This window comes from Centroberyx gerrardi, chromosome 20, assembly GCF_048128805.1.
Source record: "Centroberyx gerrardi isolate f3 chromosome 20, fCenGer3.hap1.cur.20231027, whole genome shotgun sequence".
Taxonomy (NCBI): Eukaryota; Metazoa; Chordata; class Actinopteri; order Beryciformes; family Berycidae; genus Centroberyx; species Centroberyx gerrardi.
The window spans coordinates 17,051,861-17,112,808 of NC_136016.1; the positions used below are offsets into that span (position 1 = coordinate 17,051,861).

The 60,948-nt window shown below is 38.7% G+C and overlaps 2 protein-coding genes across 2 annotated transcripts; one reads left to right on the top strand and one right to left on the bottom strand.

Moving 5' to 3' along the window:
• Positions 1–14,979: 14,979 nt before the first annotated feature.
• Positions 14,980–48,407, bottom strand: LOC139918031 (uncharacterized). Its single transcript, XM_078290612.1, has 41 exons — positions 48,351–48,407; positions 47,683–47,880; positions 47,362–47,546; positions 45,713–45,728; positions 44,924–45,397; positions 44,073–44,270; positions 43,752–43,936; positions 42,775–42,790; positions 42,325–42,510; positions 39,125–39,322; positions 38,803–38,987; positions 37,985–38,000; positions 37,538–37,711; positions 37,302–37,370; positions 36,643–36,795; positions 36,170–36,288; positions 31,835–31,883; positions 30,981–31,049; positions 30,710–30,862; positions 30,474–30,542; positions 29,529–29,726; positions 29,208–29,392; positions 28,268–28,283; positions 27,746–27,898; positions 27,511–27,579; positions 27,240–27,392; positions 27,009–27,077; positions 26,717–26,890; positions 25,848–25,916; positions 25,460–25,729; positions 25,214–25,282; positions 24,922–25,095; positions 24,687–24,755; positions 24,299–24,568; positions 24,068–24,136; positions 19,116–19,313; positions 18,795–18,979; positions 17,809–17,824; positions 17,394–17,579; positions 17,157–17,225; positions 14,980–15,787 (listed from the first exon to the last, which is right to left on the bottom strand). The coding sequence occupies exons 2-41, from the start codon at positions 47,867–47,869 to the stop codon at positions 15,726–15,728; spliced, it is 5,424 nt and encodes a 1,807-aa protein (XP_078146738.1). The 5' UTR covers positions 47,870–47,880; positions 48,351–48,407; the 3' UTR covers positions 14,980–15,725.
• Positions 48,408–52,681: 4,274 nt separating this feature from the next.
• LOC139918030 (heparan sulfate glucosamine 3-O-sulfotransferase 2-like) lies at positions 52,682–58,104 on the top strand. Its single transcript, XM_071907285.2, has 2 exons — positions 52,682–53,184; positions 57,486–58,104. The coding sequence occupies exons 1-2, from the start codon at positions 52,682–52,684 to the stop codon at positions 58,102–58,104; spliced, it is 1,122 nt and encodes a 373-aa protein (XP_071763386.1).
• The last annotated feature ends 2,844 nt before the right edge of the window (positions 58,105–60,948 follow it).

The following is a 60,948-nucleotide window of genomic DNA, read 5'->3' on the forward strand; positions in this document are numbered from 1 at the left end:
ATTTTTCCCAAAGCAGTTCTCAGCGGTGGATTTAAACCTGTTCATAATGCAACCACTGACACCACTGACTTGCCTTCTACACCACCCAGACTTCGAGAGCAAGCCTTCTGCAGCCTTGCAAGGTTGTAGCCTACTAAAAACCCAACCCTCAAATATTCGCGAAACCTGCAAATGTACTTAAGAAATATTTAGTGAGCATTATAATAACAGCTCCATGCGAATCTTAGGTCAGTTCCTTGGGGCCTACTGTTTCAAGTCATTCTGGATGCTGTTCCATTTGTTTTCCTCCAAGTTCATCTATGTTCTAATATTTAGTATTTCCTTTAGCTGGTCAATAGCATCTGACAGGGTTCCAACAGGGGGATGTCTTGATCGTCTTTTTCCAGTAAATGACCAAGTTGATGATTACCCAATGTGGCCTAGAGAGGGGGGGGGGGGGGGGGGGGGGGGGTTGTAGGCCAGGCTGCATCCTGTTTACATGTAGCTAGCCCTATAAATATTACTGCAGAGAGAGAGAGAGTCAGGATGACCTGGCTGCATCTCCCTGTTGGAACCCTGTCAGAGGCAAATGACCAGCCAAAGAAAATACTAAATATCAGAACATAGATGAACTTGGAGGAAAACAAATTATAACTTAAAACAGAAACCAGATGATGACTTGAAACGGTACGCCCCAAGGAACTGACCTAAGATGTGCATGGAACAAACAAACTCGATGAATAACATTGCTTCACCACTTCAACAGTCTGCTGTCTGTGAAAAAAAAAGATACTCAATGCTTCTTCACTCTATCTCAGCTCATACTAAAGGTCAAAGGACAGAGCAGACCATGCTTCAGAAAGACCCCCGAGATATATACTCTCTCTCCTCTCTCGTCTCTCTCCTTCATTCCTTCACCCTCTCCCTTGCTCCTCGGCTCCTCCCCTCCCTCTCCGTGAATGCCGTAGTGAGCATTGTTCACAACCACTAGCTTTTGCTGAAAGCCGCACAGCAATGAGGTCTCTGTGCCTTTTGCCTCTCTCTCTTCCTCTCCCCTCCCCCTCCTCCGCCTCTCTCTCTCTCCCCCACCCCTCTACCTCTCTCTCCTTCCCTCTCTTTCTCCCTCTCTCTCTCTCTCCCTCTCCCTCTATTAAATTTCCAGTCACACAGTGGTGCAGAGGATATTCCTCCTTTCCCTCTTTCTCCCTCTTCCCTGGCTCCCTCTCATTCCCTCTCACTCATGCTGAAATCTTAGCCCACATCCACTCTTGCTCCCATCCTGGCTCCCTTTCAATGCTTTCCCTCGCTCTCTTCTTCCCTCTGTACATCTTTTTGCCTTCCAACCCCCGTGCCATTTAAAATGATTCCACGCCGCCCATGCCAAACCCACCCAGTGCCTCTGCTTCCCCCCCTCTTTCAACACTATGTCCTCACTGTGTCATTGCACATTGAATCTGATATTCCCCTTATGCATGTTTTCTACGCATGTGTGTATGCACGCAGCCTTGAGTGTGTGTGTGTGTGTGTGCATGGGGGCGATGGAGTGAGGGTGGGAGTGAGGGAGGGAGGGGGACATGTATTTGTGCACAGTAAATGAACAAACACTCATCGCTGTATTGCTTGTGTCATCAGTACGGGAAGGCTCTTGGAGTAGAAATACAGCGGAGGGCACTAATCCCACTATCGAGAGAAGGAGTGCGCGGTGTTTCCAATACACCCCAAACCCCATAAACTCTTAATGCTGTGTTAGGAGCCACAGGGGAGGAGAAGGGGAGGGAGATGAGGATTTGGCAGTGACATGCTATTGCCAAGACATATGTGGCATGCTGATAGCACCAGAGAGGTGCAGCTCACACTGTGAAGAAGCATAGGAGGGGTGCTGATACACATCCATCACTTCCATCGTTTCGGGATATTGGATAGAGGCCTCACCAGGCTGGTGGTGGGTGGTTGAGTCATCGTAAAAAGTTCAAAGCAATGATTAAGAATATGGGTGATATTTGTAGCAGTAGCGCTGATCTTAGATTTAGGTGAAGGGAATTAGTGATCTGTTTGATGGCCGTAGGCATCCAATAGGGCTTGTGAACAAAATGATATTTTCTCTGGTTATTTTTAGAAATGTAACTGAAAAGTTGGAATGGTGCTCATTGCCATCTGTGCTAGAGAGTAAGAGAGATACTTGGGAGAGTTTAGAGTTATTCATGGTGACAACGCTATGTGTGTATGTGTGCGTGTGTTAGAAAGAGAGAGAGAGACAGAGACAGAGAGAGAGAGAGAGAGAGAGAGAGAGAGAAATCCTAGTGTCACAGTATCTTAGCAACTGCCTCCATCTCCTTGGAGACAAGAACTGACATCATTTCCCGTCTGTGAGAAATCACTTTTGGTTTGTACACAGTGTGTTTGTGCTTATGTGTATGAGGGCATGTGTGTGTCTGTTTGTGTATGTTTGTTTGTTTGTGTGTGTGCATGTGTGTGTGTGTGTGTGTGTGTGTGTGTGTGCACGCGTGTGTGTGTGCGCCTACGTTGGCGTGTGTCCATGTTCATGTGCAGATGTGAGCCTGCAGTATGTGCACCGATGCAGACAGGATGTATTCCAGTGTTCCAGTTGGGGTACATGCAAGAATGTCACTCATTTTGTCTGCAGTCTGCAAAAAAAGTAATGTAGCAAAAATTTGATTGACAATGACTTCTACTTAAAAAAAATACTTCTTGTTCTTACTTGGACTTTTATTTTAGAATAAAACAGAAGTTTAAAATGTCATAGTTAAATCATAATATTAATACTAATACTTCAAACGTTCCAAAGGGTTGTTATTTTTCCAGTGAACCATTTCAAAGCCATTTTCTTGATTAGTATGAAGTTAGGTCCTTCAGCATACAGCTGAATTTGAAGTGGTGGAATGTGTGTCTGTATTACTGCAGGCCATTTTGTTTTATCATAGCCAGCATTCCGCATTTGTGCTATCAAGTTTGTCAATAACAGGGTATCTAGAGAGTCCGCAGTTGATGTACCAAGTAGCCTCCGTGTTGTCATGTAGAGAAATGCTGTCCTCAACTGCCATCTTGTGAGGAGAGTAGTGAACCACAATCAGTAAAAATAAAAAAAAACCTAGACAGTATAACCTGAACTGTCATAAGTGGGAAAAAAGATCCAGCAGGGTTATAAGGAAATCAGCAGTGCTATTGACTCAAAGCCTTTCTTGTCCCCAAATCTATATCAAGTTTGTCACCAGTCACCTGTGGGAGTCACTTCATCTACTAATTACACTCTAATTGCATGTAATGTGTGGTACATTTGACTCTGAATCACCATCAGATAATGTTTTACCTTGTTACACAATTCTGTTTAAACCTTTAAAAGATAAACACCAAACCTAAATTAATTTTCCCAGACTGTTGACGTTGACAAGGAGTGTACTGACCCCTGGGCAACTATTCTGCTTAGGCTTTTTAGCAATGGAATATAGACTCAAAACAGAGTCAGGATTGACTGGCTCATTCTTGGGTTGATTTATGCCAGTCCCTCATGGCTAACTCACCACTTTCCCCCACAACAGAGCAAGTATGGTACTCACTATTTTGCGGGCAACCAATGAACGAGGAGACCTAACAAATTATTTACTTGAAAGCTTTTTGCTGTGGTTCAATAAATCACTGTTTGTATAAAATATGACCTACATCATTAAAATTTTTGCAGTAAGGCCAACAAGTTTTCATTTTCCTCAGACTTTGTTAGAAAAATGACCTCCGTCACTGATTTCACATGGGATAGACGGGGAAGTAAAGTCATCATGTTGGCACCTTTTGATTACTCTCCAAGCTCCGTGAGAAAAAGCTTGACCTCGCCGTAGGGAATAAGATATAAAATTATGCTACACTGCACATGAAATGTAGTGGCGCTTTAATTTCCATATTAGAACAATCTTCTTTAATTGACTATGAATTTTCTCAAGAGTGAAGTGGCTTTTAGAGGCACTAGTTTGTCACTTCCCTTTAAAGTTTAACATGAACCTTCAAACTCCACCCAACATAAGACTTATTATGCCCCCTAGTCCAGGAAGACAAATTCCCAAATGGGAAGGCTGAAAAACAGCGTAACAGTAATGCCGATAACACTCAACCATATGCACTAGTAGAGAAGACACTGCAACAAGAGGCATTATGTCACTGCACTAGTCCTACATATTTGAATTTGAAGCCAAAACTGGCCATAAACCCATGGAAATGATAATGAATAAACCCCTGGCTGAAACCTCACTCAGACTCCAAAAGATGCTACTGAAGCTACAGAAATACATGAATGTGAAATGAAGAAAACGAAAGTAACTATATGTAGCAGATGCCTTGAGCAGGAACTACCTAAAACACACAGAGGCAGAGATTGATGACACTATTAAAGTGTGCACAATCTTGTGTTTACCAATCACAGAAACAGAAAAGGACTGTGCACTGAAAAAAAACTGAAAAGCCTCATTATGAAAGGCTGGCCTAAAGAGCAACAAAGAGCCAGAGGAAGCATGGCTCTTCTGGGATTACAGGAGGGAATTGACAATAGAGAACAAACTGATACTCAAAGGTAACTGAACAGTGGTTCCAGACAGTCAGAGAAGCTTAATGCTATAGAAAATACTGTACATGCCAGTCACCAGGACATAAAATAGACAAGAAGGCTGGCAGAAGACATCATGTTCTGGCTAGGTATTTCAGCACGACGACTCCGTTACAAGATGCCAAACATGCAACAATGACAGACGGCAAAATAGCGAAGAGTACAAGATAGATCATGACATACCACAGAGACCCTGGCAAAAGGTTGGATCAGACATATATGAGTTTGATACAAAGCAGTACCTTCTACTAGTGGATTCCAGCTTCAGAGGAATCAACAAAGTCAACAAAACAAAAGAGTTAGACCATCATACAGATATGCAAGCAATTTGAAAGACATTAGCATCGAGACTTAGTGTCCGGCAGCAATGGTCCAGCTTGTGCTTCATGCATGCTTCAGCAAAGAGTGCTGATTCAAGTACACAACTTCATCATGAAAGTATCCTCATATCATATGGAATCATGTGGAAGAGCAGAAGAGGAAGGCAGCAAAGTCACTGCTCAAAAAGGCAAAGGCAGGCAACCGAGTCCCACATTCATCCCTAGAAGACTACTGTTACACTCCCTTAGATCAGTGGTTCTCAACCTTTTTGGCTTGTGACCCCATAAAATGAAGCAATGCCTACTCGCAACCCCCATCACAGGCTGCATATGCAGAGTGGTGAACAGTTCAACCAAAGAATAACTGAACTTGAGCCAAATGAGCTTGATGCCCCTGATGCTGATAAACTAGAGTTCCCTGGTCCACCTCTGTTCCCCCGGTTTTCGATGGTCCACTGTGTAACAGCAGCATGCTACAGAAAGTGCTGCTGACAACTCCAATAAAGAGGTGCCACAGTTTAACGTGAACATCCAGACTCCACAGAACACATGACCCCAACACAAAAAAGGCCAGGACAATTGAGCATGTAAATATTTATTAGGGATTTTACAAGCATACATTTACCTCCATCCCATATTTTTTCTTACCTGTGAAACAAAATGTGCAATTTCACCAAACCGAGCAAAAAGAATGTCTCATGAGCACACTGTACATTCACATAGACATCAACAGCACAGCACATGGTGAATCAACAGTCTAACAAAATGCAAAAATTACAAATAATGATAAGCAAACACAATCATTTACATCATTTATTGAAAGCCACACAAAACAACCTCTAAAATAAGACAAAAAGTGAAATGATCTTAACTGGTGTAAAACAAATAGAAAGAATCCAGCATGATATTCCAAATAGGTTAAACAGAAATAATTTAAAAAAGCCAAAAGGTAAAAAGTAAATGAAAATAATATCAAGATCTCAAGGAAGGAGAGTTGATGTTATAATAGAATATAAAGGACTCTACTGTAATTATGAGATTGACATTCATGAATACCAACATGTAAACCAGTCACACAGGATTGCATATTTGAAATAGCATCGCAAAACATCACCCAGTAATCTTCCATTAACTCATTTTGATAATAAACAGCATTAAAATGTCTTCATTGCAAATCTGGAAATCAACTGCAACTGTGACATCAGCTGAGTTTCTGGACACCACCGTCACCCGCAAATGGGACAAGAACATGAGGCTGGCCCAATGTACGATGTTCCTCCTGAGGAAACTCAACATCACAAAACCAATACTGGTCCAACTCAACAGATCTGAACAATTAAATGGTGTACAAACAGAACAGCTGCGTAAGCAATAAACTGCGCAGTCACAACTTTAATTTGTGTGCATGTGGTGGAAGGAAATTGTGGGCCTGTTTTGGATATTGGGTGCACATTATGTACGTATATTGTCCACAAGCATTAGCATCTAACACACAAAACAATACTTTGTTACAAAAAAAACATTCTTTTTACCTCAAGTACAGCCATTGTAGTTATTCTTATTTATTCTATTATTGTTATTATTCCATACTAATGAGCCAAAGACCATTGCAAAAATCCTTACAATATACAAAATAAGTTGTTCCGAAAATTGGTACAAATAGAACTCAGAGTTATGGGTGAAATGTGAGGATAGTACAATCTCATCAGCCTATTTGAACTGTTGTATTACTGCTAGAGTAAGTGACATTGCAATAGGTGACATTCGAATACTAGACAAAGTGAAGAAGATCTCTGGGCTATAACCAGAGAATGAAAGTCACAGTTGGCAATGGTATAAAACAGTAGATAACTGTAGATTCTTGATGTTCTCCAGTTTAGTGTGTATTCCAGTTGCCTACCTTAGTGTTGAATGTGTTTGTTTCTCTCCTCCACTCATTTGTTGTTCATGTCAAGGTGTTTATGTTTTTCTTTGTCCTTTTCTGCGAACAGATTGTGGTTTGGTTCTTTGGTTTTTGAAGACCAAGAAAATGATGGGACTCATTGTGTGTTCAGTAGGGGCAGAGCTAAAAAAAAAAAAAAAAAAAGATTTACCTTTTGGAAGAGTCATATGCAAAAAAAAAACGGCATTGGTGTCAATATAAAAATGCCATTTTGCTAAAACCTTTGCAAACAATACAAAAGTCAACAATTTATTATAGTTCATTGATATAGTGCAAACAAATTCTTGTCCTGGCTGGTCTTGTTTAGATAAATTATCAAATCTCTGTTTATTCATGTGATATACAGGTGAGTGTGGGCAAAGAACCATCAAAAACTGGAATGCATCAGCAGATTTAAGCATCTAATGCTGAGTGAATGGGAGTAATAGGAGCAACTGCAACATATCACCATCATTTACTATAAAACAAGATTATTATTACCAGTATCACTTACAATACCTGTAAATACTGTAAGTAATTGTTTTAATTAAATTGTTACCCTTATGATTTAATTGGAACCAAACCATATTATACTCTTCATCTTAGTTTGAAACTACTGGCCCTATGAATATGACATGAAAACAGGATTATGTTTCAATGATTGGATCTTGACTCAAGGTTAGTCAAGATGCTCAGAAAGTGTGATTACCTTCTTAAGAACCTCACTGACTGTAACTTTATTGTGTTGGCAATCAAAAAGTCCCCTGGACAGTCCACAACGAGTACAACAGAACTGGTGTTCACTCTGCCACTGTTTGGCACAGTGCAGTTTGGGTTGAAGGTGTGGTGCATCACCACCAGGATCACTGGATTAAATCCTGAGAGTTATGTAAAGACAAACAACACAGATCATCCAGTTTGCAACAAAACGCTAAAAAATAACTAGAAGGGCACTCGGAGAGCACAGACCTCCACCAAGGCTAATAGTCCAGTCTTCTATGATATGCAAATGTAAAAGCGCAACCAATATACGGATCCGCTCCAAAATTTAATGGGTTCTTCCTTGGCCCATGCTACATCCTTCCACGAAGTTTCACGAAAATCGGGCCAGTAGTTTTTCGTAATCCTGCTGACAAACAAACAAACGGCACCAAATACATAACCTCCTTGGCGGAGGTAATAATACCCATGGGTATTACCCATGTCACTTCATGTGCAATGAATGGCAGTTTTATGTTTATGTTTTAACTAATCCTTGGGATTTCTGCATGTTTACCTGAGATGTTAGATAATGCTGCAGCAATGTCAGTCTGAACAGAACTGACAATGGGACAGAAGGCTATGGTCACATCACTCTTGTCAGGTGAGTCGACCTCAGTTGCACCTCCTTGGATGAGTTAACGAACAAATATCTTATGAGATTCCAAAGTTTTGCCGGTTACAAGCTTATAATTTTTTTCCATTGTTGGTTTTTCTGAAAAAGAATAGCTTCTTAAAGTCAGACTTACTGGTACAATCACCTAAAGCTCAAGAAAAACAGTAAAGGCCCATTCACACTTAGAGCAACAACTATAAAGATAACTATAAACTATAACGATTTGCTGTTGCTCAAGCGTTCACACTACAACGATATCGGCGCTGAATATTCCGAGAAAAAATGGAGCATGATTACTTTAACGACGTGCTTTTATTTTACTCGCTCTCTAAAGTAAATAACGACATAGCCGAAGGTTTTGGGTTCATGGATTGCGGCAAAAGAGAGAAGAGATGGCAGATAATAATGCTCTTTTGCAGCGCTTTCATGACGTTATTGTGCTTTGTTTATATGATAGCTAGTGGTAGTCACCAAGTGAAGCTGTTCATTTCTTTACCAGTAGGTGACTCTGAACACCACATCTACTGTGGATCAAAGGGTCATGTCTCCTGTAGACCATGTTGAGAGAAACACCTGTAACTTCACTGTGGCTAAATGGGTTTAAACCATGGTTTCAACAGGCTACAGGAGGGACACATGTTGTTACCTCCCGGTCATATTGAAAACATAGGATAATAGCGTATTTGCGGTCAGGTTGGCTAAGAGATTATGCTATTTTCTTAGCATCATGCTAGCAAAAGTTAGCAAGTTAACTAGCTTCCAGGTCAGTAAACAGCCTTACCGCTAATCCCAAGAGATCTTCTGATCCTGACCGGTATGTCACGTTTCTTTTCAACATTTTTAGAGGCGAAGGTCTTTGTCAGACAGCGCCAGGTTCCTCTGGACTTGCTCAGCAAGCAATTCCATCACTGGAGTGAACTACTGAATTCTCCCACCCCGTCCTTTGTAGAACTTTAGTTTGATAGGTTGAAAATGTTTTAACGTTGTCTCTACCGTCAATAAAATCGCTCTGAGATGGAAAGAATATAGTTATAGTTGTCGTTTTGGATGTTTTTATAGTTACAGTTGTGGTGTGAACATAGACATTCTATTTACTTAGAACGATTGAAATCTTTTTATAGTTATAGTTATCTTTATAGTTATCATTCTAGATGTGAATGGCCTTAAACTTATGCTTTGGTGCATGAGGATTGCTGCTGTTCAATGTGATGTTTTACCTCCAAATGGCCACCAGGTGGTAGTATTTTTCATACTACTTTATTAAGGTTTTTAAACAGCTATAACTAGAGACTGTAGGTCAAAATTGGCGATGGTCTAGAGCAGTAGATAATAAAATGATATACAATATCAACAATAACTTTCTTGCAGGATGTTCAAGCAAAGTACCAGGATGGCCTAGGAGTTAGAGACCCATAACGTCACAGGTTTGAAAACAACAACAGCCACTCTGCCTTTAGCAAGACACCAAATTCCTATCTGCTCAGTAATTGTAAGACACTCTGGACAAGACCATCAGCTAAATGCCTCCACTGTAAACAGTAGCAGCCTAAATGTTTCCATGTTGTGTAAATGACTGGAGGTTGTGGAAGTAATAGCAGCAGAGCATTTGAGAATTAGACCTTTTCCTGACAAATAAAAATCAAGTGTATGCAATTTACATTCACTTCATTTTAAAAATGATTTAATTCTTATTGACGACTAACTTAGTTTTGAATGGTTAATGGTTTTATTTTCACTACAAAAACTGAGGTCATCATCATCTACTCACCAGGTGTCTGGGCTGAATTTTCACCATTCAGTCTCTCTATTTCAGTCATGAGATCATTTATCTTCTGTCCTGAAATAATATTGGAAATTGTATTATTTTTATATTAACTGTTAATATATTAATTTAAGCACTAAATTAGTTAGGTTAATTTGCTGAATATACAGATTGTAACAAAAAGTTTTGATTCTATTGATGTTCTCCAGTTTACTGTATATTCCAGTTGCCTACCTTGGTGTTCAATTTGCTTGTTCCCCTCCTTCACTAGTTTGTCTTTCATCTCAAGTTGTTCATCTTTCTCTCTCAGTTGTTCCTTCATTTTCTTTAGTTCATTTTGCAGCTGCTTGTTCTTTTCTACCAACAGAGTGTGCTGATGTTTGTTCATTTTCAGTAGCTCATCTTTCGCTCTTAACATATTTTTGGTCCTCTCCAGTTCTTTGTCTTTATCTTGCAGTTGTCTGTCCTTTTCTGCCAACAGAGCGTCGTTTGGTTCTTTGCTTTTTGAACACCAAGAAAATGATTGAACCCATCGTGTCAAAGATGAACCTGTGTCAAGTAAAACTAAGGTGGAAAGAAAGATATGCTGTCACAGGAGGCTAGCTAAATATATAATTGGGGTTGGAACAGGAGATTAACCACAGTAAGGTCCAAAGTGACTAACATATGAATAAAAATCATAAAAACTATGGGAATTTCAAGAGAACTATAACTCATCTCCCCTTTGTTGAGGGATGACAGGCAACATATTGATATTTTTTTCAGAGATTGGTTCAAATTTACCTTTTGGAAGACCCATCTGCAAAAAAACAGTATTGGTGTCAGTATCAAACTCTTTATAAAATCTGTCTTATAAGTGAATATGGAATCCTACTTGTTGTAATATAAACTATAAAAACTGGGGGAAGTCAGGCATTTTTGACATGAAGAAAACACAGACTCAGTCACTACTATCATTCTCAGACCAATAAAATTGACCAATAAAACCAAGCAAAATGTCTAGAATTATTTGTGATCAAAATGTCCAGAATTATTTTTGATGAAAAATATGCTTATCACAATTATATTACTACTGTCTTTTTTGCTAAAATGTTTACAAACGATACAAAAGTTAACAATTTATCATAGTTCATTGTTTTAGCAGTCCGTCAATCAGTTTGAGTGCAAACAAATTGTTATCCTGGCTGCTGTTCTTGATCAAATTTCTGTTTTTTCATGTGATATAGCCTACAGTTGAGAGTGGGCCAAGAACCATCAAAAACTGGAATGCATTTAATCAGCATATATTTTCACTCAGCTACATGATAAAGTGCATTTCAAATGCAACTTCACGGTAGCTTCTAGGCGTCAAAATGTCCTCTTGTTGGGATTTTCAAACATATTTTCAAAAATATCCCAATGGATTTTGGGATACCGTGGGCCGCAAAGGATACACCGGTTCTGTCCTCCAAATTCGGCCAAAAGAAGGCTGCATTTCTCGGCCGCATTTGCCGGAGCCTTTGGAATGGGACAGCCTTCATGACCCAGTATGACATATTCGGCCTCGAAATGCGGGCTTCGAAGGAGGCAGCCCCAGAAATGGGACACAGCTAATGATGACTTCAAAGCTCCAGTGGATAGTCACCCCTTCTGCATTCACTAGAAATCACAACGCTCAACACTTTCACTTTCCCTAAGCACCAAGTTAAAGTGACACACACACACACACACACACACACACACACACACACACACACACACACACACACAGATGTATTACAGGTTGATGCATTGTCATAATGTTACCACCAGGTGTCAGTATTGTCCTATTATTTACTACTCTCGGGACATTCAAAGCATCGAAACCTGCTGTTAGTATTGTGGTGAACTTGGGTTGTGGTTTTCTGTGGGGGCTGTGACAACTGATCAAAGACTAATGGGTTTCACCTGATCTGGACTGTTGCCGCTGACAGAGACTCTGGCTACATTTCATTCCAGAGGGCTAATCCCTACACCCTACACCCTGTGAAGTCACTTCCCTTCGTAGTGAAAACTCTGAAGGGCCACAGGGAGTAGGGTTTCCAAGTAACGGTTGTTTGGAATGCCCTTCGACGTCATTTTTCGGGGCCGTCGCATATGTGTCAACAAGGCAGACGCTCATCAGTGTTGTGAGACTGTCCACTGTCCACGGGATAAACTGCTTTCACCGGCCATTTATTGGTTTCGCAGTAAGTTATAAACCTACTGCATAACTCCCATAAGGTAACGAATTATTGTAATGATTACACTTGTACGTGAACTGTTCGCTGCCGGTCGCCGTCATTGTTCTGAACTTTTAATAAATTAAAAGTTCAGCAGTTCACATTCATCAGCTGGTTGTATGTGTATGGGTATCTGTGTGCAAGTGTGTTTTGGGTAGTTGTGTAGTTCACATTGGTCACTGAAGTCCTGCGGCTGTTCTGAGCAGCTCCAGGTCTTGTGACGTCGCAAAGAATTGTGGGAGCAAAGTGATTGCCTGCTCACTTCGAAAACGACAGGGCCCTTTGAAGGGGCGAGTTTTACACACTTTGGATTGGAATGCCCTTCAATATGGCGGCGGTGGGCGTGGCCCTCATTATGTTCACTTTAAAGTGAAGAGCCCTACATTTTGAAATACAGCTTCTGTGAGCTGATCATTCTCAGCTGGACTTGATTGCTGAGATGGTGAACTGGTAAATCAGAGCCGAGCGAGTGGCAGTTGTCCTGGGGAGCGGAGCTTGATGCATGTCGAGGGGTAATCTGCCCGACGAAGCCGCTGTTATTGCACTCACGGTAGAGGGGTGGGGGCCGTTTGTAGCCGTTTAGGGCTGCCGGCGGCGAAGACAGACAGTACAGGGGGAGATGTTCCTGTGGTAGGGCTGATGATAGTTAGGGACCAGGGAAATGTAGGAGTGCCCTACCGCTTCCCAGCTCTGTGTGTGTGTGTCATGGCAGCCGCCTGGCACACACCTCTCTCTCTCTCTCTCTCTCTCTCTCTCTCTCTCTCTCTCTCTCTCTCTCTCTCTCTCTCTCTCTCTCTCGGTGTGTGGTGGGCATATAGGTTGGACCTGCATTCCGCACGTGGGGAGGTGTGTCCGTCAATCAAGCTGACTACTTATTCCCTGCTGTGCCCGCAGTCTTTGTCAGATCGTAGTTTCTAGTGAGCTGTCTGCCAGCCGCTAGACTGTTGGTTAGTGACCCGTCTTATGAACGTTTTTTATACGTTTTAAGCCAAGTTAACTCTAGAAGTTCTAGTCATAGTTTAGATTGTGTTGTGTGCCTGCTGTCCGATTCTGATTCCTCGTCTCCTTGTCACAGTCTGCCTCCACTGCCACTCTGCCTGGTCCACGCCAGCCACAGCACCTACAGCCTGACCCAAGCCTGGGGACATCGCTGCGCACTCAGCCTCAGCTGCCACTCTACTTGGCCCACGCCAGCCACAGCTCCAGTGCCCGACCTAACCTGACTCTTGCCCCGAACAGTCCGTCTAAATACACTGCTTGAAAACTAAGCTCCTGTATGCGTGTCTGTCTTTGGGTTCCCCTGAATTCGTGTCAGTGTGGGCGTCTGACACGGTGTCAGCCGCTCCGTTGTTCCAGTGCTGGGCCGACGATTCCCCCACGGGCTCTTGCTGCATACGGGCCGTGTCGAACCAGCACCACAAGCCTAGACCCCGGGGGAGGGTCTTGACCAACCGGACAGTTAAGTGGTCATTTTAAATAGGAAAATGTAAGGTGTTAGTGTTTTGTGTTGAGTCCTGTTTATTATTGTCCTCGTCCATTTCTGTGGTTATTTGTAGGATTTTAATAGACCTTAAATACAACAGCAGTAATCTGTGGGAACCGGGGGAAGCTGGGGGAAAGTTAGCTGATAGGTATGGGGGAATACATGCCTGTCTAGCCCAGTTTGATCAACGCGCCCCATAGTAGTGTGAAATCAAGTGTGCCTATCTAGGGTGAAATCCTGTGTGTCTTTTACTGCATTAAGCTCAGCGTGTTCGCTTAAATGCTCTTTGCAACGTCACTGGTGTGTGTATCCGCATGTCGACTGCCTAGTGTGCTTACCTGCGTGGGGTGGTTTGGTTTGCTGTGATACTGAGGGTGGCTGGTTAGCTGAGGGACAGACTTGTCTGAGGGGGGTATGTCATAGCTTGGCCAGTCCAAGAAGAACATGCTGTTGTCTGATGAACTGATCTTTGTGAAATAAAGAGCCTATATTCTTCTTACGTCGTTAAGTGTGTGTTGTTCTCAGATCTCTGACACCGGACCAGACCGGGGGAAAAAAGGTGGTGGCAGAAGCTTTTCAGCCTGTCTAATATTCGTACCTAAACCAAGGTTCATTACAGTATGTTAGACACCAACTACTCGTTAGCAATGCACTTGCAAGTCAATGGGGATTAAATAACTTCTCAAAATGCTCATATGCAGGCTATCTATTATTACTGATATATTATTACATATGTCATCTATCAAAATTGAGTGTCCTCTAAGTAGCTACAAAACTCCACCTGTGCTACAACACAAACACTGCTTAATACTGTCTAAGCATTGATTCTGTTTTGTACCATTACATTAAAAAGAGGGGAAAGTTGGCTTATTTTAAGACAAAATCAACAAAATTCAAAGTTGAATGGATAAGATGACTGACTAAAGGCTACCCAGGATTATTTACTGGAGATTTGGTTTTGGAATTGATACCACTACCACTACACTATAATATGAAGCTCAGAGACTTTGTTCATGTTCTAAGGATTTACAAAGTCATTCTGCCATTCATTGTCATTGAAGAAGCTTGATTATATTACACATACAAGAGTAGCCTACTGGTTCTTTAGTTTATTGTTTTGGAGAATCTGTTCTTAATTACTATCAGCATTTGGACTGCTGGACTGTCTTCGGTCATCAGAATAATATCAGCTTGTGCAAATCATTAATTTGAGCAGTTTTCCCTTTTAAGCTGCATTCATAACCTAATGAGGTGTCAAGTGACATTTTGATTGACGCACAAACATCAAAGTGATTGGTAACATTTATTAGACTTGGGTGGGCACTGATTTACAACAGAGTGTGTACAGTTTATGATCCACATTACACCATGTGCTATCTGTGAGACTGATTCTACATGAATCTGTAAAGATGTCTGTATCAGCTGTATCTGCACTGAGCGTCTGATCAGAGTGAGTGAATAGAGATAGATAAATAGAGACCACATCCTCATAAGGCAAACAACCAGCAATATTTGGTATTTTGCAAGTGTACGTTTAACATCCTATATTCTACCTACCCTATATTGTTACTGTGAAACAAAATGTGCAATTACATCAAACCAAACAGAAAGAATATCTCTCATGAGCTCACTGCACATTCACATGGACATCAACAGCATAGCACATTGACAATGCAAAAATTACAAATAATAATAAGCAAACACAATTATTTGCATCATTTACTGAAAGCCACACAAAATAATCTATGAAATAAGGCAAAAAGTGATAACAAGCCAATCTTTACTACTTGAGTTTTGAGGCGGTCATTAACACAACTAAATTGAGCTCACTTCATTATGGTTCCTGTAAGTGACACCTGGATATGTAATCTACTTAATACATGTGAAAGATGATGATGATGATGAAGACTTTGTTTGGTTCTCTTTGTTTCTTTTCATGCAGTGAGAATTAGGCAGAAGATGTCTTCCAAAAAGGAGTTGCAGAGTTTCCATGAAGGCTCTTCAGGGTCTGACAGCTTTGTACCTCCATCATCACATTAGATTTGCTGAGGAGCACCGGACGACTGCACTCCTCCCCCTGTGCAACACATTACAGCCTCTGATCAAGACATTGAAATGATTTTAACTGGTGTGAAACAAAATGGAAAGGATGCAGCATGATATTCCAAATAGTTTAAACAGAAATAATTAAAAACAGCCAAAGGGTAGTAAAAATAAATGATAATATCAAGATATCAAGGAAGGAGAGCTGATGTGATAATGGAATATAAAGGACTCTATTAGATTATGAGATTGGCATTCATGAATACCAACATGTAAACCAGTCACACAGGATTGCATATTTGTAAAAAAAAAAAAAAAAAAAGTATTGAACATTCATATTTTGATATTCATCTAAATATTTTATATAGAGAGCAACAACCTAAATGTGCAGCCAGTCTTCCACACTAATGAGCCAAAGACCATAGAGAGCCTAAGTCCCTCCCCTTCCGCTGTCCCCCATGGGACCTTATTTCAGAAAAAATATGTACGGTAGTCAACGGCAAGAGACAAATAATTGTTTGATCCCGTTTGAATTGTGCCATGAATTACAAATATGATGTTTTGTCAATTTAAAAGATAATTTTGCAAGTCAAGAAAGTCGCAGTTTGTCGTAAAACAGTAAAGTAATGTTTAGTTTTGTGTGAAACCGCTCAGTGAACTACATCTCTCGTCTCGCACAATATACGTCACCAACACCAACATGGAACGAAACATACGAAACACACAGGCATCGCGTTAACGTTAGCCCCCACTGTACTAAAACTATCCTAAACCAGTTTAAATCCGTTCTTACTGTCTACCTTCCAGGTTGTGTATAATACTGCTGCTATCTGAGAGGGACTTAGCTTCAGCGGCTCTGGGTAGCTTGTGGAGAGAGAAAGTTACGTCACTTGCGTGACTTTTGGGTGTGTAGTCTTTCTAATTATGTATTTTTACAGTCTTATACTTCAACAGTTTTACGACAAACTGCGACTTACTTGACTTGCAAAATTATCTTTTAAATTGACAAAACATCATATGTGTAATTCATGGCACAATTCAAACGGGATCAAACAATTATTTGTCTCTCACCGTTGACTACCGTACATATTTTTTCCGAAATAAGGTCCCATGGTGGTCCACCGGAAGGGGAGGGACTTAGGCTCTCTATTGCAAAAATCCTTACAATATACAAAATAAATTGTACAGCTGGTACAAACAGCTCAGATTTATTATGAGTGAAATGTGAGGATATAACAATCTTATCAGCCTATTTTTACTGTTGTATTACTGCTAGAATAAGTGACATTGCATTAGGTGACATACTAGTTAATATTAAGAATGACTTCATTCTTACTAATAAGTAATTACATTTTTACCTGTTAAAACAGTTCTTTGTTTATTATTTTCACTACAAAACACTGAGGTCATCATCATCTACTCACCAGTTGTCGGGGCTGAATTTTCACTTCTCGGTCTCTCTGTTTCAGTCATGAGATCATTTATCAACTGCCCTGAAATCATATATACATTGGACATAATATTATTAGTATATTTATTAACTGTTAATCATATTAATTTCAGCATTAAATGAATTTATTTGCTTAGTATGCAGATTGCCACAAAACGTTTTGATTCTCAGTATTGTGTTCTCCAGTTTATTGTGTATTCTAATTGCCTACCTTGCAGTTCAATTTGCTTGTTCCCCTCCTCCAATAGTTTTTCTTTCTCTCTTAACTTATTTTTGATCCTGTCCAGTTCTCGGTCTTTATCTTGCAGCTGTTTGTCCTTTGCTGCCAACAGAGTGTGGTCTGGTCCATTGCTTGAAAACCGTGATGGGAGCTGTGACATGTTCGGTTGGGTCTGACCTAAAAAAGATGCTTTAAATTATATAGCTGAACTTGTGTCCAGTAAACCAAGGAGGAAAGACAGATATGTTGTCACAGGGGGCAAACTAAATATATAACAGAAGTTGTAACAGGAGATTAACCACAGTAAGGTCAGAAGTGACCAACATCTGAATGAAAAAACTATAAGTATTTCAAGACATTGTAGCTCATCTTCCCTTTGTTGAGGGATGACAGGCAACAGATTTACCTTTTGGAAGATCCATCTGCAAAACAAACAGTATTGGTGTCAGTGTCAAACTCTTTATAAAATCTGTCTTATATAGAAGGTAAATATGTAGCCCTACTTATTGTAATATGAACTGTAAAACAGGGGAAATCAGGCATTTTTGACATGAAGAAAACACAGACTCAGTCACTACTATCATTCTCAAAGCAATAAAAGTGGGGAAAATTTCCAGAATTATTAGAGATGGAAAAATATGCTTTTCACAATTCTGCTATGCCACTGGAAATTAAATTTTATAGCGCTCTGTCAATCAATTTGAGTGCAAACAAATTCTTATCCTGGTTGTTCTTGTTTAGAAAATGATCAAATCATCAAATTTCTGTTTATTCATGTGATATACAGGTGAGAGTGGGTCAACAACCATCAAAAACTGGAATGCATGGTTTGGTTCTTGCGTAGTAAGCATACAAACATCAGCAGAATTAAGCCTCTAATGCTGGGTGAATGTGAGTAATAGGAGCAACTGCAACATGTTTTCAAATTTAGGAAAATATCACCCTCAGTAAACAAGATTAGACTATGCCAGTATCACTTACAACACCTGTAAATAATGTAAGTAAAATTTAAACGGAAATGTCATTTACCCCCATGATTTCATAATAGAAGTTATTATTATTCATTTATTTATTGTTTGTTTGTTTGGTTTTTTTGTTTGTGGGACAATCAGCCTATAGGCCTTATTTAGTCAAGCCCAGGCTATAGTCTAAAATTGTCCTCTCTGACTAGGATTTGAATGGAGGCTGATGGAGACTGTACAGACAGCAGCCAAATACTGTTGTGTCTCAAATGCTTAACTTCCATCAATGGAACCAAACCATATTATACTCTTCATCTTAGTTTGAAACTCCTGTCCCTCTGAATATGACATGAAAACAGGATTTTGTTTCAATGATTGGATCTTGACTTCATGTGTAAGGATCTTCAAGATGCTCAGAAAATGTGATTACCTTGTTAAGAACCTCACTAACTGCATCTTTATTGCGTTGGCAGTCTAAAAGTCCCCTGGACTCATAGAAGAGACAGTCCACAACGAGTACAACAGAACTGTTGTTCACCACTCTGCTGCTGTTTGGCACAGTGCAGTTTGGGTTGAAGGTGTGGTGCATCACCACCAGGATCACTGGATTAAATCCTGAGAGTGATGTAAAGACAAACAACACAGATCATCCAGTTTGCAACAAAAAGCCAAATTATAATAATACTCTATTGTCCATGTCACTTCATGTGCAATGAATGGCAGTTAATCCTTGGGATCTCTGCATGTTTACCTGAGATGTCAGATAATGCTGCAGTAATGTCGGTCTCATTGCGACTGACAATGGGACAGAAGACTATGGTCACATCACTCTTGTCAGGTGAGTCAACCTCAGTTGCACCTCCTTGGATGAGTTGTTGAACAAATTTCTTATGAGATTCCAAAGTGTTGCCGGTTACAAGTGTATACAATTTTCCCATGTTTGCTTTCCCTGAAAAAGAATAGCTTCATTTAGTCAAAGGTTTTACTGGTACAATCACCTAAAGCTCCAGAAAAACAGTAAACTTATGTACTTTGGTGCATGAGGCTTGCTGCTGTTCAATGTAATGTTTTAACTCAACTCAACTCAACTTTATTTATATAGCACTTTACACACAACACAGTTGATCCAAAGTGCTTTACAACACACACAGAGGAAAACAAAACAAAAGAAGGAGACAAACACAATAGAAGAGGAGAAAAGATCAGAGTGAATGATAAATAATGATGATAATAATAAATAGTAAAGGCACATGGTCACACAGAGCCCAAGTGACAACACAGACCTACAGAGACTCCAGGAGAAATACCTGAGCTGGTTAAGTCAAGTTAGGCACAGTTAAAAGCTAGTGAGTAGAAGTATGTTTTAAGATGACTCTGGAAGATCTCAATAGTGGGGGAGAATCGGATGGTGGGAGGAAGAGAATTCCATAGTTTTGGGGCAGCGATAGAGAAGGCCCTGTCCCCATAACACTTAGTCCTGGATCTTGGGACAGACAGAAGTCTTTGGTCAGACGATCTCAGTACTCTGACAGTGTGATATGGGGACAGGAGTTCTGTAATGTAAGAGGGGGCGAAACCATTTAACACCTTGTAAACAAACATCAGGATTTTAAAATCAATTCTGTAGCTAACAGGCAGCCAGTGTAGGGAGGCAAGAATGGGAGTAATGTGCTCCCTCTTTTTTGACCTTGTCAAAACTCTTGCTGCTGCATTTTGAACTAGTTGGAGACGGGATAAACAAGACTGAGTGATACCAAAATATAACGAGTTGCAATAATCAAGGCGGGATGATGTGAAGGCATGGATGACTTTCTCCAGGTCAGAAGTACAGAGAATTGATCTGAGTTTGGAGATGATGCGGAGCTGCATGAAGCTTAATTTTACCACCTGATGATTTGTTTGTCAAAGTTCAATCCTGAATCGAATATGACTCCAAGATTTTTTGCATGCGGTTTAACAGAGGGGGCCAATGGGCCAAGATGAGGAGAAATAATGTTGGTCAAATGCTGTGGTCCAAATAAGATAACTTCAGTTTTATTCTCATTGAGCTGAAGAAAGTTTGCAGCCATCCAGGACTTGATGTCTTGAAGACAGTTATTGAGGTCAGTTAGTTTGGTGTAGTTATTAGGCTCTAGGGGGAGGTAGATCTGTGTATCATCCGCATAACAGTGAAAAGAAATGTTGTGTTTTTGAATAATGTGGCCTAGCGGAAGCAAATAGATGGAGAAGAGGATTGGACCAAGTATGGAACCTTGGGGGACACCACAGGACATGGGGGCAGAGGAAGAAGATGAGTCGCTAATAGAGACACTGAAAGATCTGTTAGATAAATATGAAGAAAACCAATTTAAGGCAGAACCGGAGACCCCCACCCAATGGTTTAACCTGTGAATGAGAATGGAATGATCTACTGTATCAAAGGCTGCAGTTAGATCTAGGAGCAAGAGGACGGAGCAGTTACCTGAGTCAGCAGCTAGAAGGAGGTCATTAGTTATTCTTAGTAATGCAGATTCAGTACTGTGAAGAGCTGTGAAACCAGATTGGAATTTTTCAAAAATGCAGTTTTGAGCCAGGTGGGACAACAGTTGGTTAAAAACGACTTTTTCAAGGATTTTAGAAAGAAGGGGGAGTTTGGAGATTGGTCTGTAATTATTGAGGACTGAAGGATCTAGATTCCGTTTTTTTGAAAGTGGCTGGACCACTGCATGTTTGAAAGATTGGGGAACATGGCTGGTTTCCAGAGAGCTATTAACAATTGAAAGAATGCTGGGGCCAATGGTGCCAATAACTTCTTTGAAGAGTTTCGTTGGAGTAATGTCGAGAGAACAGGTGGAGGTCTTCATAGAGGAGATAATATGATGAAGTTCTGGTAGAGTGATGGAAGTAAGTGAATTTAGAACTGCAGTGTTCTCAGAGGAGATGGATAGGCTATTTACAGGTGGACTAATACTAGCTCTGATATCAAGTACTTTGTCTCTAAAGAAGTTTAGGAAATCCTCACATTTAGAGACAGACACTTCTAAGCAGGAGGTGGGAGTGGAGGAGGTGACAGAGTTTAACACACTAAAAAGTACCCTGGGATTATGGCAGTTTTTGTCAATAAGATTGGAAAAGTATTCAGCCCTGGCATTTTTGACAGCCAGCTGGTATTTATCCAAGAGATCCTTCAGAATTTGAAATGAGATCTGCAATTTATCTCGCTTCCACCTCCGCTCTGCCCTTCTGCATGCTCTCCTTATTTCTTTAATATTACTGTTATTAAGCCATGGTGAGGCCAAAGGCTTACGTTTTTTAGTTTTGACCAGTGCAACAGAATCAAGGGTGGCCGAAACAGTATTGTTGAATAGTGAGACAAGTTCCTCTGTGCTCACATGAGATGGTGCAGCCTCGATACTGGTAGTGATGGAAGCTTCTCTATAGGCTTCTGCAAACCTAGTGGCAGTGGAAGAGTTTAGAATGCGGGAGTGGAGAAGAGCAGGGCGGCCAGGAGAAGCGTGTGGCAAATCAAGGTCAAAAATGATTGCCCTGTGATCAGATAGGTGAAAAACTTCTATCACAGGGTTGGAGATAGAGAGACCTGAGGAGATAACTAAATCTAGGGTATGGCCTTTAACATGGGTTGGGCCATTCACAGATTGTTGGAGACCAAAGGATTCAAGTAAATTTATAAAATCACGGGTCATGGCTTCAGAGGGACAGCAAATGTGGATGTTGAAATCTCCGAGAATGAGAATATTGTCATATTTCGGAGCAATGTGGGAGAGGAGATCAGAGAATTCACTGATAAAATCAATATTGGGCTTAGGGGGTGTGTATACTAGTAGGCAGAAAACCGGCCGGGTGCTATCTATCACAAAAGCCAGAAATTCAAAAGATGAAAAGGGGCCTATAGAGATAATGGAGCACTTGAGGGCATTTTTGTGAATTACAGCAACCCCACCACCGCATGCATGTGACCTGGGTTGATGAAAGTGAGAGTAGCCTGAAGGAGTGGCTTCAATGAGAGGGGAGAGGTCATCAGGGGTGAGCCATGACTCAGTGATGAAGAAACAGTTTAGATTTTGGGACACAATAAAATCTTGACAGATAAATGATTTGTTTGACAGCGATCTCACATCTCACGACCAAATTTGGAGGGAGGGGGAGGCGAGGATGGAGTTATAGTGTGTGTAATGGTAATAAGATTGTCATAATTTACTGAACGAGATACTCTAGAGACAGAAGTAAAGTGTCTGACTGTTAGACAGATTGGGATGTGATTTACAGGTAGAGCAGCTGAATGTGAGTTTGACAGTCCATGCCCCATGATTGGTAGGGGATGAATTTGGCCAGATGTTGCAGAAATTTCACTTGTAACAGGAACCCTACCAGTAAATTTACAGTGGCAGTGAGCATTATTTTGAATGTATGTGTGGGTTACCTCATGGTGGCATGGACTGTCTCAGACAGTCTGACAGGCATTTTGCAGGTTAACCAATGCATAGTCAATGTTTGCAGAGAGCAGCTTTGCCCCATGCAGGTTTGGATGAAGTCCGTCGGGTCTGTACAGTTGGCTACAGTTCCAGAACAGGTCGAAATTGTCAATAAAGTCCAAGTTCATTCGTGCTGCACTGGATTCTCCTTTCAGCCAGGTGTGTAGTGACAGTAAACGGGAAAAACGACCACAGCCCCGCCCAAGGGACGGAATTGGACCAGATATGAGGATGCGTTTCCCAGTGTCCTTTAGGGCAGAGATGAGTTGTTGAAAGTCCGCACGGAGGATTTCCGACTGTTGATTGCTGACGTCATTTGATCTCACGTGAATGACCAGGTTGGAGCAGTCCGGATGGCGTTTTAGGGCATTGGAAAGATTGAGGGGAGGTGGTGAGGCTGGTGACCATTCTTCTTCTTGCGGCCCCTGACCACTACCTCGGTCCAGGTTGCCGGGTGACTGGGAGTCGAGCAGGAGGGTCGCGGTCGGGTTATTGGATCCCACAGAATGGTTTCTTCCAGAAGTTTTTGAAGTGTAGAGGCAGTTAGTTGGCAACAGGCATTACCCACGATGCATCAGCTCCTTGAATACAACAGCTTTGTCTACTGTCAATCCTTGTATTTTGTGGACAGTACATGCCCACGTATGAAAACGTCACATGTGGTGGTAATAGACACCATTGGAGCCATTTCTAGTGTGTTGACTGCTTTTCTGTCCAGCACCTAGTATTAGTTTGGATGTGCGTGCTTTTGTGTATCTTTAGTTTATTTTTTTAAATGGATAACCAGAGAATGTAGGTCAAAATTAGCAATGGTATAAAACAATAGATAATAAAATAATATACAATATCTGCATTAACTTTCTTGCAGGTCAACAGCCGCTGTGTCCATCAACAGTCATGTGTGCTGCAGAAGTGTCCTTTAGTAAGACACCAAACTCCTATCTGCTCAGTAATTGTAAGTCACTCTGGATAAGACCATCAGCTAAATGTAAACAGTAGTAAATGTTTCCATGCTGTGAAAATGACTGGAGGTCGTGGAAGTAAAGCAGAGGATTTGAATATTAAAAAATGTGTCCTTTTCCTGACAAATAAAACTAAGTGTATGCAATTCATATTCACTTCATTTTAATAATATTTTCATTCTCATTGATGAGTAATTTAATTTTAATGGTTAAAACAGTTATTTGTTTATTTTCACTACAAAACAATGAGGTCATCATCATCTACTCACCAATTGTCTGGGCTGAATTTTCACCTTGAAGTCTCTCCATTTCAGTCTCGAGATCATTTATCTTCTGCCCTGAAATAATATTGGACATAGCATTATTTTTATATTAATGAATTGTTCATATGTGAATTTAAACATGAGTTAGGTTTATTTGCTTAATATGCAGATTGTCACAAAAGGATTTGATTCTTTGTATTGATGTTCTCCAGTTTACTGTGTATTCCAGTTGCCTACCTTGGTGTTCAATTTGCTTGTTTCTTTCCTCCACTAGTTTGTCTTTCTCTCTCACTTGTTCCTGCATTTTCAGTAGTTCATCTTCGTTCTCTCTGAACTTATTGTTGAGCCTCTCCAGTTCTTTGTCTTTATCTTGCAGCTGTTTGTCGTTTTCTGCCAACAGAGTGTGCTGATGTTCCTTCATTTTCAGTAGTTCATCGTCTTTCTCTCTGAACTTATTGTTGAGCCTCTCCAGTTCTTTATCTTTATCTTGCAGCTGTTTGTCCTTTTCTGCAAACAGAGTGTGGTTTGGTTCTTTTTGATGAGTAATTTGATTTTGAATGGTTACAACAGTTATTTGTTCATCATTTTCACTACAAAAACACTCAGGTTAACATCATCTACTCACCAATTGTCTGGGCTGAATTTTCACTTTGAAGTCTCTCCATTTCAGTCTTGAGATGATTTATCTTCTGCCCTGAAATAATATTGGACATAGCATTATTTTTATATTAATGAACGTTGATATGTGAATTTCATCATTAAATGAGTTAAGTTCATTTGCTTAATATGCAGATTGTCACAAAAAGTTTTGATTCTCTGTAATGATGTTCTCCAGTTTACTGTGTATTCCAGTTGCCTACCTTGGTGTTCAATTTGCTTGTTCCTCTCCTCCACTAGTTTGTCTTTCATCTCAAGCTGTTTATCTTTCTCTCTCACTTGTTCCTGCATTTTCAGTAGTTCATCTTGGTTCTCTCTGAACTTTTTGTTGGTCCTGGCCAGTTCTTTGTCTTTATCTTGCAGCTGTTTGTCGTTTTCTGCAAACAGAGTGTGGTTTGGTTCTTTTTGATGAGTAATTTGAATTTGAATGGTTACAACAGTTATTTGTTCATCATTTTCACTACAAAAACACTGAGGTCATCATCATCTACTCACCAATTGTCTGGGCTGAATTTTCACCTTCCGGACTCTCTATATCAGTCTCAAGATCATTTATCATCTGCCCTGAAATAATATATATATTGGACATAATATTATTAGTATATTAACAAACTGTTAATTATTATATTAATTTAAGCATTACGTGAGTTAGGTTTATTTGCTTAATATGCAGATTGTCACAAAAGGATTTGATTCTCTGTATTGATGTTCTCCAGTTTACTGTGTATTCCAGTTGCCTACCTTGGTGTTCAATTTGCTTGTTTCTTTCCTCCACTAGTTTGTCTTTCTCTCTCACTTGTTCCTGCATTTTCAGTAGTTCATCGTCTTTCTCTCTGAACTTATTGTTGAGCCTCTCCAGTTCTTTGTCTTTATCTTGCAGCTGTTTGTCATTTTCTGCCAACAGAGTGTGCTGATGTTCCTTCATTTTCAGTAGTTCATCGTCTTTCTCTCTGAACTTATTGTTGAGCCTCTCCAGTTCTTTATCTTTATCTTGCAGCTGTTTGTCCTTTTCTGCAAACAGAGTGTGGTTTGGTTCTTTTTGATGAGTAATTTGATTTTGAATGGTTACAACAGTTATTTGTTCATCATTTTCACTACAAAAACACTGAGGTCATCATCATCTACTCACCAATTGTCTGGGCTGAATTTTCACCTTCCGGACTCTCTATATCAGTCTCAAGATCATTTATCATCTGCCCTGAAATAATATATATATTGGACATAATATTATTAGTATATTAACAAACTGTTAATTATTATATTAATTTAAGCATTACGTGAGTTAGGTTTATTTGCTTAATATGCAGATTGTCACAAAAGGATTTGATTCTCTGTATTGATGTTCTCCAGTTTACTGTGTATTCCAGTTGCCTACCTTGGTGTTCAATTTGCTTGTTTCTTTCCTCCACTAGTTTGTCTTTCTCTCTCACTTGTTCTTGCATTTTCATTGGTTCATCTTCGTTCTCTCTGAACTTATTGTTGAGCCTCTCCAGTTCTTTGTCTTTATCTTGCAGCTGTTTGTCGTTTTCTGCCAACAGAGTGTGCTGATGTTCCTTCATTTTCAGTAGTTCATCGTCTTTCTCTCTGAACTTATTGTTGAGCCTCTCCAGTTCTTTGTCTTTATCTTGCAGCTGTTTGTCCTTTTCTGCAAACAGAGTGTGGTTTGGTTCTTTTTGAGGAGTAATTTGATTTTGAATGGTTACAACAGTTATTTGTTCATCATTTTCACTACAAAAATACTCAGGTTAACATCATCTACTCACCAATTGTCTGGGCTGAATTTTCACTTTGAAGTCTCTCCATTTCAGTCTTGAGATGATTTATCTTCTGCCCTGAAATAATATTGGACATAGCATTATTTTTATATTAATGAACGTTGATATGTGAATTTCATCATTAAATGAGTTAAGTTCATTTGCTTAATATGCAGATTGTCACAAAAAGTTTTGATTCTCTGTAATGATGTTCTCCAGTTTACTGTGTATTCCAGTTGCCTACCTTGGTGTTTAATTTGCTTGTTCCTCTCCTCCACTAGTTTGTCTTTCATCTCAAGCTGTTTATCTTTCTCTCTCACTTGTTCCTTCATTTTCAGTAGTTCATCTTGGTTCTCTCTGAACTTTTTGTTGGTCCTGGCCAGTTCTTTGTCTTTATCTTGCAGCTGTTTGTCGTTTTCTGCAAACAGAGTGTGGTTTGGTTCTTTTTGATGAGTAATTTGAATTTGAATGGTTACAACAGTTATTTGTTCATCATTTTCACTACAAAAACACTGAGGTCATCATCATCTACTCACCAATTGTCTGGGCTGAATTTTCACCTTGAAGTCTCTCCATTTCAGTCTCGAGATTATTTATCTTCTGCCCTGAAATAATATTGGACATAGCATTATTTTTATATTAATGAATTGTTCATATGTGAATTTAAACATGAGTTAGGTTAATTGGTTTAATATGCAGATTGTCATAAAAGGATTTGATTCTCTGTATTGATTTTCTCCAGTTTACTGTGTATTCCAGTTGCCTACCTTGGTGTTCAATTTGCTTGTTTCTTTCCTCCACTAGTTTGTCTCTCTCTCTCACTTGTTCCTGCATTTTCAGTAGTTCATCTTCGTTCTCTCTGAACTTATTGTTGAGCCTCTCCAGTTCTTTGTCTTTATCTTGCAGCTGTTTGTCCTTTTCTGCAAACAGAGTGTGGTTTGGTTCTTTTTGATGAGTAATTTGATTTTGAATGGTTACAACAGTTATTTATTCATCATTTTGACTACAAAAACACTGAGGTCATCATCATCTACTCACCAATTGTCTGAGCTGAATTTTCATCTTTCAGTCTCTCTATTTCAGTCTTGAGATCATTTATCTTCTGCCCTGAAATAATATTGGACATAGTATTATTTTTATATTATTGAACGTTGATATGTGAATTTCATCATTAAATGAGTTAGGTTCATTTGCTTAATATGCAGATTGTCACAAAAAGTTTTGATTCTCAGTATTTATGTTCTCCAGTTTACTGTGTATTCCAGTTGCCTACCTTGGTGTTCAATTTGTTCACCTTTCTCTCTCAGTTGTTTGTGCATTTTCATTAGTTCGTCTTTTTCTCTTAACATATTTTTGGTCGTCTCCAGTTCTTTTCCTTTATGTTGCAGCTGTTTGCCCTTTTCTGCCAACACAGCACACTTTTCTTCTTTGTTTTTTGAAAACAAAGAACATCATGAGAGCCGTGGCATGTTCAGTCGGGACAGACCAAAAAAGATGCATTAAATAATGTAATAATTAGCAGAAAAGCTAATGAGGAAAGATGAACTTCTGTCCAGTAAAACTAAAGAAGAAAGACAGACATGCTGTTACAGGAGGCTAACTAAATATACAGTATAATACAAGTTCAGGACATTAACAACAGTAAGGTTTGAAGTGACCAACATCTGAATGAAAATCATAAAACCTATGATTATTTCTAGACAGACTAGTACTGTAGCTCATCTTCCCTTTGTTGAGGGAAGAAAGGCAATATATGATGTATTGAGAATTTTTTCAGAAGTTGGTTCAGATTTACCTTTTGGAAGATCCATCTGCAAAACAAACAGGATTGGAGTCAGTATCAAACTCTTGATAAAATCTGTCTAATATAGAAGGTAAATATGTAGCCCTACTTATTGTAATATGAATTGTAAAACAGGGGAAGTCAGGCATTTTTGACCAGAATTATTTCTGAGGAAAAATATGCTTCTCACAATTCTATTATGTCATTGTACAAAATCATTGTTATGGTGCCCTGTCAATCAATTTGAGTGCAAACAAATTCTTATCCTGGCTGCTCTTGTTTTCATAATGATCAAATGATCACATTTCTGTTTATTCATGTGATATACAGGTGAGAGTGGTCCAAGAACCATCAAAAACTGGAATGCATGGTTTGGTTCTTGGCTAGTAAGTATAAAAACATCAGCAGAATTAAGCCTCTAATGCTGGGTGAATGGGAGTAAAACTGCAACATGTTTCCAAATTTAGGCAAATATCACCCTCATTTAGTATAAAACAAGATTATAATTACCAGTATCACTTACAATACCTGTAAATACTGAAAGTAAAATTTAAATGGAAACGTCATTGACGTCCATGATTTCATAATGAAGTAAGTTTGTTTTTTTTAATTATGTATTTATTTATTTATTCATTTGTTTGTTTGTTTGTTTGTTTGTTTGTGGGACAATCAGCCTATGGTTTTATTTGGTCAAGCCCAGGCTATAGTCTAAAATTGTCCTCTGTGACTAGAATTTGAATGGAGGCTGATGGAGACTGTACAGACAGCAGCCAAATACTGTTGTGACTCAAATCCTTAATTTCCATCAATGGAACCAAACCATATTATACTCTTCATCTTAGTTTGAAACTCCCGTCCCTCTGAATATGACATGAAAACAGGATTTTGTTTCAATGATTGGATCTTGACTTCATGTACAAGGATCTTCAAGATGCTCAGAAAGTGTGATTACCTTGTTAAGAACCTCACTGACTGCATCTTTATTGCGTTGGCAGTCTAAAAGTCCCCTGGACTCATAGAAGAGACAGTCCACAACGAGTACAACAGAACTGTTGTTCACCACTCTGCTGCTGTTTGGCACAGTGCAGTTTGGGTTGAAGGTGTGGTGCATCACCACCAGGATCACTGGATTAAATCCTGAGAGTTATGTAAAGACAAACAACACAGATCATCCAGTTTGCAACAAAAAGCCAAATTATAATAATACTCTATTGTCCATGTCACTTCATGTGCAATGAATGGCAGTTAATCCTTGGGATCTCTGCATGTTTACCTGAGATGTCAGATAATGCTGCAGTAATGTCAGTCTCATTGCGACTGACAATGGGACAGAAGACTATGGTCACATCACTCTGGTCAGGTGAGTCGACCTCAGTTGCACCTCCTTTGATGAGTTGTTGAACAAATTTCTTATGAGATTCCAAAGTGTTGCCGGTTACAAGTGTATAAAATGTTCCCATGTTTGCTTTCCCTGAAAAAGAATAGCTTCATTTAGTCAAAGGTTTTACTGGTACAATCACCTAAAGCTCAAGAAAAACAGTAAACTTATGTACTTTGGTGCATGAGGCTTGCTGCTGTTCAATGTGATGTTTTACTTCCAACTGCCCACGTATGAAAACGTCACATGTGGTGGTAATAGACACCATTGGAGCCATTTCTAGTGGGTTGACTGCTTTTCTGTCCAGCACCTAGTATTAGTTTGGATGTGCGTGCTTTTGTGTATCTCTAGTTTATTTTTTTTAAATGGATAACCAGAGAATGTAGGTCAAAATTAGCAATGGTATAAAACAGTAGATAATAAAATAATATACCATATCTGCATTAACTTTCTTGCAGGTTAAGGTCACAGGTTTCATAACCTCAACAGCCGCTGTGTCCATCAACAGTCATGTGTGCTGCAGAAGTGTCCTTTAGTAAGACACCAAACTCCTATCTGCTCAGTAATTGTAAGTCACTCTGGATAAGACCATCAGCTAAATGTAAACAGTAGTAAATGTTTCCATGCTGTGAAAATGACTGGAGGTCGTGGAAGTAAAGCAGAGGATTTGAATATTAAAAAATTAGTCTTTTTCCTGACAAATAAAATCAACTGTATGCAGTTCATATTCACTTCATTTTAAGAATATTTTCATTCATATTGATGAGTAATTTACTTTTAATGGTTAAAACAGTTGTTTACATTCACTACAAAACACTGAGGTCATCATCATCTACTCACCAGTTGTCTGAGCTGAATTTTCACCTTGAAGTCTCTCCATTTCAGTCTCGAGATCATGTATCTTCTGCCCTGAAATAATATTGGACATTGTATTATTTCTATATTAATGAACTGTTAACATGTGAACTTAAGCATTAAATGAGTTAAGTTAATTTGCTTAATATGCAAATTGTCACAAAAAGTTTTGATTCTCTATATTGATGTTCTCCAGTTTACTGTGTATTCCAGTTGCCTACCTTGGTGTTCAATTTGCTTGTTTCTTTCCTCCAGTAGTTTGTCTTTCTCTCTCACTTGTTCCTGCATTTTCATTAGTTCATCTTCGTTCTCTCTGAACTTTTTGTTGAGCCTCTCCAGTTCTTTGTCTTTATCTTGCAGCTGTTTGTCCTTTTCTGCAAACAGAGTGTGGTTTGGTTCTTTTTGATGAGTAATTTGATTTTGAATGGTTACAACAGTTATTTGTTCATCATTTTCACTACAAAAACACTGAGGTCATCATCATCTACTCACCAATTGTCTGGGCTGAATTTTCACCTTGAAGTCTCTCCATTTCAGTCTCGAGATCATTTATCTTCTGCCCTGAAATAATATTGGGCATAGCATTATTTTTATATTAATGAATTGTTCATATGTGAATTTAAACATGAGTTAGGTTTATTTGCTTAATATGCAGATTGTCACAAAAGGATTTGATTCTCTGTATTGATGTTCTCCAGTTTACTGTGTATTCCAGTTGCCTACCTTGGTGTTCAATTTGCTTGTTTCTTTCCTCCACTAGTTTGTCTTTCTCTCTCACTTGTTCCTGCATTTTCATTAGTTCATCTTCGTTCTCTCTGAACTTATTGTTGAGCCTCTCCAGTTCTTTGTCTTTATCTTGCAGCTGTTTGTCGTTTTCTGCCAACAGAGTGTGCTGATGTTCCTTCATTTTCAGTAGTTCATCGTCTTTCTCTCTGAACTTATTGTTGAGCCTCTCCAGTTCTTTGTCTTTATCTTGCAGCTGTTTGTCCTTTTCTGCAAACAGAGTGTGGTTTGGTTCTTTTTGAGGAGTAATTTGATTTTGAATGGTTACAACAGTTATTTGTTCATCATTTTCACTACAAAAACACTCAGGTTAACATCATCTACTCACCAATTGTCTGGGCTGAATTTTCACTTTGAAGTCTCTCCATTTCAGTCTTGAGATGATTTATCTTCTGCCCTGAAATAATATTGGACATAGCATTATTTTTATATTAATGAACGTTGATATGTGAATTTCATCATTAAATGAGTTAAGTTCATTTGCTTAATATGCAGATTGTCACAAAAAGTTTTGATTCTCTGTAATGATGTTCTCCAGTTTACTGTGTATTCCAGTTGCCTACCTTGGTGTTCAATTTGCTTGTTCCTCTCCTCCACTAGTTTGTCTTTCATCTCAAGCTGTTTATCTTTCTCTCTCACTTGTTCCTGCATTTTCAGTAGTTCATCTTCGTTCTCTCTGAACGTATTGTTCAGCCTCTCTAGTTCTTTATCTTTATCTTGCAGCTGTTTGTCCTTTTCTGCAAACAGAGTGTGGTTTGGTTCTTTTTGATGAGTAATTTGAATTTGAATGGTTACAACAGTTATTTGTTCATCATTTTCACTACAAAAACATTGAGGTCATCATCATCTACTCACCAATTGTCTGAGCTGAATTTTCACCTTTGAGTCTCTCTCTTTCAGTCATGAGATCATTTATCTTCTGCCCTAAAAAAATAAAAATAAATAAATATGTATATATATATATATATTGTATATAATATTATTAGTATATTAATTAACTGTTAATTATTATATTCATTTAAGCATTAAATTAGTTAGGTCTATTTGCTTAATATGCAGGTTGTCACAAAAAGTTTAGATTCTCAGTATTGAAATATAGAAATTTTATTTAACAGATAGCCCCTTGAGATGAACATCTCATATTCTCAGTATTGATGTTCTCCAGTTTACTGTGTATTCCAGTTGCCTACCTTGCTGTTCAATTTGCTTGTTTCTTTCCTCCAGTATTTTGTCTTTCTCTCTCAGTTGTTCCTGCATTTTCATTGGGGCACTCTGAAAATGTTTAAGTTGTTCATCTCTGTCTTGTCCCTCTCTGCTTGGTTTTTGCGGTAGAACTTCCCAAGACATGTCTTGGTCGTCCATATCTTGAGATTTTTTCTGTAGTTCAATTTTCATCTTCTTGTTCTCTTCCTTCATTTGATTTAGTTGCTGCTTATTTGCAGTCCGTTCTTCTTTTAATTTTGTTACTTCATCTTCTGTCTCTCTTAATTTTTTTTCGGTCCTCTCCAGTTCCTTGTCTTTATGTTGCAGCTGTTTGTCCTTTTCTGCCACCAGAGTGTGGTTTGGTTCTTTATTTTTGAAAGGGTTCAATTTTGATAGGCTCCATCCTTGGTTACACTGCGTCAGAGCTAAAAAAAAAAAAAAATGTATTAAATGATATAATAATTAGCAGAAAAGCTAATGAGGAAACATGAACTTGTGTCCAGTAAAACTAAGGTGGAAAGACAGATATGCTGTCAAAGGAGGCTCATTAAATATATAATTCAAGTTCTAACAGGAGGTTAACCACAGTAAGGTCCAAAGTGACCAACATATGAATGAAAATCATAAAACCTATGAGTATTTCTAGGCAGAGTGGCTACTGTAGCTCATCTCCCCTTTGTTGAGGGATGACAGGCAATATATGATGTATTGAGATTTTTTTCAGAGGCTGGTTCAGATTTACCTTTTGGAAGATCCATCTGCAAAAAAAAGGATTGGTGTCAGTATCAAACTCTTTATAAAATCTGTCTTATATAGAAGCTAAAGTTGTAGCCCTACTTATTGTAATATGAACTGTAAAAACAGGGGAAGTCAGGCATTTTGACCAGAATTACTTCTGATGAAAAATATGCTTCTCACAATTCCATTATGTCATTGTAAATAACAATAAATACTGGCCATTTTGCTAAAATGTTTGCAAACAATACAAAAGTCAACAGTTTATCATATTTCATTGTTATAATGCCCAGTAAGTCAATTTAAGTGCAGACAAATTTTTATCCTGGCTGCTCTTATTTACATAACAATCAAATTTCTGTTTATTCATGTGATATACAGATGAGAGTGGCTAAGTACCATCAAAAACTGGAATGCATGGTTTGGGTACTAAGCATACAAACAACAGCAGAATTAAGCCTCTAATGCTGGGTGAATGGGAGTAATAGGAGCAACTGGAACATGTTTCCAAATTTAGGCAAATATCACCCTCATTATAAAACAACAAGATTATTATTGCCAGTATCACTTACAATACCTGTAAAGACTGTAAGTAAATTAAAATGTAATTTACTCATTTATTTATTTAATGGGAAAATCAATGTATGACCTTATTTGGTCAATCCCAGGCTATAGTCTAAAAATCCTCTCTGACTAGAATTTGAATGGGGGCTGATGGAGACTGTACAGAGACAGCAGATGAATACTGTTGTGTCTCAAACTTCCATCAATGGAACCAAACCATTTACTCTTCATCTCAGTATGAAACTACTGGCCCTATGAATATCAAAAACTGGAATGCATGGTTTGGGTAGTAAGCATACAAACATCAGCAGGATTAAGCCTCTAATGCTGAGTGAATGGGAGTAATAGGAGCAACTGCAACATGTTTCCAAATTTAGGCAAATATCACCATCACTTAGTAAACAAGATTATAATTACCAGTATCACTTACAATACCTGTAAATAAAATTTAAATGGAAATGTCATTTACCCCCATGATTTCATAATAGAAGTTATTATTTATTTATTAATTTATTTATTGTTTGTTTGTTTTTTTGTTTTTTGTTTGTTTTTTTTGTTTGTGGGACAATCAGTCTATGGCCTTATTTGGTCAAGCCCAGGCTATAGTCCAAAATTTCCTCTTTGACTAGAATTTGATTGGAGGCTGATGGAGACTGTACAGACAGCAGCCGAACACTGTTGTGACTCAAATCCTTAATTTCCATCAATGGAACCAAACCATATTATACTCTTCATCTTAGTTTGAAACTCCTGTCCCTCTGAATATGACATGAAAACAGGATTATGTTTCAATGATTGGATCTTGACTTCATGTACAAGGATCTTCAAGATGCTCAGAAAGTGTGATTACCTTGTTAAGAACCTCACTGACTGCATCTTTATTGCGTTGGCAGTCTAAAAGTCCCCTGGACTCAGAGAAGAGACAGTCCACAACGAGTACAACAGAACTGTTGTTCACCACTCTGCTGCTGTTTGACACAGTGCAGTTTGGGTTGAAGGTGTGGTGCATCACCACCAGGATCACTGGATTAAATCCTAAGAGTTATGTAAAGACAAGCAACACAGATCATCCAGTTTGCAACAAAATGCCAAATTATAATAATACTCTATTGTCCATGTCACTTCATGTGCAATGAATGGCAGTTAATCCTTGGGATCTCTGCATGTTTACCTGAGATGTCAGATAATGCTGCAGTAATGTCGGTCTCTATGCGACTGACAATGGGACAGAAGACTATGGTCACATCACTCTTGTCAGGTGAGTCGACCTCAGTTGCACCTCCTTTGATGAGTTGTTGAACAAATTTCTTATGAGATTCCAAAGTGTTGCTGGTCACAAGTGTATAAAAATTTTCCATTTTTGCTTTCCCTGGAAAAGAATAGCTTCATTTAGTCAAAGGTTTCACTGGTACAATCACCTAAAGCTCAAGAAAAACAGTAAACTTATGTACTTTGGTGCATGAGGCTTGCTGCTGTTCAATGTGATGTTTTACTTCCAACTGCCCACGTATGAAAACGTCACATGTGGTGGTAATAGACACCATTGGAGCCATTTCTAGTGGGTTGACTGCTTTTCTGTCCAGCACCTAGTATTAGTTTGGATGTGCGTGCTTTTGTGTATCTTTAGTTTATTTTTTTTAAATGGATAACCAGAGAATGTAGGTCAAAATTAGCAAGGGTATAAAACAGTAGATAATAAAATAATATACAATATCTACATTAACTTTCTTGCAGGTTAAGGTCACAGGTTTCATAACCTCAACAGCCGCTGTGTCCATCAACAGTCATGTGTGCTGCAGAAGTGTCCTTTAGTAAGACACCAAACTCCTATCTGTTCAATAATTGTAAGTCACTCTGGATAAGACCATCAGCTAAATGTAAACAGTAGTAAATGTTTCCATGCTGTGAAAATGACTGGAGGTCGTGGAAGTAAAGCAGAGGATTTGAATATTAAAAAATGAGTCTTTTTCCCGACAAATAAAATCAACTGTATGCAGTTCGTATTCACTTCATTTTAAGAATATTTTCATTCATATTGATGAGTAATTTAATTTTAATGGTTAAAACAGTTGTTTATTTTCACTACAAAACACTGAGGTCATCATCATCTACTCACCAATTGTCTGAGCTAAATTTTCACCTTGAAGTCTCTCCATTTCAGTGTTGAGATCATTTATCTTCTGCCCTGAAATAATATATATATTGGACATAATATTATTAGTATATTAACAAACTGTTAATTATTATATTAATTTAAGCATTACGTGAGTTAGGTTTATTTGCTTAATATGCAGATTGTCACAAAAGGATTTGATTCTCTGTATTGATGTTCTCCAGTTTATTGCGTATTCCAGTTGCCTACCTTGGTGTTCAATTTGCTTGTTTCTTTCCTCCACTAGTTTATCTTTCTCTCTCACTTGTTCCTGCATTTTCAGTAGTTCATCGTCTTTCTCTCTGAACGTATTGTTGAGCCTCTCCAGTTCTTTGTCTTTATCTTGCAGCTGTTTGTCCTTTTCTGCAAACAGAGTGTGGTTTGGTTCTTTTTGATGAGTAATTTGATTTTGAATGGTTACAACAGTTATTTGTTCATCATTTTCACTACAAAAACACTGAGGTCATCATCATCTACTCACCAATTGTCTGGGCTGAATTTTCACCTTGAAGTCTCTCCATTTCAGTCTTGAGATCATATATCTTCTGCCCTGAAATAATATTGGACATAGCATTATTTTTATATTAATGAACGGTTAATATGTGAATTTAAGCATTAAATAAGTTGGGTTCATTTGCTTAATATACAGATTGTCACAAAAAGTTTTGATTCTCTGTATTAATGTTCTCCAGTTTACTGTGTGTTCCAGTTGCCTACCTTGGTGTTCAATTTGCTTGTTTCTTTCCTCCACTAGTTTGTCTTTCTCTCTCACTTGTTCCTGCATTTTCATTAGTTCATCTTTGTTCTCTCTGAACTTATTGTTGAGCCTCTCCAGTTCTTTGTCTTTATCTTGCAGCTGTTTGTCCTTTTCTGCAAACATAGTGTGGTTTGGTTCTTTTTGATGAGTAATTTGATTTTGAATGGTTACAACAGTTTGTTCATCATTTTCACTACAAAAACACTCAGATTAACATCATCTACTCCCCAATTGTCTGGGCTGAATTTTCACCTTGAAGTCTCTCCATTTCAGTCTTGAGATCATTTATCTTCTGCCCTGAAATAATATATGTATACATATATCTATATATATCTATATATATATACATATATATATATATCTTGTATATAATATTGCTTAATATGCAGGTTGTCACAAAAGTTTAGATTCTCAGTATTAGGGTTAGGGTTAGTAAAGCAGAGGATTTGAATATTAAAAAAATAGTCTTTTCCCTGACAAATAAAATCAACTGTATGCAGTTCATATTCACTTCATTTTAAGAATATTTTCATTCATATTGATGAGTAATTTACTTTTAATGGTTAAAGCAGTTGTTTATATTCACTACAAAACACTGAGGTCATCATCATCTACTCACCAATTGTCTGAGCTAAATTTTCACTTTTCAGTCGCTCCATTTCAGTCTCGAGATCATTTATCTTCTGCTCTGAAATAATATTGGACATTGTATTATTTCTATATTAATGAACTGTTAACATGTGAACTTAAGCATTAAATGAGTTAAGTTAATTTGCTTAATATGCAAATTGTCACAAAAAGTTTTGATTCTCTGTATTGATGTTCTCCAGTTTACTGTGTATTCCAGTTGCCTACCTTGCTGTTCAATTTGCTTGTTTCTTTCCTCCAGTAGTTTGTCTTTCTCTCTCACTTGTTGCTGCATTTTCATTAGTTCATCTTGCAGCTGCTTGTGGTTTTCTGAACGTTTGAGGTTTGGTACATTGCTTGAAAACCCTGATAAGGTCCATAACCTGTTCAGTAGGGTCTGAGCTAAGAAAAAAAAAGATGCATTAATGATATAATAATGAGCACAAAAGCTAATGAGGAAAGATGAACTTGTGTCCAGTAAATCTTATGAGGAAAGACAGATATGGTGTTACAGGAGGCTAAATAACAGGTTGTAACAGGGGATTAACCTGTTAGGAGAATGAAGATCATAAAAACCATAAGTATTTCCAGACAGAGCACTGTAGCTCATTGTTGAGGGATGACAGGCAACATATGATGTATTGAGAATTTTTTCAGAGTTTGGTTTAGATTTACCTTTTGGAAGATCCATCTGCAAAACAAACAGTATTAGTGTCAGTATCAAACAAGAAAAATATGCTTCTCACAATTCTATTATGCCACTGGAAATGAAATATTATAGCACTCAATCAATTTGAGTGCAAACAAATTCTTATCCTGGCTGCTCTTGTTTATATAATGATCATCAAATTTTTGTTTATTCATGTGATATACAGGTGAGAGTGGTCCAAGAACCATCAAAAACTGGAATGCATGGTTTGGTTCTTGGGTAGTAAGCATAAAAACATCAGCAGAATTAAGCCTCTAATACTGGGTGAATGGGAGTAAAACTGCAACCTGTTTCCAAATTTAGGCAAATATCACCCTCATTTAGTATAAAACAAGATTATAATTACCAGTATCATTTACAATACCTGTAAATACTGAAAGTAAAATTTAAATGGAAACGTCATTGACGTCCATGATTTCATAATGAAGTAAGTTTGTTTTTTTTATTTATATATTTATTTATTTATTCATTTGTTTGTTTGTTTGTTTGCTTGTGGGACAATCAGCCTATGGTTTTATTTGGTCAAGCCCAGGCTATAGTCTAAAATTGTCCTCTGTGACTAGAATTTGAATGGAGGCTGATGGAGACTGTACAGACAGCAGCCGAACACTGTTGTGACTCAAATCCTTAATTTCCATCAATGGAACCAAACCATATTATACTCTTCATCTTAGTTTGAAACTCCTGTCTGTCTGAATATGACATGAAAACAGGATTTTGTTTCAATGATTGGATCTTGACTTCATGTCCAAGGATCTTCAAGATGCTCAGAAAGTGTGATTACCTTGTGAAGAACCTCACTGACTGCATCTTTATTGCGTTGGCAGTCTAAAAGTCCCCTGGACTCATAGAAGAGACAGTCCACAACGAGTACAACAGAACTGTTGTTCACCACTCTGCTGCTGTTTGACACAGTGCAGTTTGGGTTGAAGGTGTGGTGCATCACCACCAGGATCACTGGATTAAATCCTAAGAGTGATGTAAAGACAAACAACACAGATCATCCAGTTTGCAACAAAAAAGACAAATTATAATAATACTCTATTGTCCATGTCACTTCATGTGCAATGAATGGCAGTTAATCCTTGGGATCTCTGCATGTTTACCTGAGATGTCAGATAATGCTGCAGTAATGTCGGTCTCTATGCGACTGACAATGGGACAGAAGACTATGGTCACATCACTCTGGTCAGGTGAGTCGACCTCAGTTGCACCTCCTTGGATGAGTTGTTGAACAAATTTATTATGAGATTCCAAAGTGTTGCCGGTTACAAGTGTATAAAATTTTTCCATTTTTGCTTTCCCTGAAAAAGAATAGCTTCATTTAGTCAAAGGTTTTACTGGTACAATCACCTAAAGCTCAAGAAAAACAGTAAAGGTCTGTTTTTTGGTGCATGAGGATTGCTGCTGTTCAATGTGATGTTTTACCTTCAACTGGCCACCAGGTGTTAGTGTTGTTCGTAGTGCTTTAACTCCTACTGTGCAGGCAAGAAAACGAAAGTTAATAATAACGACAACAATAATAATAATGAAGAAGAAGAAGAAGAAGAAGAAGAAGAAGAAGAAGAAGAAGAAGAACTTTAGTAGCACAGAAGTAGAGATTTGTGAGTGATTCACAAAAATGCATAATCGCCTTTTTAAAAAGAAGAGTTAATATAATTAAATATTTTCAACCCAAATGTTCAGTTTTAAACCATCCGTTCAAACCTTAAGCTGTAAACGTGTCTTCAGCATTTAATCATAGCCTATATTAGCCTATCACTCAGCTACAAGAGAAATTGCATTTCAAATGCTACCTCACGGTACCTTATAGGCGTCAAAATCCACCAGTGGATATTTACCCGCAGCTTCTGCATTTACGGGAAATCACAAGTAGCCGCTTTCACTTTCATTATACCCAGTCAGCACCAAGTTAAAGTGACACGTTCAGTTGTAAACGTGTTTTCAGCATTTAATCAACCTAATAGGCTATTGTCAAACAGTTACAAGTCAAACTGCTTTTCAAATGCTCCTTCACGGTACCTTTTAGGCGTCAAAATGTCCTCTTGTTGGGATTTTCAAACAATGATGATGACTGCAGTGCTCCACCAGTGGATATTCACCCGCAGCTTCTGCATTTATGAGAAACCACAAGTATGCTTTCACTTTTACTATAACAAGTCAGCTCCAAGTTAAAGTGACACACAAACACACGGGTGGGCATTAGTCTACAGTTTGATGCATTGTCATAATCTTACCACCAGGTGTCAGCATCGCTCTACCCTACTGTTTAATAACTAAGCATTATCTTAGGACATTCAAACCATTGTCCTCTATAAAACTTGGGCCTACAAAACTCCACCTGCTCTAGGTGTGACAACTCTGTAACACAAAATAAACACTGCTTAATACTGTCTAGGCTTATTTATGTTTCATATCATTACAGTAGAAATCCAAAAGAGGAGAAAGAAGGCGTATCCGGAGACAAAATCAACAAAATTAAAGGTTGAATGGATGACTGACTAAAGGCAAACCAGGTTTATTTACTACTACTACACTATGAAGTTCATCTGGATGTTCAAAACAAAAACATACAAAGTCATTCTTCCATTCATTGTTAATGAAGCAGCTTATACTGTATATAGAGTATTGGTTAGCCTATATAGGAATAAATCAGGCTCTGCAAATCATTAATTTGAGCAGTATTCCCTTTTAAGCTGCATTCATAACCTAATGAGGTGTCAAGTGACATTTTGATTGACGCACAAACATCAAAGTGATTGGTAACATTTATTAGACTTGGGTGGGCACTGATTTACAACAGAGTGTGTACAGTTTATGATCCACATTACACCAAGTGTACGTTTAACATCCTATATTCTACCTGCCCTATATTCTTACCTGTGAAACAAAATGTAAAGTTCCATCAAACTGAGCAGAAAGAATATCTCTCATGAGCTCACTGCACATTCACATGGACATCAACAGCACAGCACATGGTGAATCAACAGTCTAACAAAATGCAAAAATTACAAATAATAATAAGCAAACACAACTATTTGCATCATTTATTGAAAGCCACACAAAATAATCTATGAAATAAGGCAAAAAGTGATAACAAGCCAATCTTTACTACTTGAGTTTTGACAGAGGCGGTCATTAACACAGCTAAATTGAGCTCACTTCATTATTAAGTGACACCTGAATATGTGATCTACTTAAACATTTGAAAGATGATGATGATGATGAAGACTTTGTTTGGTTCTCCATATCTCGGCTGTCTCTTTTCACACAGTGGAACTAGTCAGACAATAAGACGTCTTCCAAAAAGGCGATGCAGAGTTTCCATGAAGGCTCTTCAGGGTCTGACAGCTTTGTACCTCCATCATCACATTAGACCTGCTGAGGAGCACCGGACGACTGCACTCCTCCCCCTGTACAACACATTACAGCCTCTGATCAAGACATTGAAATTATCTTAACTGGTGTGAAACAAAATGGAAAGAATGCAGCATGATATTCCAAATAGTTTAAACACAAATAATTAAAAACAGCCAAAGGGTAGTAAAAATAAATTATAATATCAAGATATCAAGGAAGGAGAGCTGATGTGATAATAGAATATAAAGGACTCTATGAGATTATGAGATTGGCATTCATGAATACCAACATGTAAACCAGTCACACAGAATTGCATATTTGAAAAATAAAAAATATTGAACATTCATATTTTCATATTCATCTAGATATTTTATATAGAGAGCAACAACCTAAATGTGCAGCCAGTCTTCCACACTAATGAGCCAAAGACCATTGCAGAAATCCTTACAATATACAAAATAAATTGTACAGCTGCTACAAATACAGCTCAGATTTATTATGAGTGAGATGTGAGGATATCACAATCTTATCAGCCTATTTTTACTGTTGTATTACTGCTAGAATAAGTGACATTGCATTAGGTGACATACTAGATAATATTAAGAATGACTTCATTCTTACTAATGAGTAATTACATTACCTAATTAAATTACCTGTTAAAACAGTTCTTTGTTTATTATTTTCACTACAAAACACTGAGGTCACTCACCAGTTGTCAGGGCTTAATTTTCACTTCTCAGTCTCTCTGTTTCAGTCATGAGATCATATATCAACTGCCCTGAAATCATATATACATTGGACATAATATTATTAGTATATTTATTAACTGTTAATCATATAAATTTCAGCATTAAATGAGTTTATTTGCTTAGTATGCAGATTGCCACAAAACGTTTTGATTCTCAGTATTGTGTTCTCCAGTTTATTGTGTATTCTAATTGCCTACCTTGCACTTCAATTTGCTTGTTCCCCTCCTCCAATAGTTTTTCTTTCTCTCTTAACTTATTTTTGATCCTGTCCAGTTCTCGGTCTTTATCTTGCAGCTGTTTGTCCTTTGCTGCCAACAGAGTGTGGTCTAGTCCATTGCTTGAAAACCGTGATGGGAGCTGTGACATGTTCGGTTGGGTCTGACCTAAAAAAGATGCTTTAAATTATATAACTGAACTTGTGTCCAGTAAACCAAGGAGGAAAGACAGATATGTTGTCACAGGGGGAAAACTAAATATATAACAGAAGTTGTAACAGGAGATTAACCACAGTAAGGTCAGAAGTGACCAACATCTGAATGAAAAAACTATAAGTATTTCAAGACACTGTAGCTCATCTTCCCTTTGTTGAGGGATGACAGGCAACATATGATATAGTGACATTTTTTCAGAGGTTGGTTCAGATTTACCTTTTGGAAGACCCATCTGCAAAACAAACAGTATTGGTGTCAGTATCAAACTCTTTATAAAATCTGTCTTATATAGAAGGTAAATATGTAGCCCTACTTATTGTAATATGAACTGTAAAACAGGGGAAATCAGGCATTTTTGACATGAAGAAAACACAGACTCAGTCACTACTATCATTCTCAAAGCAATAAAAGTGGGGAAAATTTCCAGAATTATTAGAGATGGAAAAATATGCTTTTCACAATTCTGCTATGCCACTGGAAATTAAATTTTATAGCGCTCTGTCAATCAATTTGAGTGCAAACAAATTCTTATCCTGGTTGTTCTTGTTTAGAAAATGATCAAATCATCAAATTTCTGTTTATTCATGTGATATACAGGTGAGAGTGGGTCAACAACCATCAAAAACTGGAATGCATGGTTTGGTTCTTGCGTAGTAAGCATACAAACATCAGCAGAATTAAGCCTCTAATGCTGGGTGAATGTGAGTAATAGGTGCAACTGCAACATGTTTTCAAATTTAGGAAAATATCACCCTCAGTAAACAAGATTAGGCTATACCAGTATCACTTACAACACCTGTAAATAATGTAAGTAAAATTTAAATGGAAATGTCATTTACCCCCATGATTTCATAATAGAAGTTATTATTATTCATTTATTTATTGTTTGTTTGTTTGTTTGTGGGACAATCAGCCTATAGGCCTTATTTAGTCAAGCCCAGGCTATAGTCTAAAATTGTCCTCTCTGACTAGGATTTGAATGGAGGCTGATGGAGACTGTACAGACAGCAGCTGAATACTGTTGTGACTCAAATGCTTAACTTCCATCAATGGAACCAAATCATTTTATACTCTTCATCTTAGTTTGAAACTCCCGTCCCTCTGAATATGACATGAAAACAGGATTATGTTTCAATGATTGGATCTTGACTTCATGTGTAAGGATCTTCAAGATGCTCAGAAAGTGTGATTACCTTGTTAAGAACCTCACTGACTGCATCTTTATTGCGTTGGCAGTCTAAAAGTCCCCTGGACTCATAGAAGAGACAGTCCACAACGAGTACAACAGAACTGTTGTTCACCACTCTGCTGCTGTTTGGCACAGTGCAGTTTGGGTTGAAGGTGTGGTGCATCACCACCAGGATCACTGGATTAAATCCTAAGAGTTATGTAAAGACAAGCAACACAGATCATCCAGTTTGCAACAAAATGCCAAATTATAATAATACTCTATTGTCCATGTCACTTCATGTGCAATGAATGGCAGTTAATCCTTGGGATCTCTGCATGTTTACCTGAGATGTCAGATAATGCTGCCTTTATGTCGGTCTCTATGCGACTGACAATGGGACAGAAGACTATGGTCACATTGCTCTTGTCAGGTGAGTCGACCTCAGTTGCACCTCCTTGGATGAGTTGTTGAACAAATATCTTATGAGATTCCAAAGTGTTGCCAGTTACAAGTGTATAAAATGTTCCCATTTTTGCTTTCCCTGAAAAAGAATAGCTTCATTTAGTCAAAGGTTTTACTGGTACAATCACCTAAAGCTCAAGAAAAACAGTAAACTTATGTACTTTGGTGCATGAGGCTTGCTGCTGTTCAAAGTGATGTTTTACTTCCAACTGACCACCAGGTGGCAGTATTATTCATACTATGATAATAAGGTTTTTAAATCGCTATACCCGGAGAATGTGGGCAATGGTATAAAACAGTAGACAATAAAATAATATACAATATCTACATTAACTTTCTTGTAGGTTAAGGTCACAGGTTTGATAACCACAGCAGCCGATGTGTCCATCAACAGTCATGTGTGCTGCAGAAGTGTCCTTTAGTAAGACACCAAACTCCTATCTGCTCAGTGATTGTAAGTCACTCTGGATAAGACCATCAGCTAAATGTAAACAGTAGTAAATGTTTCCATGCTGTGAAAATGACTGGAGGTCGTGGAAGTAAAGCAGCATAGAGCATTTGAGAATTAGTGCTTTTCCTGACAAATAAATTCAAGTATATGCAATTTATATTCACTTCATTTTTAGAATAATTTCATTCTTATTGATGAGTAATTTAATTTTTAATGGTTAAAACAGATATTTGTTTATCAGTTTCACTACAAAAACACTGAGGTCATCATCATCTACTCACCAATTGTCTGTGTTGAATTTTCACTTCCTTGCTGTTCAATTTGCTTGTTTCTTTCCTCCAGTAGTTTGTCTTTCATCTCCAGCTGTTTATCTTTCTCTCTCACTTGTTCCTGCATTTTCATTGGGGCACTCTGAAAATTTTCAAGTTGTTCATCTCTGTCTTGTCCCTCTCTGCTTGAATCTTCCCAAGACATGTCTTGGTCGTCCATATCTTGAGATTTTTTCTGTAGTTCAATTTTCATCTTCTTGTTCTCTTCCTTCATTTGATTTAGTTGCTGCTTATTTGCAGTCAGTTCTTCTTTTAATTTTGTTACTTCATCTTCTGTCTCTCTTAATTTTTTTTTGGTCCTCTCCAGTTCCTTGTCTTTATGTTGCAGCTGTTTGTCCTTTTCTGCCACCAGAGTGTGGTTTGGTTCATTATTTTTGAAAGGGTTCAATTTTGATAGGCTCCATCCTTGGTTACACTGCGTCAGAGCTAAACAAAAAAAAATGTATTAAATGATATGATAATTAGCAGAAAAGCTAATGAGGAAACATGAACTTGTGTCCAGTAAAACTAAGGTGGAAAGACAGATATGCTGTCAAAGGAGGCTCGTTAAATATATAATTCAAGTTGTAACAGGAGGTTAACCACAGTAAGGTCCAAAGTGACCAACATATGAATGAAAATCATAAAACCTATGAGTATTTCTAGACAGAGTAGCTACTGTAGCTCATCTCCCCTTTGTTGAGGGATGACAGGCAATATATGATGTATTGAGATTTTTTTCAAAGGCTGGTTCAGATTTACCTTTTGGAAGATCCATCTGCAAAAAAAAGTATTGGTGTCAGTATCAAACTCTTTATAAAATCTGTCTTATATAGAAGCTAAAGTTGTAGCCCTACTTATTGTAATATGAACTGTAAAAACAGGGGAAGTCAAGCATTTTGACCAGAATTACTTCTGATGAAAAATATGCTTCTCACAATTCCATTATGTCATTGTAAATAACAATAAATACTGGCCATTTTGCTAAAATGTTTGCAAACAATACAAAAGTCAACAATTTATCATATTTCATCATCTATCTACTAATTCGAGGAATCTGTCTGTGAGTGAGTGTGTGTGTGTGTGTGTCCGTCGCATATCTCGAGAACCGTTCGTCCGATCTACGTCACACTTGGCGGGTGTATTGCTGGGGACCCAAGGACATGCAGTGTCGAGTGTGAAGTTGTTTGGATGAGCGGTTCTCGAGAAAACTGCAAGCAGCAATACCGGAGGCCAAGCAATCGGCCCGTTCCGAACAGGCATGTTTTGAACGGGCACTGCACTAGTTATAATGCCCAGTCAGTCAATTTAACTGCAGACAAATTCTTATCCTGGCTGCTCTTATTTACATAAAGATCAAATTTATGTTTATTCATGTTATATACAGAAGAGAGTGGACAAGAACCATCAAAAACTGGAATGCATGGTTTGGGTACTAAGCATACAAACATCAGCAGAATTAAGCCTCTAATGCTGGGTGAATGGGAGTAATAGGAGCAACTGGAACATGTTTCCAAATTTAGGCAAATATCACCCTCAGTATAAAACAACAAGATTATTATTGCCAGTATCACTTACAATACCTGTAAAGACTGTAAGTAAATTAAAATGTCATTTACTCATTTATTTATTTATTTAGTGGGAAAATCAATCTATTTGGTCAAGCCCAGGCTATAGTCTAATAAAAATCCTCTCTGACTAGAATTTGAATGGGGGCTGATGGAGACTGTACAGAGACAGCAGATGAATACTGTGTCTCAAACTTCCATCAATGGAACCAAACCATTTACTCTTCATCTCAGTATGAAACTACTGGCCCTATGAATATCAAAAACTGGAATGCATGGTTTGGGTAGTAAGCATACAAACATCAGCAGGATTAAGCCTCTAATGCTGGGTGAATGGGAGTAATAGGAGCAACTGCAACATGTTTCCAAATTTAGGAAAATATCACCATCATTTAGTAAACAAGATTATAATTACCAGTATCACTTATAATACCTGTAAATAAAATTTAAATGGAAATGTCATTTACCCCCATGATTTCATAATAGAAGTTATTATTTATTTATTAATTTATTTATTGTTTGTTTGGTTTTTTGTTTTTTGTTTGTTTGTTTGTGGGACAATCAGTCTATGGCCTTATTTGGTCAAGCCCAGGCTATAGTCCAAAATTTCCTCTTTGACTACAATTTGAATGGAGGCTGATGGAGACTGTACAGACAGCAGCCGAACACTGTTGTGACTCAAATCCTTAATTTCCATCAATGGAACCAAACCATTTTATACTCTTCATCTTAGTTTGAAACTCCCGTCCCTCTGAATATGACATGAAAACAGGATTATGTTTCAATGATTGGATCTTGACTTCATGTACAAGAATCTTCAAGATGCTCAGAAAGTGTGATTACCTTGTGAAGAACCTCACTGACTGCATCTTTATTGCGTTGGCAGTCTAAAAGTCCCCTGGACTCATAGAAGAGACAGTCCACAACGAGTACAACAGAACTGTTGTTCACCACTCTGCTGCTGTTTGACACAGTGCAGTTTGGGTTGAAGGTGTGGTGCATCACCACCAGGATCACTGGATTAAATCCTAAGAGTTATGTAAAGACAAACAACACAGATCATCCAGTTTGCAACAAAATGCCAAATTATAATAATACTCTACTGTCCATGTCACTTCATGTGCAATTAATGGCAGTTAATCCTTGGGATCTCTGCATGTTTACCTGAGATGTCAGATAATGCTGCCTTTATGTCAGTCTCTATGCGACTGACAATGGGACAGAAGACTATGGTCACATCACTCTTGTCAGGTGAGTCGACCTCAGTTGCACCTCCTTTGATGAGTTGTCGAACAAATTTCTTATGAGATTCCAAAGTGTTGCCGGTTACAAGTGTATAAAATTTTTCCATTTTTGCTTTCCCTGAAAAAGAATAGCTTCATTTAGTCAAAGGTTTTACTGGTACAATCACCTAAAGCTCAAGAAAAACAGTAAAGGTCTGTTTTTTGGTGCATGAGGATTGCTGCTGTTCAATGTGATGTTTTACCTTCAACTGGCCACCAGGTGTTAGTGTTGTTCGTAGTGCTTTAACTCCTACTGTGCAGGCAAGAAAACGAAAGTTAATAATAACGACAACAATAATATTAATGAAGAAGAAGAAGAACTTTAGTAGCACAGAAGTAGAGATTTGTGAGTGATTCACAAAAATGCATAATCGCCTTTTTTAAAAAGAAGAGTTAATATAATTAAATATTTTCAACCCAAATGTTCAGTTTTAAACCATCCGTTCAAACTTTAAGTTGTAAACGTGTCTTCAGCATTTAATCATAGCCTATATTAGCCTATCACTCAGCTACAAGAGAAATTGCATTTCAAATGCTACCTCACGGTACCTTATAGGCGTCAAAATCCACCAGTGGATATTTACCCGCAGCTTCTGCATTTACGGGAAATCACAAGTATGCTTTCACTTTTACTATAACAAGTCAGCTCCAAGTTAAAGTGACACACACACACACCTACAGTTTGGTGCATTGTCATAATCTTACCACCAGGTGTCAGCATCGCTCTATCCTACTGTTTAATAATACTGTCTAGGCTTATTTATGTTTCATATCATTATAGTAGAAATCCAAAAGAGGAGAAAGAAGGCGTATCTGGAGACAAAATAAACAAAATTAAAGGTTGAATGGATGACTGACTAAAGGCAAACCAGGTTTATTTAATGGAGACAGGGTTTGGACTTAACACCACTACACTTCGAAGCTCATCTGGGTGTTCTAAAGATCTACAAAGTCATTCTTCCATTCATTGTTAATTAACCAGCTTGAGTATATGATTAATCAGGCTTCTGCAGATCATTCATTTGAGCAGTATTCCCTTTAAAGCTGCATTCATAACCTAATGAGGTGTCAAGTGACATTTTGATTGACGCACAAACATCAACGTGATTGGTAATGTTTATTAGACTACGGATGATTTACAACAGGGTGTGTACAGTTTATGATGCACATGACACCATGTGCTATCTGTGAGGCTGATTCTACATGAATCTGTAATGTAAAGATGTCTGTGTCATGCTGTATCTGCACTGTGCGTCTGATCAGTCAGGATGAGCTGAATAAATAGAGATAGATAAATAGAGCCCACACGTTAGATAAATAGAGACCACATGTCCCCCCAGGCTTAACTTTGAGAAATGTGTGGTGCCAGTGATGGAGTGGTCAATAAAAAGGTGGGCAAACCATGACCTCCAGTCGCTGGTTCTTATAAGGCAAACGACCACCAATATAAAGAAAAATGAATTCTTCTTTTACAAAGGCATTAATGTTTTACTGTGCATACCAGGGGTTTCCAAACTAAATTGTATTTTCTGTTACAAAAATATATAATTAGAATATCAATATTACATGTAAGCTAATTTAGAAGATAATTCAATCATAACATTGTTATTAGGCTATAATACAAAACAAAACAAAAAGAAAAAAGAAAAGGGGCATCTACCCCAACTCCCCCAATCAGATTATGTTAAAATCAACCTTATTTTCAAATTTTGACGTTGCTCTTATACTTTAAGATCAACATAAATGTTACTTGAACACATAGCCTATATATAAAAAAAAATTCTTCGTTTGATTGTTGTCTGTTTGAAGTCCTACCTCGGGTCTTGCTCCGGGTTACCCAATGCATTCCTCTATCATTCCCTCACTTAACTTCAAGTGACTAAAATGAGTAGTGACAGTAAACTATTCTTCATTTTGCCGGACACTGTGGAGCCCCATGCATTAGTTTATGCCAGTCTTAAGACGTGGGTAAACTCTGTTCCGCAAATTAAAATGTGGGTAAAGTGATCTTTAGGTGGGTTTACCCTCCACTACATCCCTGGTGACACTGGAACAACAAGCTGCGCACTCAGCAGAGGTGATTATAACATTTAATCACCGGCCCTATCGCCACGCTGCCGCAGTCTGGGCAGGCTTCTCGCCCCGAGGTTTGATTTACCCGCCCTCTTCCCGAGGAAAAATCTCATTCACTAGACGGATTGCTGAGCGGGCCTCTCCGACCTGCCCCTATAAATCATTCTTTAATCAGAGGGCTCTGAGATTGGGCGCAGGCACCCACGGGAGCACCGGTGACACCTCAACTCCTCCCTCTCTGCAGCCCTGGGAGTTTTCCCCCTTCTCTTCTCTCCTCTGGCTCGTCTGCGCTTGTATCAGTCATCTTGAAAGAAAGAAAGTAAGAGGGATGACCCGCCCTCCACCCTCTGCTCACACCGACACACTCAGTTCCTCTACTAGGAGGGGAATGAACTTCAAGATGAGGGACAAGATTGCCGACTTAAGGACGCTAGGGGACGCAAACTACCAGGTCTCCTAAATCTGCACTTTCAGTTGGGTCCAGTGGTTCCCAAACTGGGGTCCCCTGCTTTCAAGAGGTCCCAGCAATGGATTAGTTCAATTTCACTATTACTTCATTCATTCACTATAACCAAATGAGAGTATGTTTAGAAATAACTACTCTGATCAAGAGGTTTCACTCTACTTTGTTATCTCCACACTTGCAGAAAGACAACAAAACTCTTCTCAGATGGTGGTCTCTGGAACAAAACCTTTATCAAATGAAAGTCTGCGGTCTAAAGTACATCACAATGCTTATCTTGGTTGTCTGTTATTCTCACAAATAGGCCCATTCCTGGATGGGTGTTGAGATTGGTTCTTCTGTCAAGTCAGTGGTCAGAGGGAACCAAGTTAATCATGACTATATCTAAAGTGGTTTGGGAAATGGCACAATTGTGCACTTCTGAGCTACAAACAGAACTGCTCAGGCTCGTAAATGTATTGCAGCTAAGAGTTCTATTTTAGTGCAATAACGTTAGGTTAGTAATGAGGTAACTCATGGGGCTGGTTGCTTGTGCATGGATTAAGCCTAGTAGACTGAGATTTCAGTTTCAGTTTCAATCAATTGATGTTAAGCTTGTAGTTCAAAAGACATGCAGGTCAGGTTGAATTGAAGACTCTAAATTGCCCATAGGTGTTTGTGTGTAGTATGTTGTATGATGTATATGATCTATGTATAGTATGTATATGTATGTAAACAATGTATATGAAGTATTTACATAGGCTATGTGACCTAGTGTAGGATGTATATGATGTGTATGTATATGTATTATGTAGTATGGAATATAACATAGTATGTAAAGCCCCTTGAGACTTGACTGTGATAAAGGGCTATATGAATAGACTAGACTAGTCAGGGACTAGGCTTAATCCATGTCCAAGCAACCAGCCCATAATGTCCTAAATTATTATCCCTATCTTTCACTTTGGTAATCATTCTATTATTTGCAGTTATAGCCTATACAATAGGCATAAAGTCATGCATAGGGACCCATGTTTCCAATCAATAACACAAAGGTCAGCGGTTATTAAAGTGGGATCCGGGGACCACCAGGGGACCTTGAAAGGGTTCCAGGAGGTCCAACAGTTTAAAGCTGCATTAGGCAACTTTGTAAGTCAGCAGCTCCAAATGACATGTTTGAAAATTTGACATTTTTTAACATCAATACCCAGAAATCATGTAACATGAGGTCAGCAAACTGCACAGCAAGCTCATTTTTACCAACCCAGCAGGTCTGTGATCACTTTGTACTAAAGGGAGGAGAGAGGCAAAAGATCTAATGTTGGTGAGTCCAACTTTCTCGCTCGCTGCTGTTTAGGAGACCCCCTTTTGTATTTCGCTTTTAACTTTCGATTCATCACTTCCTGTGGGCAGAGAAGTGTCTACACCTGACACCAGAATTTAATTTGGGCAAATCTACAGGGTCTCAATTAGTTGGGATGGGACGCTCTTCTCTGCTGCAGCCCCACTTTGTGATTTAGGCTGATAAGATAGTTTTTAGCTTAAAATCTTCCCTATAGTGTAGCTTTAGATAGATTTTGATTATAGGTTTCACTGCTCCCTCTACACCTACAGGCCTAGACAAAGTTATGGAAATACTATACTAAATCATATCTCACCACTAAAATCTTCGCATATGGGGTTCCTTAGGACAAAATCGGGTCCATTGTCAAATGTGCATCTAACAGGGGTCCTTAGCATGAAATAGTTGGCAGCATGAAATAGCTGAAAGCCTTTATCCCAATATGCTGTTTATGTAGGCTAAGCTTTCATGGTTAGAAGAAGGCTAAAAAACTATGCAGCAGCCACTCTATGGTGCGGCAAAAAATGTCCCTGCTTGATAGGAAATGTGTGAAGTGAGATGAGTGAGGTGAGGAAGCTGAATAGGTTACTTTTGGAAATGCAAAGATGCTCTGACGTCACGCTGTTGAAATATTTTTCTGTCGCTCAGGCGTTTGGAGCTGACAGTCCGGTGAAGTTGCCAGAGAGCGCACTTCCCTTGTTTTCCACCCGTGCGTAATGGCCATGGTCATGTCCAGGACTTCCACAGGAGGATATCATTTCCAAACTCATTGCGCAGTGAAGGATGGCTTTTTAATTAATGAACCGAAGAGAGAGGACACAGATGGACTGGGTTGGCATGATCCGCGATGAAGTGATGGAAGTGTAGCCTACCAATTGACAAAACGCAGAAGTGCTCTGATGTATTTTTTTTCTTCAGTAGAGACAGCGCACAGTGTTCAGGCATAGAAGCGATTAAAACAATCAGAAAGCAAGGAACGCAAAATCAATTAGAAAAACATGCACTATTCGTATCCATGGAGAGATGGCATGCGTGCTCCTCCTCAGTCGAGTTCTGCCGTCCTCACACAGGCTCACAAGAACATCTATTTGTTTATTATCCATCTTCCTTACATATTTGTGCTACTGTGTACTATTCTCTTCCGATACCATCATGCAAAAGTCAGGTGATCCAACGCCCAGCTGTCGGCGCGTCCCGGTTGATGGAGGCAAAAGGCGCCTTCAAAAATCTCTCTCTTGCGTTTTGCCTTTGGATGCAAGGCAGAGCAATGTGCATACATCTCAGCTGAAAACCGACCAGAGACCCCTTTCGTATTTCAACACTGTTCGGAATGACACGCCGAGTCCTTCGATGGGTAATTTAAAGTTTGGGAATAAAAAGTTGCCCAATGCCATAATAGTCGGTGTGAAAAAGGGTGGGACAAGGGCTGTGCTGGAGTTTATCAGAATTCATCCAGACGTGCGAGCAGTTGGCACCGAAACACACTTTTTCGACAGGAACTATGACCGAGGTCTAGACTGGTACAGGTAAGAACACGGCTTACCTGCACAGGTGTATGTCTGAAGTCTAGTCCAGTGGTACTCAAACGTGTTCATGTCACGGACCACCAAATAGATAAATTACCAAATAGATAAATTAAGCAATGGCCACAATTTGATAAGATTTTGTCTCAAGAACCCCCATATGGGAAGATATGTTGTTATTGATTTGTTATTAAATTGTAAAACTCACATGGAGAGATAATGGTGGAGAGTGAGACTATGATTACAGTAGTCATTGTTATACGATTCTCTAATTGGAATGATTACTAGTAAGTTAAATTGCAGTGGAATCAAACTATTATCCTACTCATTTTGCTGGGGGACCCTCTCAAATCCCCTCAAGGACTCCCGGGGGTCTCTGGACCCGACCTTGAGAACCACTCCTCTAGTCTACTGTGCTTGCTGGATCTTGAACTCATGTACCCTATAGCTTATTTTAGGCCTGCTCTCTTCAACATAACTGGATAATGATGGTAAGACACAAGTTTATAAGATCATGTAGGCTAGATATCCCATGTAATCTATATGATGATTTTGACCAATGTCAATTTTGGCAAATTCAAATTGAATTCCAAATTTATTCAAACAAATATATAATTCACATGGAACTCAGAGTTCAGTTTTGGTTTGTTTATACATCAATATATATGTTGTTTTATAAGTCTTGAATACTCAAGTTTAAAGGTGCTATGTGTAGCATGTTTTAAACTTAATATGATTGTCAAATTAACTGTGATACCTTGGTGGTCTTCCACATATAAGGGTATGTGTGTGTATGTGTTTGTGGTGGGCTCTTGGCCTCTATTCATAGGTATGCTTTCTTCTTTTCTCTTGTTTTTTTTGGGGGGTGCTGCTTTAATGAATTGTGATTGATATTGTCTAATGTTTTTCTCTCTTAAAATAAAAAAATAAAGACAAAAACCATGGTCGAAACAATTGGCAGCCTCTATCGCACGCCAGTGTTTGTTAGTGCTAGTGTTTCTCAAAATTAAGAATACATTTCCCCATAAACCCAGCTACTGCTTCCTGTGCAAAGACAATGCTGATACTGCAGCTAAAAGTTCCCCCTCCCTTTCCCTGGTGTTGCTCTCTCTGTGTGTGTGTGTTTTCTCTTTTTCACTTTACTCAAGTGGATAAACATGTTGGAAGTGCTTTCCACCGGCCCTCCACTCGTTCCGCCATCTGCCATTGCGAGAAACTTTGAAAGCTTTAGCTCTGTTTGTACTGAAAGAACAGCAGCCCTCTTCTTGTTTTGTGATGTAAAGCTATTCAGCAGATTTCTCGTAAAATCCAGCCTGGTGGTACACAATGTAAAATGCAGTGTAGAGGCAGGTAGAGGCTGCCAGTCTTCTCAGCAATTGTCTTGTTTGTTTACGGTAATTATACTGATGTCTCAAAATTAATGTTAAAATTAATGATTTATTGATGTTAAAATGCTACATGTAGCACCCTAAACAAAGTGCAGTCATATGACACTATCAAAGTGTATTGCCAGAAATAGTTGGCAATACATTTTATGGACAGTTATGTTCCCATACCTATATTAAACATTCCCATCATCATTCTATACGATAAATATATACTGGAAAATACCTGTCTGTCCATAAGATTTTCAGCAGCACTTGAACTCCGGTGTATTACACATTCATGTCACTGAATAAGGGCTTCATAACAATTGCATGGCACATTCAACCTCTCATGAAATTACCATTTTAAACTGGAAATATGTTTTGGATTTAGCCATGAAGCAGCAAGGCTTTTAACTAAATCTAAGAGGCGTGACCATATTAGCCCTATTTTAGCTTCTCTACACTGGTTGCCAGTACATTTTAGAATTGATTTCAAGACTGGACTATCACCTTACATCTCTGACCTTTTATTCCCCTATGAGCCAAATCGCAGCCTGAGATCCTCGGGCAGTACAGTTCGTGCGCTGTTCCTAAATCCAGGCTGAAAATGAAGGGAGATCGGCCTTCTCAGTAAGGGCACCGTACTGTGGAACAAGCTGCCTGAGGAGATCAGGCTGTCTTCTTCAGTCTCTTCTTTTAAATCACTCCCAAAAACGTACTTTTACAAAGTTGTTTTTACTTAGTTTTTGTGTTCAGAATGATTGCCATCATATTTCTGTTTTACTGGTCACTTAACCAAGTGACCTTGTTTCAAAAAGTGCTCTATAGGCTAAATAAAGTTATTATTATTCTCATTAGTAGTAGTATGAAAAGCTGCACACACATACACACGCACACACAAATACATTTAACACTAATGATTAGCTGTCATGTAGCCTGCTGCAGGGACTTTTATCAATAGTGTTATAAAATAATCTGAGACTGAAAAATATCTCCACTAATTGGTACTTCAGCACAGTAGGCTGCTGAAGCCCTTTCATCTCAGAGATATGTCTGAACCCTAGCCTATTACGGGTGTGTGATTGTCAGCTGTCAAACCTGTCAAAACAAGGTCAAAGGCTAAACCACTGACTTGTGAGGATTGCTTTCAAAATAAACATTTGCTTTTCAGCAAAAACTCTCTTTTGAATAGTTAGACAACAACAAAGGCCAACTATTCTTTTGAGTGGTCATATTATTCCATTTTTTTCTTCACAACCAGCTGGGTCCGTTATCAATCAACAGGTGATAGTAATCAAGCGGCAGGTGTCTGACTAGAGGCTTGGCAGTTGCATCACAAATCACCTAACAACCGCGGCTGGCGCCATCATGGAGGTCCATTAGAGAATTGGCTGTGCACAAATAATGGCTAAATATAAAAGAGAACTGGCATGGCGAGAAACAGAGAAATACCTGAAAAAGATTGTTGTGGTGTGGGTGTAGATCCATTCAGTAGCGTGTGAGTGTGTTTGTCTGTCTCTCCATGTTCACCCTGTGATGGTCTAGCAACTTGGCCAGGGTGTTTCCCTGCCTTCTGCCCAGTGCATGCTGGGATAGGCTCCAGCCCCCTGAGACCCTGAAAAGTAATAAGTAGGTAAAGATAATGAACGAATGAATTAGTTTACATTCAAAAACAGCACAGAAATGAACCCTATTGCATTCTGCTCTCCTCACTGCCACTGCTGCCCAACAGCTGTGGACCTCCACTATGGCAGCCAGAGGATGCGTTAGGTCGCCTGAAAGCCCTCCATAAGAGCTCATTATCAATACCAAGAATTCAGTCGAATAAAACAATCAGAAAGCAAGGAACGCAAAATCAATTAGAAAAACATGCACTATTCGTATCCATGGAGAGATGGAGTCGATACTTATGTCCTTGTGGGAAAATGAACTTCTCAAGAACATGAGCACAGAGAATGCATTACAGTTCGAGATGGGCTGTGCGCTTGAGCTTACAGTTTCAGTCGACTGTGCTGTAGACTATAGTGCTGTTAATTTTTGCCAGCTAATTTAGACATGGTGCATTGCTCTCACCATTTGTTCTTGTCGGTTGCCAAATCAATGCATCTTCAATACTTTGTGGATTGCAAGGAAACTTCCAGAATCTTCATCCGTCCTCTGTCCTTGGCATTCTTTTGTTTTGGAATCATACTTCTGATATTGGATATTATATCATACGCGACATGGGGGACACAAAAACGCATATTGAGAAAGTGTTACATTAGTAGGAATTAATTTTAGTTTTTTGTTGTTTCCCCCCCCCCCCTACTATTTTTAGCATGGCTCTTTTTATACCCCTATTGACACCAGCAAGGCTCTGGTGCTGAATCAGTTGTCAAAGTTTTACATCTCACTGATGTAAAAAACATTTTTTTAGTTTAAGTGCAGGTCTACCTGTTAAAAGAATATCTTACAAGTACAATGGCCTAGTTTTTAGACCCAGAAGTAACCCAACAGAGTCACCCTCCTCTATGTGTTCTGTTTGCATACCTGGTGATTTATTACTCTTGAACCAAATGCCGGGCTGATGCACAGGAGAGATGTCTCCGAGACAAGTCTCCTGTGACAACATACTACTATGACTTTGCTTCAGTGCTCCTATTATCATTTTCATCGGGAAACTGGGTTCAGAGCCAAACTGGAGCTTCCTAGTTAGGGTGATTTTGTGCCTTTGCAACTCACTGGCACAATCCTGGCCTAAATAGACATTTAATGTACACTTTTTCCATTTGACAGCATAAATGGAAGGGCATTTTGTTGTATTGTTGTAAAGTAGGCAATTCAAAACAATTATACGATGAATATACTCCACTTAAAGTAATGTGAATGTCAATATGCCTTAAGGTAAAACATATTTTACTCAGGCTTTCATTTTATGTCTTTTCATCCTTCATTCAGAGGTCTAATGCCAAGGACTCTGGAAAGCCAGATCACCATGGAGAAGACACCAAGCTACTTCGTGACAAAAGAAACACCCCACCGGATCTCTGCCATGTCCCGAGATACCAAGCTCATCGTCGTAGTTCGTGACCCTGTCACCCGTGCAATATCAGATTACACACAGACTTTATCCAAAACGCCCGACCTTCCAAGTTTCCAAGACTTGGCCTTCAGAAACCAGAGCCTGGGCCTTGTGGACACATCCTGGAATGCCATTCGGATCGGCCTGTACGCTCTGCATCTTGAGAACTGGCTTCGCTACTTCCCTCTGGCTCAGATCCACTTTGTCAGCGGAGAGCGCCTTATCACGGACCCAGCAGGGGAGTTGGCACGAGTGCAGGACTTCCTTGGGCTAAAACGCATCGTCACAGACAAACACTTCTATTTCAACCGGACCAAGGGTTTCCCTTGCCTCAAGAAGCCGGAGAGCAGTAGTTCACCCCGCTGCCTGGGCAAGTCCAAGGGTAGAACTCATGTGCAGATAGATAGGGATGCTATTGAGCAATTGCGAGACTTCTATAGACCTTACAATGTCAAATTTTATGAAATGGTGGGCCATGATTTCAGATGGGAGTGAAGAGGTTTGAGGAATATTTATAAGTGGTACAAGAAAGACTTATGTCTTCTATGAATGTACAAAGTCTTTCAAAAATGGTTTGCCTGCAGTGAATGAGTTATATTTGTCATGGCTGAGCAGGATAGTTAGCTATCGGCAATTTCTGGACAATTTTGGAGTGAAAAAGCAAGGACAGCATTATTCTTTAGAATGACACTAATGAGCAAAGTGAAATCTGAGATGACATTGCTTTTTTGATAGTGTAATTGAATTTGTCAATTCCCAGGCAACATCAGTATCCCGTATGTTGTGAGATATAACCATCATTTTAGCTTCAGGATCTCATGATTTCTGTTCCTGCAGTATTCGTGCTGACTAGCTTCCCCATTTGCTGACTGGTGTATAAATGCAAGGAAATTCCAGAGAATGGGATTACTTCCTCTTAAAACCTGCTTCACTAATCAAGACAGGGTTTAAAAGTGAGACCTTGGAAAATGTCAGTGATGTCTTCAGGGAGGGCAGTATTAAGCTTCAGCACTGTGGGGGTATATCTGAAATGTGAAGCCATAATGCAAATACTAAAGCACCTTCAGCTGAAGAAGCATAACTTAAGTCTCATCAGTTTCTATACTGGGCTATAGATTTTTTTTTTTATTTCATACATAGCATGAATAGGATAAGTTGTATGGTGTAATATTCAATGCTTCACTTTGTGCTTACTTTGATTTATGCAAAATCTATGTTTATGTTCCTGTTACAAAAGTAATTCCTCACTGCCTTAGCCACAATGCTTTTCCATCTCAACCTCGTTAAATAAAACAGAAACACAAATAAATCCAATGAAATTATTATCTCTGTCTTGGCTGAAGTAACATTTACACACCTTGACTTTGACCTTGTTATATTGCATTTCTCAAAAATGCATTTTGAATTGAACCTCTGTCTTTTGTCCCCGTCCTAGACCATGCCTTCCCCTGATTCCTGTAATTCCAACTCAGACATCAGCCCTCTTCTAAATTGAAAATTTGGTGTCACAATTGAAAGTTGAACCTCTCATGAAAGCTGTCAAGCTGTGTACATCCCTTTCCATCTAGGTTGTGAGGCAGCTATATAATTGCAGTTCTCAACACACCAGACCACGTAGGAGTGTTTTCATTTTTTTTTTTCACCCCTGTTACCAGTGAAAACATATCCTCATTCTTTAAGGTGCGTTGCATTCTGTAAGGTTTGTTGTGTGCCTTGCTGGTGGGTGGGTGGTGGGTGGGTGGGTGTAGATGGAGCTTGGCTAAAGAATTCCAATCACTTTTCAAAGACAAAGGAGGGAGCACCTAGTTGTGGCAGGTTATCAAATAGATTCTGGGACCACTTGTCACATGATTGCAGTGAAAAGTTTAGATTTGGCTACTTGCTATGAATACTAAAACCAGGCTGTCTGAGCTTGAGCCAGGCTTACAAAATGAGAAACAAAATTCTGCAGCAAAGAAACAATTCATGATATATGGTAAAGGGATAAAAGGACATGTCTTATGAATTGGAACAGTGTGCATTGAATGATTAGGCAGTCAAATGCCAGAATATACAATAGGATATCCTGAACAGATCCAAAATAAAATCAGTTTGCATGGGCAGCGCAAAAAGCACTGAGCTCATCACACACAACAATGAGCAAGATATCTACAAATTTATAACAGTTCAGATCCTACACAAGAGTGAGCAGACTCATGCCGGTCAAGAGATACGAAGAGACGAAGCCTTCAGTGAAGTTCTGATAGTAAACAGAACAACAGTGACTTATTCTGCATTTTAATATGCAACTTTAAATACCACAAATAATAGACTTAGAATCTGTTTTCTCAACCAATAATGCACTCATCAATTGGAGAGTAACATTTTCATGTCCAGTAAAATGTAGGACACATTGCTCCCCTGTGTTATCCACATACCTCAGAAGTCTATTACTTTTATCTATTTGAATAGCACTTCAAATGAAGCCGTCTTGAAATTTACAGTTTGTCATTTTACAGAATATTGTTTACAGATTTTGACTTAGAGATACAGAAAATGTTTCTTCAGCTCAGGTAAGCTAACACCTGTCCCAGCTTTTACCCCCCTATTTGTTCCTTCTCTTTTTGTTCTCATGCCTCCCCTCTTCTCCTTTTCTTTGAATTAAAAACAGTGTATTGTTATGAGAAAATCCATAGATGATACTACACTTTGTGTGTCCCTCTCTCTGCTCAAATGTCTCATTTTCCTCTTTCCTACCAGGCTCTCTTTCTCTTGCCATCTTTCTCTCTGTCCTAACATTCATTAAACTCACACGACCTGCAGGTTGGGGCGTAGGGAGTGTGGCTCCACCACCTCTGATGCCCTCCTTGTCATCATGCTCGCCAGCAGCTCATTTCTGTGGCTTATTGAGCACACACAGGTGAGCGTCAATCCAGTAGTCACTGTGAGCGGCATCTCTCTATACGGTACACATGGGTCCTAATTAGGACTGAGGGCTGGAGAGGAGCAATCCCCTAGAACACGCATCAGCCAGAGTCTGATTAGACTCTGCCCGTGAAAGGCTCTCCAGAGATTGCTTGCAGGTCAAATCTCTCTCTCTCTCTCTCTCTCTCTCTCTCTCTCTCTCTCACTCTCTCTCTCTCTCTCTCTCTCTCTCTCTCTCTCTCTCTTTCTCTCTCTTAGCTTTCTTCTCTAATATGAATTCTCTTAGGAACCAGCCCATGCAAATAATGAAATCCTTTGCATTTTGTAGCACTATGACATGACCTATTTGCACCCAAGCTAATGAGGTGCTTGTTAAGCTTAATCAGTATTTGTTAAAACTGATGTGAGGACTGTCTGGATTAATGTTGTGTGTTG

Bases quoted from the DNA above. Each gene is read 5' to 3' on its own strand.
- LOC139918031 (XM_078290612.1), bottom strand. From the start codon at position 47,869: ATGGAAAAATTTTATACACTTGTAACCGGCAACACTTTGGAATCTCAT. The intron at 31,050-31,834 runs GTAGGCAACTGG...ATATTATTTCAG, and splicing joins CAAGCAAATTGAACACCAAG to GGCAGAAGATAAATGATCTC. The intron at 30,543-30,709 runs GTAGGCAACTGG...ATATTATTTCAG, and splicing joins CAAGCAAATTGAACACCAAG to GGCAGAAGATACATGATCTC.
- LOC139918030 (XM_071907285.2), top strand. From the start codon at position 52,682: ATGGCATGCGTGCTCCTCCTCAGTCGAGTTCTGCCGTCCTCACACAGG. The intron at 53,185-57,485 runs GTAAGAACACGG...TCCTTCATTCAG, and splicing joins CGAGGTCTAGACTGGTACAG to AGGTCTAATGCCAAGGACTC.